This window comes from Puntigrus tetrazona, chromosome 7, assembly GCF_018831695.1.
Source record: "Puntigrus tetrazona isolate hp1 chromosome 7, ASM1883169v1, whole genome shotgun sequence".
Taxonomy (NCBI): Eukaryota; Metazoa; Chordata; class Actinopteri; order Cypriniformes; family Cyprinidae; genus Puntigrus; species Puntigrus tetrazona.
Window position 1 is genome coordinate 36,022,575 of NC_056705.1, and position 72,089 is coordinate 36,094,663.

Genomic DNA, 72,089 nt, shown 5'->3' on the forward strand with positions numbered 1-72,089 from the left:
TATACAAATGGGAGTTCGTCGCATCTGTCTTCTCTTGGGGAAGGGGGTTGCCCGGTTTAAGCAGTTGCACTAGATTACAAATAACACGCACGATCAGCCATCTGCTGCTGTCTATTTTTCATCTGGACTGATTGGTACAGTTTTCTATACCATAAGAATTGAAATTGTTGTGGATATGCAATGGATTGTGCCTTTTAAACCAAGGATTTGGACATGTTCTTGGACAAAGAAATTAAGTAAGTCTACACAACGCTCTGTAGATTTTAGTTGTTAGTCATGGGTAACTTTAATTTAATCAGGTTTTGAATTTCACCGTGTTTTTGTCCTTTTGCCATCCAAAAGCTGGTTTGTTATCCTAGTTCTCAAGATTTCTTTGTCAACGACAGGAATCTGTTAATACGTTTGTGCCATGTTGTTCTGTAATGTGTTTCAAAGGTCAGCAAGCAAGCGTCACTATTACTTTTGCTCATACTTGGGTATGAGAGAATGCTCATTGCTAATTTTTAAATGATTCAACTTTTCTGCAAAACTCATTCCACACCATTAACCAACCCGAAAGCCATCTTTCATGGTATGATGTATTAAAACCGGTGAAAAATACAACAGATTAACATTGAATGAGATTCAAGCCATGTCTGGGAAACATCTTACAAAATTTGGGATCTAGTAAGCCTACACATTTTAATCTGTGCTTTTAGGAAATATTATTTAGGGTATATATCACATGTATAGTAGGAGTAGGCATCTAATCTAATCACCATTCCTCTTATCAAGAAAGCATATTGCCGTAATTTGTCATATCGACGATGCTTATATTTTAAGCAATTATCAGCCCATTGTGATACAATTCCAACAATATTGTGCATCTTTAATTAGGATAGACTCTTAAATTAAGGAAATAATGCATTTATTAAAAAATAATGCACTTCTGAAGTGGTCATGCGGCAACGATGCAAAGCAATAAAGCATTAACACAATGCAGTTAACTCTGCTTCCATTAAGGGTTGCCAGGTCCACGAATTCCCTTCAGAAAAATTACTTCTGATAAGAAACAATGTCTTAGCTCATAAATAATGTAAATTTTATTACGGAATTACAAGTTGACATTCTTAAATATGGCGTGACGCATCGCTGTAGTTTTTCTCCACGTTCAGATCACGCTGCGTTCATGTGTTATTGGTCACACTCGCACAATAACAAAGCGCGCTAGTTCACCAATCAGTCATAAATATAAATATTTTCTCCTTTTTTTTTTTCGCCATCATAATTCAAGTGACGTGTAGGCCCGGGTATACGTCACTTTCTGCGTTCCGCTCAGTCCATTAAACAAAAATGTTTACAGAAATATTGCTATCATATAGGACATCTTGTACGTCATGTTGGCTAGTTACCGAAGTTTTATCTGTGTGTGACGACATTGCTGGTTGTCCGAATGAGCACATCTAAATGAGCGGCTCAATTCACTAAGCTCTCTCCTAACAAGCTAATGATCTCAGTAATCTGAATTGGGAACCACTGCTTTAGCAACTGCCTAGCAACATCCTAATAACCAGCAACTGCATCGTGCCAGCCTAGCATCGTAGTGGCCAGAACACTTTTAAAAAGCAAGCACTAACTATAGCAGCGCCATAGCAACGCCTTAGCAACCACAAAATGATGCTCTAGATTGCGGCCTTCTCTTGCAAAGCTACACATTTATTTCCATAATAATCTAAACGGTGCTGTTGGTTTTTGCTGTGACCCATGTAGTGTAGTTTGCCATCAGCCAGGCTGTCCTACACTTGTTTCGCACAGTAGATCAGAGAGCTGCCTGCTCTTCCCTCAGCGTTTTCTGACACAGCCGTGTAATTACAGCCGTCGTGGTCACGCCTCTCCCCAGACATGCTCGTTTTTAGCTCGGATCTCCGTGGGAGTGCTGAGCTCTTTTACATCGACGTGATGGACCAAACCAGAAACGCCGCTGTACAGCACAATAGAGCCCTGCACAATGAAAAGGGGGCCGCACTCCTCCCTGCTTGTATTTCAGTTTTACAGCTCCAGGATCTCTGTGAACACGTCCATTGTGTTGATTTACCTGTTGCTAGGCTCTTCGGGCCACGACTCGGACGGTGGGTGTTTGACACGTCAAGTCAAAACCTAAAGGTCTTCCGTTCCGTCTGCCCTCAGCTGTTGGAAATTGTTGCCTGCTAATGGAAGAGGGTTATTAGGATCTGCTGTGTTCTTGCTCCAGCTCGGTGGGATCTCTTGGGCTTTGATTATTTCTGGAGTTCAACATGACACAGCTGCTTGCTGCGGTACTTGCAGTGTGACACGCTCCATGGGAATGGGTGTGTCTGGCTTCTTCGAGGCCTTGCGCGCATACTGTATTGTTGGGAATGCTTTGTGGGGTTTTTTCTTTCTCTTGCATTTCCTTGTTTTTTTTTTTCCGTAGTTTCTTGTATATTCAGTAATAGCAGCACAGTGCTTTCCCAAGAGTGGCACAGAGTGATATATAGACTGTCCCTTTTTTATAAGTAGTGTGTAGGGATATCACACAGACCAAAAGAAAAACAGACATTCTGACACGGAACGCATGTCAGATTATAATAATTGACTGAAGTATTGCTTTGTGTAGGAACTATATATCTGCTAATATGGTAAATTATGTCTTTGTGCAGTCAATTTAAATTTAAAGGGATAGTTCAGCCAAAAGTGAAAATTCTCGTTAGACCTTTATGCATCTTCAGAACAGAAATTAAGATGTTTTGGATTTAATCCGAGAGCTTTCTGATCCTCTTGACCACAGCAAGGGTCCTTACACTTAGCAGAAGGTACCAAAAACACTGTCAAAGTCCATGTGATATCATTGGTTCAGTCAGAGTATTGTGAAGCAACCAAAATACAACACCTACCCCTATTTCTGCTCTGTCACTTATTTTATTATTTAAAGATTGCAGCATATGTTTACATATTCATTCAAACTCCGCTCCACAACTTCAGGTTCGTCTGCGTTTGCTCTAAGTATGAAGCGCTGTGTGTGTGTGTGTGTGTGTTCTTCTCTTGAATTGCCTCCAAGGCTGAATTACAGTCATGTGCTACAGCACCAGACTGCTCAAACCACCGTAATGGAGGCTCTTACATTAGGTCGTATGAGATCAAACAAATACTCAACAGCAAAAATATTTGTCAACAATTTCTTGCTGAATTTTCATTTCATTATCCCTATAGCTTAAACAGCCACTGTTGATTGGCTCACATAATTGTACAGGAAATATTATTAATGTCCCATTGCTATTAATTACAGACAAAGCATTGCGGAATTATTTACTTATCGCTCGTGATGCAGCTTTTGTCACATTCAAATCGGTTGGCTGCTTTGGATCTCTTTCTCTCGAGGCAGTCATATGCAAATGCATTTTGCCCATGGTGCCTCAGATCCCCCACTGCTCTATTAAAATAAAATAAAATAAAATAAAAATGTCATTACTGTTGCAACACATTCTGCAGCAATAAGTCAGAACAAGTGTTTTTTGCAAAATGGAAATACATGTAAATTTGTAAATGTCCCACAAGAATAAATCCATAAAATGCTTCTCAAATGTATTAAGCAGCGCTGACAGGAAGGCAAGCTGCTCTAAACTGTATGCCGAGTTGGTTTACTTCTAAACCCTTAGGACCTTTTCCTGCAACAACTCTTATGTTCTGCATTTAATTTTCTGATTTTCAAGATCAAAGTATATTTATATCATTTTATTTTATCATAGATGTCTAATAACACTGTAAAAATGACATAACGTGTAACCCCAAATGCAAATATACTTTTGAACCTGGATTTCTTCAATGCTCAATAGCCATTTTTTTAAATGTGCAAATTTGTGCATTTTTAATTAGATCACGCAGTGTTTGCATACGTTTGCATCATATGTGGTGCCTTTTAATTGAAGTCATTTGACTGTTTTTGAATGCGTCGTTACATAATGTGTACCGTTTCGCTTTTTTTAATAGCAAGCATGATTCTATGCATAAGCAGCGCACTAGTATTCTGCGCCAATTATAGTGTTCCAGACATTTCGATTTTTAGCAGATGAGGTTCAAATCGAGCTCTCATGATATCAGTGCTCCTTCTGGCATGTTTGTGAGAAATACTATCATCAGGAGCTGACTTTCCATTCCCGCCCCTGCCTTCTCTTCATAGGGAGGAAGTTCAGGGGAAGTAATCCAAGCTCTTTTTATTCGCTGGAAAAAAAGAGAACTTCTCCTTATTTGACCTACTGATCTTTAGGAATGCTGACACAAACTGTTGGACTCTCGCAGTCGTTTTTAAAATGCTGAACCAAAAATCCTATTGTAATTATCTAGTAATGGTAATTGATTTGATTAATCCCATGAATTTTTATTCAGAATTATTGCATTCCTATTTAATTCCAGTCCATCTGTTGGAAGTTTTTGTTGTTGAGTAGTAATTTGTTCTCATATGACCTGATCACATGCATGCTACTGCGCTAGTAAAGACTGACGTTCAACATTGTATTATCCTATGACGTTGTTGTTGTTGTTGTTTTGTTTTTTTAAATGTATGCTTTAGTAAGTTGATATACTGTCCCACCTTTGTGCCAAATTTGAAAAGATATTGAAAAGTGAGATTAACAAACCATTGAATGAATTGCCAAAACTAGTACATCCACAGCAAAGGCTTTTCAACACTGTTAGTTCCCAAGCCCCCCCCTGAGGATGCTAATTTTCCATTAGCATAGCCAGTTTGGCCTAAATTGGGAGCAGATGGTTCTACGAGGCTGATCCGACTCCTTCTTCCCGTTTTGTTATGTCTGTTTGAGGAAGCTATACAACCTTGGCTCAGACAATATGAAGAAAACCCAAGGTCAGAAGCGGTGCTAAATGTATATAAACACAGGAAGAGCTTGTACAAGGTTCATTTGGTGTGCACCTACTTGTTCTGTTTGGACTAAATATAGTTTATGCGATGCAGTATGCCAAAGCAGTTTGCGCATTTAATAAACAGGTTATTTTTAAGACGATGATTAAGTCTGAGAGGCATAAAGGGCCTGAGTGTTCCTTTGAGCAATAGTGAATGGACACTTCAATTTCATTTGATATTTTTGTCTTGCTACACTTCGAAAAATAAAGCTTCTTCATTGGCATCTAGGGCTGGACAATATGGGTCAAATTTATATCACAGTATTTTAATTTTTTTTATGATTCCGATATAACGCATTTTTTGTCACTTTTGCTTAATTTTCAACACCCTTGCTAAATAAAAGTGTTAAATTCTATAATTTAATTATAGAATTTATACTTGAATTAGAAATACTAATTATACCGACTCCAAGCTTTTGAATGGAATGTTACAAAAACATTCTATTTCAGATCAATTCTGAAATATAATTCAACCTGATTATTCTTGTAGATTGAAACAAATGTGCTTCAGCCAGAAAGAAATGATATAAAAGTGCTTCAAATTCAACAACAAAAACTCAAATGTTGAAAATTGAAACAAATTCTTTTGCCAGCAGGAGGCGTTAAATATAGCCGTTTCAGTTTGACAACGAAGTCAAACGCTACAAATAAAATAAATGTACGGGAAACAATGGTTATATGTATTAGTAATATGTTAAAATAGGTCATTTCACCGTTATTGAAAATAATTCACGATGCATATTGGTATAAAATGATTGTCCAGCCTATTGGCATCAATGGTTTTTTTTAAAGAACCATTACCATCCATGAAATCTTTTCATTCCACAAAAGGAGTGCTCTTTTGACCAGTTAAGACCCACACAAACCACAGGATGACCGCTCCTTGCAGGCCTCTAACTGCAACCTAGTTTTCCCAGGAGGTCTCCCATCTAGTCCGGACCAGGTTCAACCCTGCTTAGCTTCAGTGGGCAACCGGTCTTGAAGTCAAGTGTGATTTATCACTGTGGCTAGAGGTTCTTCAGATTACTAAAATGTTCACACTAAGAAAAAATGGTTCTTACCAACACCGGTACTTCTATAGATTCACTATGAATACCCCCTTTTGGAACCTTTATTCATAACGCCGCTATTCCACCATCGATCTGAATGTTTCCGATCCGAGCTGGCCTTTATAGTAATTGTTTCGTTTTCCACTGCGGGGCTGATAACGGATATCTTTGGAATGTCATTCGTTGCCATGGTAACACCAATGTTTACATGCTATATGAGGTCTAAATAACCACCGCATTATGGAGGACGATCAGAAATCTTTTGAGATTGTATTACTAGTTTGTTTACACGGCTCAAAATAGCGCACTTAGCAAGCTAAGGGGAAACTAGCAGCCAGGCAACAGACAAGTGACTTTCTTCAATTGTAATGAATTCTGTGTGCAATGAAGTATGTTTCTCTAAAGAACTCTTGGCAGTATTGTAAACATTAAATGAGAAACAAATTAGTGGGAGGACCTGGATGACTGTGGTATTTAAAAAAACTCCACCCAGACTGGGGCAGAGAAGCTACTAACTCACCTAGGTTGCTGTAGGCAGACACAAAGCCACTCAGAAGGGAGACTGGCTGCTTCTTTCAATTGGAATACAGGATTACTGTTCCTGGGCAGATGTCTTAACTGTAGAGGCCAAGGAGAGTCGGGTCACAACAGGTTGCTGCCAGACCGTAGTGAAATGTTTATGGAATATATTTTGAGTTGCCTTTGCTCAGTCTTTTGGCTTGAACTTGAGGGCCTGTGCCATGTAGAGCAGAGACTGGATAAACTAGTTTTTTTTTCTCTGGCAAGACTGCTGTCTTATTTTGTTATAACAAAATGTTGCTGTTACCGACTACGGTTGTTGGCTCCGTTTTGATTCCATATCTTGCTCTTTCCAGTTTAACAGACAGCCGCCATCATTCCGTGCTGCAAGGGTGACCCCAAAATGTCTTCCAACGGTGATCTGCAAGACGTTGGGAGCTGGGACAGCTTCTGGGAGGTAAGTATCACCAACCGCAAATACACATGTGCACACAGATCTCCTATGCGGAGGCTGCATACTGTGGCGTCCTGCCAGGGAGTGGATCCCTGCAGATCTGACATTTCCATGAGCTTTCTGAGAGGTTTCCGCCCCTGGCAAGATTTGTAGTAGTTGTACCCCCTTTTCCACGGTTTCTTTAAGCATGCTTGAACCAGGTCTATACTTGCCTTGGAGAAAACTAACACGTGTGAAGTGCTTTAGTAAAGTGAACGTAAAATGTTCATTTTGCCTTCAGTCTTGTGTGACTGTAATACAGAGAGTAATTTAAGGGAGAATGGAGGACATTATGTGACTATGTAAGACATGTTGGTCCCCTAATCTATCGGTATTGTTTTGCATTATGTATTTTGTAAGAGCCCTTTATATGCACATGCAATTAAAAAAAAATGTGCATGAAAAAGTACATGCTATAAGTTTAAAGTATAATATTATTTTTAATAAATTTGTATCCAATGTATTGGTCAGTTGGCATTCCATAAAATTGCAAAAGTATAAAAATGAGTTATGGCTAATTATTTATTTATTTTAATTGTGGCTATGAAGTTTGCCTTATGCTTTGGAGTAAGCTGTGTCAGTGGCTCAAACGCTTCAAATGCAGGAAATGTGATTTTAAAAACACTTAGAAATGGAATCATAATGAATCTAATTCTAAAATCTTGCTTTTACACCGAATTAGACTATACAGTTTTCACTTATAATCCTCGCTGTTAACTGTTGTGCCAGGATCATTGAGTCAGTGAGTTAAACTTGAGAACCAGATCAGTCAGATTTAGAAATGGAATGACTAACGTGACTTTCGTTTGTCAGCCTGGGAACTATAAGAGGACGGTGAAACGCATTGACGATGGCTACAAACTATGCAATGAGCTGGTCAGCTGCTTCCAGGAGCGGCCAAGATTGAGAAGGGCTATTCCCAGCAACTGAGCGACTGGTCCAGGAAATGGAGGGGTGTTGTGGAGAAAGGTGAGCATGGCTTCATGAGTCTTATCGTGCATCCCTCTACAGTTACAGCAACACATTCTGTTCCCATGAGCTGACTAGTGCTTCTGTAAAACCCTTGTAGAGTAGTTTCTGAGGTTGGGGTCTGAAAGTGTCATTTGTCGTGTCGGTGATCTATCGTTTATCATTGTTTATATCATGCATAATTTCTTTAGCAACCGGTGTATATTGAATATACAATTTTTTTTTGGACTGCTCTCCTTGCATGCATTGATGTGTTTTGAGCGCTTGCAAAAATAACAGCAAGAACAGTAAATCCTAAATGTCGAAAAATAAACTAAATTTATTCAGTTTAAACAAACCACAGTATTTTCTATTGACCTTAAGGTTATAAATGGATTGCCTCCCTGGTATTCACTAACCAGACCAAGTTACCTTAAAGGGGCATACACACAGACCCACAATTATTATACAGTAGACCTAGGCTTTTTAGTAATTATCCAGTGTTTTGAGCTGACCGATAAAGCTAAATTGTTATTTCTGTCCTGCAGGCCCACAGTATGGGACTCTGGAAAAAGCCTGGCACGCTTTCATGAATGCGGCAGACAGACTGAGTGAGATCCATATGGAACTAAAAGAGAAACTGGTTGTTGAGGACAGCGAAAAGATTAGAAACTGGCAGAAGGATGCCTTCCACAAGCAAATGATTGGTGGATTCCGTGAGACCAAAGACGCCGACGAAGGCTTCCGCAAGGCCCAGAAACCATGGGTCCGCAAACTGAAGGATGTGAGTCTCCGCCTGTGTAGAATTCAAAGCTATTAGTATGGATTTCAAATATTACACAATGAAAGAGAAATAGTTTTTTGTTTGATTTACTTAATTTTTTATTTTTTGTTCTGACTCATTGACACTTAATTAAACTTAAATTTAGACGATTGTCGAGCTGACCAAAAAGACCAATCACAAAAAAGTTAATTTGGGTGGCCCATATGATTTGTTTATATTTCAAGTCTTCTAAAGCCATACGAGCTTATTATATAGCTTGACCACTAAACAGGCTTGGTGCAACATTATGATAAAGTTATGGAAGAATCCTTTTTTTGGGATGAGTTTAAACTATGTTTAAAGACAATTGCGTATGCTTAGTGTATGATCGTGTGAATATCTTCTCTGCTGTAGGTGGAGTCTACCAAAAAGAGTTATCACCAAGCCCGGAAGGAAGAGCGCACTGCATTGACTCGTGAAACTCATGCCAAGGCTGACCCCACCAAATCCCAAGATGAGGTCCGCAAGTTCACAGATCGCCTGGAGAAATGTACCCAGGAGGCAGAGAAGGTAACATGAGAAAAAGCACAGACCCAACATTTTTCAGTTTTATTAGGGATTATAGTAATTTTTTACGTTGGTAATCACTGTATTAGCTTGTCTGCAACTGTCCTGTCTAGTCTGAAGGAGATGGGTGGGGATTGAAATGACAGAATTTCCATGAACTTAGACAAGACTAGGCTTGTTTGCAAGGCCCCTGTGATGAAGCTTTTGGACTTGTTGTGACAATGGAAAAGTATGGGTGTGAATAACATGTTGAATGTGTAGTTTCATTCACAAAAATATGCTTCCCGCAGTTTCTGTCCCCTTAAAAGTAAAAACCCTGATTGTTTTTGCTTTTGTTTTTCTGTCATTTATAAAAGCAGACTTGATTGTCTGTTTTGTAGACAGCCATGAAATTCATATTAGCACATTTGCATTTCATTTAGCACATGCTTTGATCCAAAGTGGTACGGCTTGCTTTTTCAGATTCAACGACTCTCGGCACAAACATCGTGCGTTAGATGCATTCTGAACAGGAAATTAGGATCTTTGGAATTGACCTTGCAAACTGTGTCCCATGACTCTATCCCATGAACTTGCACTTTTGTTTGGACGTTTTCCCTCAGGCCAAGGAGCGTTATGAGAGAGCCCTGGACGAGCTGAATCGCTGTAACCCGCGTTACATGGAAGACATGGAGCAAGTGTTTGAAATCACACAGGAGGCTGAAAAAAAGAGGCTCTGCTTTTTTAAAGAAGTGCTGCAGGACATACACCAGCACATGGACCTCTCCAGCAATGATGGGTTAGTTTCTGTGCTTCACCGTCTACTAGGCGCTTATCTCCTAGGACGGCATGCTAATCAAAATATTTGATTTGAAACACATCGGCAACAAATCACATGCACCTCATAAACAGTGTCCACTAATGTCTAAGTGTCTATTCTGCTAATGACTCTTTACTATGCATAATTAGTACACAATTTATGAAACTGAGTTTAATTCGATTTACGGTATTGTCGATCAGTATCTTTTAATATGTAATGTAGTAAGTGGATATTAATAACCTCCATAATACTTCTACAGACTTTGACCAAAACAAGGTATTTAGAAGGCGGTCTCCAGTAAATATTAGTCATGGTTAGAGCCATGTTTCATTTTTGACTTGCAAAAAGCAAGGCTGTGACGGATAGTTAGCAATGGTGCTTTAGCTAAGACACTGATAATCATACTGGCTAAATATATTGGGTAAAAATTGATTTATTGTGTAGAATAAAACATTTTGATTTAATTGCTTATTTTTAATAGGATGAATATGCTATAAGAATGTTATTGGTACATGAGGTAATCATTGCACTAAATTGTTTTCATTGAGTTTCATACTTTTTGAATATAATTTGTGAAGACTTCTCAGTTTTTTTTTTCTTTTGTGGTAGCACTTTATTTTACAGTCCTGATCCACATGCACATACCATGTACTTTTTTTTCTAATTACAGTAATAACTGGGCACTTACACTGAACCTATCACTAAACCATATATATCATCAGTACGTTTTTAGGTAATTACATTGTAAGTACAAGGAAGCACACAAACTGTAAAATACAATGCAACCAATTTTGTTTACTCAGCTTGATGCAGTGCATTATGGATTTGCTTATAATTTATTTATTTTTTACTGTTGGGGAATGGAAATAATGAAAAGTTGTTTTACTGACATCGCTATAGTTGTTTGTTTTAGTTTATCCATGAAGATTTGAATAGCTGTAGAATTTAGCTTCCAAATGTTTTGAGCAGTTCTCAAATGCCGTTTTTTTTAAGCAGTTTTGAATTGTTCAATTAAAAACTACACGAGACAAATGAGTTCTGTCTCAAAATCTATTCAATGTCAAGTCTTTATTTATTTCAGCACTTTCAGTAACTTCAGGCTCTTAAAAAAATTCTGGTCATTTGTGTCTCTCATAGCTAAAAACAGAAATAAATGAGGAATGTTAACCATTAATAAGTGCTTGTTTGTTTTTCCATGCTCGCTGTTATCATTATGTTTACTTAATGAGGAATTCTGAGCATGTCGTTGACTATTAACCAGGGTCATTTCAAAAGAGCTGAAAGCTAGAGTGGCTTCATGTATCCTTTTTGTTTTTTAACCAGTGAACAAATACCTCCTTTCGTTTTGTGTTTCGGTGTTAGCTTAAGCAGCGTGGAGTTACGTGTTCAGGACAGCGACAAAAACAACACCCTTCAAACCTGTCTCTGCAGTTTTGCACAATTGTTTAGTTTTGTTGAGCTGTAATTACAGGGCTGGTGCCGAGCTGTGTGCTAATCACATATAGCTTAGTTTCATGTACAGGAATCTTTGTGTTTACTTTATCCCTCCCTCATTCTTTCTATTTCCATGGTACTTAATGTTCCTGTCTCTATTGTTCTGTTAGCAGTGGTTGTGAAACTAACAAACTAGATTTGACCTTTTTTTCTTTTAAAGAAAATGTCTGAACAAAACTTTTTCTACAGGATACACTAAGATATAGCGGGTGGTTTGGGTATGTCACTTTGTGACTACCAGGGTGTTACACAATCTTGTCAGGTGTCTGTGGCTTGCGTTCTGCCTTTTGCGCTTTCAGGATGCAGATTTTTGTGATAATATCATATTTGGGTGAGCTCCTATTGAAATACATAAATGTACGAATACATATATTTATTTAGATACTATTTGTTTAACATATGTACAAACGATTTTTAAAAAACTGGGTAATTTTTTTTTGTTTTGATAATAAAAACAAATGTTTGTCTTATTGATATAGCGGCACCATATTCAAAAGTGTATTATGGTTGTCAAGGTTTATGGCAAAAGAGAATGACATAATTGTCCTCTAGTTACTCCAGCTGATAAGCTGCAAAATATCTTAAAAATATTTCTGTTACTCGTTTTAAAAGTATGATCAATAGATACAGCGACGTTTGTCTTAGCAACAACCATCATTCAAAGTTGATGTTGGCTGTATTTTTTTTAAACATACACTTCCTTGTGCTTAAAAAAAAAAAAAACCTGTCCTGTGGAAAATTCCCCATGCAGATTCCGAGGCCTGTACCGAGACCTCAGCCAGACCATCAACGCAGCCAATGACTCGGAGGACCTCAGGTGGTGGAGGAACACCCATGGCCCCGGCATGAGCATGAATTGGCCCCAGTTTGAGGTATAGTAAATTCTCTTCTCTGCAAAATGCTTAGAAAATGTGCTACTTCACAGAATGCCAGGAAACACGGAGACCAGACTACAAACATAAACGCTAACATTTGCTTAGAAGAGATATGACATTTATGGACCAAAACACTGCTGTGGAGTCGCCAACTATAGAGCCGTTTTGGGCCCCGGGCTCCACTGGTGGTGAATTTCTAATGGGCTGTGCGTGAATGAGCTGTTGTCTTTGCAGGGCCCTTGAGTGGGTTCTGGAATGTCGGATCCCTCTCCCTAATGGCAATCCTTCCCCCTTCCTTCCCAGCCCTCCTCACAACACAAACACACACAGACACACAGCGGCGGTGTCGGCGTCTCCATTTGTGTAACCGAGGTCTGTGCATGCACAACTGTGTGTGTACGGATGTGTCGTGGAATCCGAGTGTTCGAAATGTAGAAATCCTCCGCGGTGTGAATGTTTAATTGAGCAGTAGGAAAGCGAATAGCAGGCAGAGAGCTAAAACTAAGCTTTTAGTTAGGTTTGCCCAGGTAAGTGACACCTCCAGAGGAATCTTCTGGCATCCTCCCTGTTCTGCCAGCACACTGGAGCCCTTTGTATGACTGCAAAAAGGCACAGGCGCTCTCTCTACACAGTGGCTGTGACTGGATGATAGTCCCACATGTGACTGTGAATAGAAGTGCTGTTATGTCACAGTCACATTGTGTGACTGATCTGTATTCTTGTTCTGCTTTATTAACCGGGATGCATTAACATACACATATGCACCAAACAATATATTTCTGTTTTGAACTTGTGTTATTAGAAGGGAAAAAGACACGTCTTTCAAAAAAAAAATCTAAACACGATAGCAGTGGGAGATGGCGAGTGTAACGAGGTTAGATGATGGATTTTCACATTTCGTGTTTTAACAGGAGTGGTCACCTGAAGCAAACCGATCCATCAGTCGGAGAGACCGAAACAGTCGTTCTGATGACGTGGTCACTCTGACTAATATTGTGTCAGCCGGAGATGAACCCCCGAAGACGCCGCAGGACACTACGAGGTACATCTGGCATGATAACATTCTCATGTGCGAAAAATGTATTCAAAATGGTGACAAATCAGATTTTAGCAACTATGGTAATTGATCTAATAAGTGTGTGTAAAAAACAAAAAAAAAAATTAAATACTGATCCAAAGAGCAGAGTCCTTGATGGCAACAAAAACAATGTTTTCTGAAAATGTACACAATTTTAAATATTTGTCAGCCACCCAAATACAGATACAGATTCTTGAGTTTCGTATCCTGCTACAATGATAATCAAATTTCTAATTACAGCGTTGTATTTAGAAGTGGAGGGTTGCTATTGTTTTGTTTTTTTTAATTATCCTGGCAACAGTTCTTCCCCGAGGGCTTTACTCTCTGCTTATAGAACCAACTACACCAATTAGCACTGAGTCAGCGTATTCAAAGTGTGTGTGTGTGTGTGTGTGTGTGTGTGTGTGTGTAGTAGGGTAGCATGTTAACACGGAATCAAGGGAGGTCAATGGTATTAGCTAAATGAAGTGCCTGGAAAGAACTGAGAAGCTCCTTTTAGATGGCTCGTGTTTGTGTGTTGTATCTGAATTTCTCTCACAGGGAACACGGGCACACAGGAGAATGCCTGTTAAATTGCAGTATTAAACGTGGCCTTCTGCAGCTTCCTGCTTATTAGTCTGGTCTCTGTTGACTCTTAAACCCACAGGTGGCTTGAGGCCGATGGCTATTATGAGAACCTAAGTGGCTATGCACCGGGAGTGTTAGTGCAACATTTATTTTTTTTTATTGACCTCCTCTCTCCGAGTACAAATCACATCTCTGTTCTAAAACCTAGTTAGCAGCCTACCTAGACAGCATTTTAAGGAATCATGGATACATGCTCGCATAAATGGTTGTTACAAAAGTGAAAAAACTGCATAACGTTTTGAGGTTCCATTTTATTGTAGGTTAGAATATTGTCTTAGAAGATATCTGCTCACTAGGTTTTGGAACAGAGCTGTTCTGAGCTCTATTAGCATTATGTAGTTTTTGTTGCTATCTAGATGAATCAAAAGAAACTATTTGATCTGAGACACTTTTGAGAGCTAATCATTTCTAAACATTAGTTCCAAGCGAAAAAATAGTTGAGAGCAGTATGCTCAATCCGAGTTTTTAACAAATGCACCTTGTAGTCTCCTCTTTGAAAATCGACACGTATCCTCGTTTCTAGTTCTGCTTTACGCTATTTTTCTTTGAGTAAATATTGAAGGAATGTTCCGGGGTCAATACAAGTCTATCGACAGCATCTGTGGGGCAAGAAGTTACACCGAGATCAACTTCACACAGTTTTGAAAGTATTGTCTCGACAGTGTGGAAACCACGTAGTTTGTGTACAATAAAATCCACCAAGTGGAAGTACATTGGAGATGGATAACCAGAAGTTTATCCACATGGAAAAGTAGCTCCAGGACTAAAAGCACAATTTGGGCAGCATTAATGCATAAATAACACATTTTAGTATGGAAGTGCTTTAACAGAAACCCTAGCTGCACATACATGCTTTTTTTTAAGCCTTCTTGAATGTTTTGTTCCTTAAGCCCAAAGTAAACTTGAGCATGAATACACACACACACACATATGCTGTTGACATTCATAAAGTTTCATCCTTATCCAGCGTCTGCACTCTTTTTCCAGCAACAATCTCTCAACCCTCACACTTGCTCATCAGCGTAGGTTTCTGTTTTTGTTGCATCTTCAGTAGTTTGTTGTTTTTCCATCTTGGTCTGCACAGGAATGATTTTTCAAGCACACTGTCCCCCCTCCTGCTAAAAATAAGTTATGTTTATTTCCCATCTGCTTTTTGTTTTAACCGTTCAGATCTCGTTCCGATGCCAATTTCCACATGCATAAGTCTTCTGACCTAACTTTGTTGCATTTCTTGCAGCAGAAAAAAGGAAGGTGCTTTATCTTCATGTTAGCTTTAAAAAACACTGTTGTGCATGACTAAGAACATTCTGTACCTTAATATATACTTTTTTAGATATTTCTATTTTGAGTCCTTTCTTATTCCCACTTCCCGAGCCCATCAGTATTTTCAACAGCGTTGCCAAGTCAGCGTTTTTATGTGATGTTGGGTTATATTTATATCAGTGCCATGGCCTGTGTTTTGTTTTTTGGGGGGTTTTATTGATAGCCATTTGATCCTTTACCAGGAGTTCAACTGACAGGCGATCTGACCAATCATACAACTGAATTGGCTTTTTACGAAACAAGATACCTTCTCTGAGGTTCATTCATGTTTACTTCATGCTATAACCATTAAAGAGGAAGAGATGATTGGTTCACATCATGACCTGTCCAAACAAAAGTTTTAAATGTTTTTAAAAGTCTTTGTTTCATACTAAAAGTAAGCCATGGATTGTCGGACATAGCAACCTTAACAGATTGGGGGTCGATTGAGCTGAAGTACAAGTTGGGCCTGTATTTTACGCAGACCTGGCAACCCTGATCTCCCACTTCTACCAAGCTGGATCAAATTTACTTTATAACCGTAAATGTGATTTTTAAAAGGACATTGTCATTAGTTTCTGCGATAATCCGCAGCATGCCACAGATGATAAAAATGAAATCAAATTTAATTCCTCTCGCCAATCACCTGATCACCAAGTTACCAATTCTCCTCTTTCTGTTAAAATGGTTTGGCTATGCATCTGTCCGGTTTTCTAATTCCTCTTCTTTTCGAACAGAGCGGGTAAAGACTACTCTTCAGACTGGTCTGATGAAGAGAGCCCCAAAAAATACATCGCAGCCAACGGGGTGGACGAGGAGGAGAAGGTAGTCGGGGTTCACGTAAAAGCGCTGTATGATTACACAGGGCAGGAGGCTGATGAGCTGAGCTTTAAAGCAGGTATTAATCCCTACTAATGCTTATTAATGCCACACACATGAACATACACATGGCTGCAGCTTGTGGATTCATCAAACTCCTTTTCTCGGCTCGTCCCTTGCTCTTGCAATGCCTCGCTGTGCATGGTAGTGGAGTCGTTTTAAAACAAGGCATCGCTAAAAGGATGAAGTGAAATGGGGTTTGTCGATCGAAGCATGTGCGCACGTGTGCGATTTTAAACCGTACGGGTTACATGGGTTTACTTGAGACTGCTTCCTCACGATCAGACAAAACCCATGAAACCGCTTTGGAGTTAGTAAACTGACACAAAGCACGAATAAACTTCAAATATGGCTACGCTCGAATTTTCAAAAATGTTTTAATCGCTTTTATTAAGCTGATCTGAGCGGTTATACACTACTTGAAGATGGTAAGGAAAATGTTTGCTTCCAATTCACAAAAAAAAATGTTAACCTCTGACCTTGTTTTTTTTTTTTTACCATTTTTTTCTTCAGGGTAAAGTTCACATCAGCCTTGCTAATAAGTCAATAGATAATTCATTACTTGCAGGAATCGGCCGATCAACAAAGGCTTCCCAAAAGTCAGTAAATGGCATCATTTAAAGCAGAGCCCTCCATTCTGATTGGCTCGAGGTCTTTTGGGTCCAGAGTTTAGGTGACGGCTAACTTTTTTAATCCAGCCAGCAGACCAACAATATTCAGCATTAGTGTCTGTGCTGCAGGGAGATTTTGGAGCAATGTAGAATGCGCTTCGATTCAATCTCAAGATCAGCACTAAATGGCCAGGGCAAGAATAATGAAACCGTCTCGTTCGGTCTTGTCTGCTAGAGTAGAGCTTAACTGGGTAGACGAACAGGTCCCAGGATCCACCTGGAGGATTTATGAAACCGCACACATGCCTTAAATATTACATAAAGCTTAAAGGATTCATTCAGGTTATTTATGAAGATAAGACAACTGCCAAAATTCATCAAGCCTAACGCATGCAGTAGCAGAAATGCAAAGACTGACACCTGCTGGTAATTTACTTCAGCGAAAAAACAAAAAAAAAAACAAATAAAAACTTCCATACTTGTGATATACATCGCAGGATATCAGTCATCCTGGATTTATACTGACACCTAGTGGTGAGGATGTCGCTTGATGCTAAAGCTAACGTTTTCAGTTCGGTGTGAAACTTTCTTTTAATGACAAAGTGTGCCATTATGTTCCTACTAGCCCCTTAAATGTTTTTGAGTAGGTATTTAATTATTACTTTCTCTGTAATGTTTTTTTTCAAAGTAAATCCTGCAATTTTTTTGCATTGTTCCTCCAGCAAATCTTCGTAAGGAGAAAGGTTTTTGAGGCGGTTGAATATCGAAATTCCCTGAATACACTGAATTTTTCAGCCCTTTTTTGTTTTTAGGAATGTGTGCGTGGAGATGAATTAAACATGACACATGGTTTACGCTCGATGTGTCCGTACAGGCACGAGGGTGTGCGAAACAAATAAGTCACGTCATTGCAGCTCTGCGAGGCTTGACTTCACACGGTCACATTTTACCAACATTTCTTACATTTTGTTGTAATCCAAAATAACACTTTGGTTTTTAATATGTAATTTATTCCTGTGGTGAAAAAGCTGAATCCAGATTTTGTCACATGATCCTTTAGATTTCCTGCTCAAGGAATTTAATGCATCCTCGCCGAATTAAAAAATTCAACGATTCCGGCAAAAATATTATTGCGCAATGAAAAAATCTGCTAATTTTAAAGTTGTACGAATCAAACTCTTGCGAGTAGTATCTTAAGTATTAAAATAAATATTAGATGATTGCGAAATGTCATTTTAAATGTATACGTAAAAACAGTGGTTAATATTGCCTTATCGCAAAAAATAAAAATAATAAAAATAAAAATCTCCCATTGTAATGCAGTAATGAGTCATGTAATAAGAAAATGATGAGAGCTGCAGTATGACTAAAACAAAACCGGCTGCCCATGAAAATAAAAAACCTGATTTATGACTGCCCTATATTCAGTGCTTCTTATATCTGGTACATTCGAAGAGGATCAAAATGCATTCCTAATGAACTTTTTTTTTTCATCTACTTGAAAAGTTTACTATTACTGCAACATGCTGATTCTGTGCCTATAGCTTGTTTTGTATTATCCTATGCGTGGTGTGGTGTTATGAGATATATATGTGTGTGTGTGTGTGTGTGTGTCGCACAGGTGAAGAGTTAATGAAGCTGGGTGAGGAGGACGAGCAGGGCTGGTGTAAAGGACAGCTGTCCAGCGGAGAGGTAGGCCTCTACCCTGCTAACTACGTCCAAGTCATCACATCCTGATCAGCCGCTCCCCGCTCCGGACCAGACCCACACCTTCACCGCGGGGCAGCCGCGTGGAGCACACGGCCTCACACCCGCGCCATGGACCGAGCGCCACGACACACCGGGAGATCAGAGAGAGCGCGCAGATCAGTGTTTTATTCTTTGTTTTTCGCTGACACGCTAGAGGACTTTGAGATTTTAGTTAGTCCCCCCCCCCTTTGCGCTTATTGAAAGATCAGTGCCTTTATTGTACAATGCCACAGACGTTCACGGCACGGCTATTAAAGTTGCGCACGGCCCGAACGGACCGTTTGTATGTCTGGATCACTTCGCTCGCAGTCGCCACTGTTGGGTTTGTTTCGATTAGATAATCATTAGTTTTTGACGTTTCGTTCGCGTATGAGAAGCATTTGAAGTATTTGGTCAAATCTTTTGGCCGACTTTGCGTATTCAGGTTTTCGAGTCTTTCACGAGAAGCGTGTCAGTGTGTTCGTATGTTAGGTTGTTCTAGTGAAACCGAGCCTTTCTTCGGCCGTAGTTCGGAAGCGAAGGATTCTTCATTGCATACTTACCTTTATGTTTTCACAGAGAGATACGGATTTATGATTTAAAAAAAACTATCACCGGGCAGATTCTCGTAGTCGCCCTTTTGGAGCCGAAAGGATTCGGGAAGAGATTTCGAAACCTTTTGGGATCGTTTTACTTTTTTTAATTTATCTTTTCGTTTTTATTTGGAGCGCAGGAAAGTTTCTGTTGTCCAATGAGAGAAAGCGTAAGAACGGGCAGAACCTCTGGACTCCTTGATAAGGTGCTCGTGGGAGATACTTCCCTGCAGTGCGCCCTACATGAGACTACTGTAACGGCCAATACTAATCAATGTAAAAATACCAAATAAAAGTGAATGAGATTCGTATTGTTGTCCAGTGGCTGTGATGAAGTTTTACATGAATGGTCTTGAATAATTTGATTAAAGTTGCTTGTAAGGGGACGTCAGGACAATTTAACACCAGATGAGGCACAATCTATAGCTACAGCTTACAAGGTTAGAAAGGCGCTTGAAAGGTTTTTTACAGCGACGCCACAGAAGAACAATTTTCTTAACTTTTATGATCTGAAGGACTTTCTTTCACCACAAAGAACCTTTTGTGAAACGGTTCTTTATGAAGACAAACATTATAGGTCCATAGAGGAACCTTTCTTTTAGTCTGTACTCTTAATTTGGTTCTCCAAGTTTTTATTTGAAAAAAAAAAATAATTATATTTGCAATATTTTAAGTATTCATGCAACTATCAAAAACTATTTTACTTAATTGAAGATTCAGAAAATAATGCATACTTTTTTTTTTTATAACCTCACACTTCAAGACACATTTACCATAGTAAAAATATGCTTTTTTTTTTTTTTTTAAATGTATATATATTCAACAACCATTGGATATTTATATCTAGATATTTGATTACCATTGATGTTCTCATGCATAGATGCACACTGACAAATAAACAAACAAAAAAAGCAAACGGGCTAAGTATTACGAACTGATAAATGAATAAGGAATATTAAATTGGAGCACAATCATAAACAGAAACTCTGAATGAATTACCGTCTGGAGTCAGAGCTAGATGCTGAAAGTCACGAGGCGTGCGTTCACTGAAGATCATGTGCATGATGGACACATTCAGATTTCTGTATTTTATTTTTAGTTTGAGAGCACATCACACGAGTTTTTTTTTACAGATTTGAATGCAATTCGAAGCTTAAACAGACGGTAGAAAATGACTGGCATCGGTTCTCAGAGCCGTTTAGGCTGCTTTTGGGAAACAACCTGTACAGCCAGTGTGGGATAAAGTTGAGATGAGTCAAAATAAACAGTTCCCGAATAATCTCCAGAAACCTTCCAGGAGGATCTGAGACGACAGATGACTCCATGCCGAAACATGCATGGGCACTGAACTCCCGAGTAATGAATCTTTCTCTGACAGCCTGCTTGCGCAATATTGAAATCTTGGGATTTAGCGTTCCTATACCTTTAAGTATAAAACGAGAAAAAGTTACGGCTCCAAACGGGTTTATTCGAACAGTCGTTCAGTCACTCACTCACTCATCATGATCCCTTTATTCCTTTTTAAGTGTCGTAAATCATTTGTGTTTTAAGAGAGAACCTAAAAAAAACCTTGTCTCGAGAAGGTGAATGAGCATCTAACAATGTCTAAAACGATGCTCCGCAATATTACGAATGCAAAATATATTATCTAACGCATTTCCTCGAATCGGTGTTAAACAAGGCCGTGTGCGGTTCGTTCAGAAAGATCCGTAAACGCAATTCGGTTCCTCCAAAAATAAATTCACATTATCAAATCCGAGAGTTTGTGATGGAACGGTGGCGGTTCTCAGTGCGCGCCGAGCTCTTTGATTTTTTTCTGCACGAGGTCCGCAGTGAGGTTCTGTCTGCAGTCCCGCAGCGCTGTGATGAGGTCCTCCACCCTGGCGTCGGCTCTCCTCGTCTTCATCCACTGCGTGATGAGCTCCCTCACCTGCTCCTCCAGGTCACGGCTGTGCTTCTCCTGTATGGCTTCCAGCTGAGGTTCCTGAAGTCCCAGCTTTCTTCCAACTTGACGCCACTTTTTACCCACGTGTTCAACGATTACATCAGTTGCTATGTTTATTTTTTCTATAAGAACAAAAAAGAATTGGATTAGCGTCTGAATAAAACTCTTGTAGGACGATTCAGTGACTCAGACTTTAACTTGCGGCCTTCTTCTAATTCCATCACATTAATGTGTTTTTCTTTCAAATAAATGCCACTTTGTCATACCTCCTATTTTTTCACAGTGCAGTTTGTAAAATGTAAAACTGTTTGGTTATTAGTGGGTAAAATAAATTCATTACACCAGTTTTTAGTACATTTTTAACCATGCAAAGTCTAAAACGTGACAAAAAAAAATCAATATGAAAGTGAAAAAATGTCCCATTTATTTTAACGAGTACACTTGAAGTTGATAAAAATCTTCAAGTCACTTGAATGCAATGCGATATAACGATTAGCGAACCAGCTCCTGACATAAAATTATTTATAGCAATATTATTAGGACACTTACTTAAAAACTAAAGGATATTTTAATAAAAACTTACAGCAAAAAGACATGAAGCGCAACCTAAACGCCTTTTAGTTATATAACAAGTATACACTACCAAGCAGGCGACAGAGAGCGTGTAGTACACTACATAGGCTGCAACAGGTTTTTCAACAAAGTTATTATTAGTTTGAAGGCCTTAGAAATTACCGGCACGTAATACAGCAGGCTTAATAGATTTATTGTAATTATTATAATTAGACAAAAAAAATCTAAACGGGACAAATAAGCAATTTGTTAACGGTTACGTAGGCCTAACAGAAGTATTAAACGTTTTATAATTATAAGTGTAGAGTATCTAACAAACATTTAGTGACAAAAAAGGCTACTATTGAATACTACTAAAGTATAAAGGTAATGTAAAGGAAAAATGTTGCTAGTTTGCGTTTCACATATAGGTGATAAAACGGAAGAGCCGGCTCTGCAGAGTAAACATCGCCTCCGTGACAAAACGTACAAAAAAAAAGCATAGAAACTATACCTCGCCCTGCTCCTAAGTCATCGTTTCAATGAAAAAGCAGAGTAATTTCACCTTGAAGCGAAAAAGCAGCTGTCTGCCTGCTCTACGAGACACCTTTTGGCTGTCAGTGAACAGACTCGGTGTAAAATAAAACGCAAGTGCTCAGTAAAAGTCCTACGAACCTCGCTCTTTGTCGTCCGGCACATCAGGAGGGCTTCCCGTCGACCCCGTCTCATACTGATCTATTATATCCAGAAGAACCGCCTGGCCGATATGCTTTAGATGTTTCCGCAGAAGATCGGTGTTCTCAGGCCCGAGTTCGGCTCTTTCGATCAAGCACTCGAAAAGATCGATTCCTTTATCGATTTTCTCGAGCTTTTTCTTCCCGATTTGTGGGCACAGGAACTTTAGACTCGTCAGGTTGTCTTGAGTAAGTTTATTAGAGATCTCTAGTAACATGGCTCTGAATCTGCTGATATCCATGATGTGTTTGAAAGCGAACACAAGAGGTTTACAGCACTACCGCATCTCCCGCTTTCGATTTCAGCTCTCTCTCTCTCTCTCTCTCGTTAGCAAAACCCCTCCCTTGTGTCCATAGACCGTATAAACAAAGTACGTCCTAAAAGTCGCCCAGCTCCACTGCTTTGGTGGGTCAAAAACCAGAAACGACACCCGCTAACAACTTCAGCTCTCCTGAACCAGTCTCTTTTTTTTGTAATAATGAATCGTTTGGAGGTATGAGTGAACTGTTCATTTGAGTCGATTTGGTTCGAGTCGGTTTCGAACCGAACGAACAGGTCTGAGCGGTTTTCGAGTCAAAAAACGTTGGCAAGTTCAAAGTTTTAAAATTAGTGTAAAAATCATTGAAATTCATTGAAAATACGCATTTTTATTCGCATTTTTCAGAGAACTAATGATTTGAAATGTTGAACAAGTTCATTTGGACCGAATAGGTGGAATAATAAAAGCCGAGCAACAGGATATTATCATTGTATGACCAACACTAATACGAAAATTAAGTGTTTTTTTTAATAAGTAGATTCAAAACTGTGACGTTAAATGATTCAATTTATGATTCAAAAGAATCGATTCGCAAAGTGAATCGAACTTCGCAACGTTGAAGGAGGGAACAGAAATCACCCAACGTTACTTCCTTTTATATCGCCCCTCCTTCTTTATTTAACCCAAAAGAGAGCAGCAGGTGGACACAACAGCAGCAAATTTGTAGTTTCATCTCCAAACAACATGTGACTGGCCTACAAAAGAGTCAATAAATGCGCAGGCTGTATGTATTTATGTAGCCTATAGGACATATTTATTTTAGAAACATGATTCAAAAGCAAAAGTACAGTCGTAACCTCCCATTAGCGGTTTGAGACGCTGAATCTCCACAATGACAAGACATTAAAGGTTTCTTTCACAGAGGTAAACAGAATGTGGATGATGTAACAGTCTAAAAATGGGTTTACATGTCAATTCATAGCAGAGCTAAGGCCTTTTAGGGGTACATGTATATAAAAAGAAGAGAAAAAGACAAAAAATTGGAAATACAGTTGTGTGTAATGATAACGGTTTATCCAAAAAAGGGGAAAGAGAAAAAAAAAAATGTCCAAACAGTATATCTTAAGACTGAATTCATATTTTATATTAATATTATATTCATTTCAATTAAAAAAACACTCTTATTCGTCAAGCTTTTAGACATCATTTCTGTGAATGGAAGACACATGCAACATACCAAGATATATTGTTTCCATCATCATTGCCATTTCATCAAGGTTGGAACATCACGTATCAAGACGAGAGAGAAAACATTCAGATAAGCAGACACAAATCCGTCCATATGACGTTTTCATGAATATTAAGGCCTCTTGAACGTCAACGTCATTTATATACAGCGTTCCCATTCTCAGCACAGCTTGATAGCATTTTCAGATGCACTGCCTAAAAAAACCAAGCGCTTGCATGCTGCCAAAACACCCCCCCACCCCACCACCCCCCCAAGACCAATCGACATCCCGTCTAAAGCACTCCACCGCATATAACAGAAAAAAAAGACCAAGAGTGAGGATTGTAGTTATTTTAAGTAATTTGCTCTATTTTATGTCTGTGTTTTATATACAGACGGCTAAAGGCTAAACTGACACAATCGTTACAGTGATAGAACAGAACTACTTAGCTGCTAATTCACTCGACCGGAAATATTCTGAATGAAATGTGTAATATTAAATAATTTAAAAAGCACTTTAAACGATTCGGTTTTCGGGTTCGATCCCATCCTAACGATGTCTAAAACGTAAAAGGTACATTTCCGCTGTTAAAATGAATATAAAAGCGTTGCAGTTACAAATAAAATGCTAATTAATGCTAAAGCAGCGATTCTTCACAAAACCACATACGATATTCATCAGTCGACAGATAAAACGATATAATAAACCCTACAGCCCTCTTTCCAAACAAACCTACCTGCAGAAATTGCATATAGCTGATAGGAAAAGATCCAAGAGAGTTTTTAATTGGGTAAGAGGCGAAAGAAAAAAAAAAGAAATCTTTTTTCTGGTGTGCCAGTCACGCGACAATCTAACAGCGTTGATCCTTACAGCAGCGGTCCTCCAGAGCGGCGGTCCTCCGCAGCTTTCTGTTCTGTTCGAGCAGGTCACAGAGCCGGACGGAGCGAGGAAGGGGCCCCGGGGACGGAGCGCGTCGACGCTTCCCTCGCAGCGCTGGGATCGGAGCGAGCGCGGGGCTAAGCTTGCGAGCTGGGACGCGAGCGGAGCGGCTGGGGGCTTGGGTCGCCCATGGTGTTCCTGTACTTCTTGCCCCGTTCCTGTTTCATGAACAGCTCGACGACCAGGTTCCTCTCCTTGTGTATCTGAATGCTGATGTCCTTGGGAATGTCTGGGATTAGCCAATCCACAAAGTCGCTCATCAGCATTACCACGTTCTGAGCGGAGAGAGAAGAGGCATCTGTGTTAGAGTGGGAAAAAAAAAACAAGGACAGCAAAAACTGGGGAAATAACATTAATGAAAACTACATTGAAGCCCAATATTTATTTATATTTCATCACAATTAGGTATTTTTATTGTGAATAAATGGCGTTAAATTGTAAAGCTGCTGTTGATTTAATTAAAAGCATTTAAAGTTTTGTTAATTAAAATAAAGCTAAAGTTGCTTGGGCAAATAACTGAAAAAAGGTCACAGTAAAATTGCTGAAATTACAATTAAAAGCTAAATATAAATAATGAAAATGAAAAAATGTGTTGCTTTTGTTATCTTTAATATATTATATATTTATACATCAGTATAGAATAGATGCATAATTATGGAATCATGGTAGTAGCTGAAATTAATTTTAATCATTTTAATAATGGTCACAAATTATGCATCTGGACGGAATAATGTTTTGGTGTATTACTGTAAATAAGTTAAATAATCGAATAAATTATTAAAATTATAATTAAATTAAATATTTATTTTAAAAAATTAAATAAATGAATAATCAAAATAAAAAGTTAATTTAATGAATTTTTTTATTGATTTAGAATTTTTCTAACTAAAACAACAAAAGCTCAATTTAACTGCAATTATCATTATTATAATAGTTGAAATGATGACATTTCTTTGTAGAGTTCACAATCGATCAGAAATAACAAAAGTTGATTTTTTTTATGAAATTGGTTTCGACTGACCTGAAAGACAATGACGAAAGCTAACCGGGCCGCCAGGATGGCCCAGAATTCTCTAGAGAACTCGTATGGCGTGTCGGACCACGGAGGGTCCCTGTAATCTTTGTATCTGTGGATAGCGTAAACATTATGAATATAACACGCGTTAGAAAAAAAAAAAAAATCAGACAGACGCACAAAAGTCAGAGCACAGCCGGGTACCTGCAAACCTCCACTTTGTATCCCAGGTGCATGGGCTCCATGGGCTCTGTGCCGGGCTGGAAGTGAGTCACATTGAAGTACGAAAGGGTGTGATTGACGAAGCCGTGAAGGGTTCCGTCTGGACTGTACATGTACTGATAGACCAGGCGTGGGATGAAGTCGGAGGTGAACGAGATCACGAACGCCTGAAGAGCGAAACGGGAAGTTTAGGATTAGCTTGTCACGACAAGCTTGTTTTTCTCTTCCCAAATGCATTCACTACTATATCACGAAATATCTCGATTCTAACCTTTATAAATGATGCTGATCTGTAGTGGGTGATGGCCAAAGTAACAATAATGTAATCTAACTATGCATAAACACCCGTCTTTTAAATTAATTAACAGATATGACTGTCGTACCATAACATATATTTAATGCAACAGACTTCAACATCGAAAGTGAATGAGAGTAAAAACGAGTCAGTCTCTGGCTATAAACGATTAAATCGAGCGGGTGGGATCGTATTAAATATAGAAAACACTAACACAGAGAATTATAAACTTACATTAACAATGACGGCCACTTTGCTTAGTCCTCTGAGAAGAGTGTACCAGATTCCTGGAGACAAGGAGACAGAAACATAGACAAGAGGCATTAGATTATGCATGATTTGTTTTTTAAATGTTGCTATATTTATACTAACTCAATATTGCTGTGTAACACTAATTGTCATCTCTTACCAGTCATAAAAAATGTGTAAATAAATATTAAAATCATTTCTTTTCTATAATAATAACAAACCTTAAATCTTAAATCATAATGTATTTAAATATATTAAAAGCGAAATATTTTGATATAACTGTGCAATAAAGACATGTGTCACCGTATATTACCACTAGGTGGAGATAAGTGCCTGTCACAAAGTTGTGCTTATAGATTTTTTTCCTGCTTCAGCCTTTAGCTAGGACTGTATTCAGTGTGTTGCAAAGAAAATCTGCTCTCTTTCTCAAAATTAAGACAGTTGTTCTATACATAGACAAATAAAATACAAATAAGCACATTTCCATTATTGAGCTGAAAATTAAGTTGACCTTTACTAACCTCAGAGCATGTTATCACAATAACACAATAAATTGTACACAATAAATAAATACATAAAGCATCAATAATTTTCTAATTGTGACATAATTTACAGGGCAAATTGTTACATTGTTGCCCTGATGTCAATGAGATTAATTATATTTTATAGCAGATTTTTGCCTAAATGTTTGCAAGCGTCATTTTACTGCGTTGCTTTATTCATTATATATTATTTAAAAAAATTATATTGTTGTTGTTAGAATTTTAGTTGCTTTAAGAAATCATTTTAAACCGACACAGATAGCCACTTGAATACAGATCCAAAGCAAAGATAAGCAAATGATCAAAAAAACCCTTTCAGAGCCAATATTTCCTGGACATATGTTATTTTAAAATTATTTTGGACATATGTGACCCTGGACCACAAAACCAGTTGTCAAAAACTAAGTGTGAGTTGAGATTTATACACCATCTAAAGGCTGATCAAATAAGCTTCCCATGGATGTGTGGTTAGGATAGAACAATATTTGGTGGAGATACACAACTATTTCAAAAATCTGCAAAAAAAAAAAAAAAAAAAAAAAAAAATCGAAATATAGAGAAAATCACCTTTAAAGTTGTCCAAATTAAGTCTTAGCACATTACTAATAAAAATTGAGCTTGAATATATTTATGGTAGGATATTTACTAAATATTTTCATGGAGCATGATGCTTAATATCCAAATTTTTTTGACCTACATTGTATTATTTTTTTACTATTGCTACAAATATACCCCAGTAACTTAAGACTGGTTTTGAGGTCCAGGGTCACATTTATTATGCAAGAAATCACATTAAAGTGACATCAGGCCATTGCATCTGAAAGGCCAAATCATCAACAAACATGAACTTTTCCATAAAAAAACGTTGCATCTTAATTTGACTTTCTTTTTACCTTTACAAGGGCTAATAACTTTTTCCCTAAACGTATTAACGATCAACTTTTATATAAAATTCTTACATTTAAATCGCTACATTTAATTCTTGTAACTGCTTTTGTTAATAAAATATCACTTGAATTAAGATGAACACCTAATCTTTTTTCAGGTGCTCTTTAAAATCAATATCGCTTTTGTAGTTAATATTCATAGTAACTGCAAATATTATGCTAATATTTGGAAAAACAGGACTGAAGTGACTTAGCATGACTACGTTTTATCTGTACACGTCGTGTCTTGTTTGAGCAACAAGAATGCCGTACGTATGTGTATACACGTTACATGCATCTCAATAAAGATCATTTATTTGTGCGTGCAGATACCGACCAATGTCCTTTGCTCTCACAGCTATCGGCCTTCTCAGCTCCGTGACGAACTTTTTGGCATCAAGACGGATCTCAATGATGTTATTCAGCAGAGCAAAGAGCGGAGCAAGCGGAAAGGAGGCCACAAACAGGGTCACCATCCCAAACTGAATGACTAGATAAGAAAAAGAAACAAAAACATAGAAGTTCCACGAAGCAAGACTACTGAGAACATCTTATCGCGTCAAACACATCACACGCTGGTATGCTGGGAAACGGGGTCTTAGGACGCTTAAAATCAAAAACGCAGAGAAACGAAATCCAGTCTTTTTTTGGGCTCTCTTTTGCAATGTGATTTTGAGCCGATGCTCCCGAACGTTACTAGTTTATGGTCTCGGGAGGAGACTGGGCTGTGCCAGTGGGACAGGAGAGATAGAAGGACAGAAGATAAAAGTGTATAGATGGAGGATGGTAGATGAGGGGGTGGGATGTTATTAATGAATTCAAGCCAGAACTAAAGCTCATAATCTCACGCTGCTCTGCCAGCCCCCCTTTGGACCCATAATGCCTCTCTCTTAGCAGAAGTCCATCCCACGCTGTAGCAGAGATGAGAGGAGAGGAAGGGCTGGTAACACACGCTGTAACACACTGCAGATCCTTCAGCGATCGGACGCGTGTTTACCTTGTTTACCGGCCCCGCCGCCGTCTAGAGGCTCCAATCACTCTCATCTAACAGTGCTTCGAACAGATGAGGTGTATAAATCCGTCTGCTCGTGTTTAGACATTTCAATTAGCGGGTGAGAATTTAATAATTCATAATCGGAAATTATCATCAATGATTTTGTAATTCCACAACATTTTAATGATACCGTGTTCCTGCGCGAGTGTGGAAAACAGCCAGAAGGACCAGGATAGAATACAAACAAATGTTTTTACATCTGTATGTGTGTGTGTGTGTGTGTGTGTGTGTGTGTGTGGCGCGTAGTGTGTAGTGACTCACTCATTTCCATGTACTCTGGGTTGAGTCCGACAAAAGGCCCAAGGAAGCTGTCCTTCTCGTGACGATGAAGTGTTTTGTTCAGCTCTTCCTGATGCTTTTTGTCTATCTTGCCTTGTCGGAGCAATTTTTTCAGTTTCCTGCGGCACAGATGCATTAATAATCACGCGTTTTGCTTATAACTAACTCGGTGAACTCGAGCATTATGTATTACACGATGTGCTCATTTACATCCAGACGTCCATCATTCACGGCGTTGTTGTGAACCGCTCGTCCGTGTTGTTTGTTCAGTATTTTGGCTAATTGGGTTTACCTAAATTACCTAATTATATCTGTATTTTTTGCCCTTTTGCTGTATGCATACACATGCGTAACTACAACTAAAGTGCATTGACTTCATATTCATGTATTTGACCTAAAATGGCTTGAGAGGGATTTTTTTCAATGAGATAAACAATAAATTAAACCAGGCAGCAGGCAGATTAAAAATAATGCAAAATGAATTCAAATAAATAGTTGACCCAAAAATTTACATTTTGTTATCATTAATAATAAAAAAACAACAAAAAATTTTCTTACTTTTCTTATTATTAAACATGACAATAATAAGAACAATATTTAAATTTTTTTTAAAAATTATATGGACTGATATAATGATAGTTATATACAAACAGCATTTTTTTTAAATATATGATGAGCAATTATTAATTGCGATTAAATCACATCCAAAATAAACGTTTTTGTGTACATAATGTGTGTGAACGTATTATGTATATATAAAGACACACACCTACAGTATATAATTAGAAAGTATATATATTTATATCTAAATAATGTGTATAAATATATTTAATATACAAACAACATTTTTTTTCTTAAATATATACATGCATGTGTGTGCATTTATATATGCATAACAAATAAAGGACAGGATCGCAATTTTTTTGGTAGTACAGCACTCTGAAGGAGTGTTTGTGCCCAGAAACTATGAAAATACAGAAAGTCTTTGAATTCTGTGCATTTCTTTTACCATGCACTACCTTCAGTGGCATTTGCCTGAGATGTACCTACAATCCATCTTATTTGCCTTTGTCCGAGAGAAACGTGCTATGTATTTTTAAGCAAGAGACAAAAAAGGTCAGCAAAGTCAGTTCACGGCAGGTATTTACAATGCTCTCGTCAAACTACAATTATTCCCTAAAGCAAGCATGTCTAGAAATGCACGCCACACCTATTGCATAGTGGGAATTTATCAGATTTCCTGAATGCGTTTGCTACTCACGGAACACCTATCTCAAACAGGTTATTCTGGATGAGCTGTTTGCCAAGCATGGTGATGCAGAGCTGAATGCACAATTCCATCAGACAGCCGGCATGGGCACACTGCAGGGTGAAACGGAGAGAGATTTCAGTCAGTTACTATGGAGTTGACTGGCTGCACACCTCCGAAAGTGTTAGTCATCAGGAGTGAGGTAACTAGGACAATCTGTCAAGTTATTTTTCATATGATTATGTGGGTACAAGACTCCAAGAATAGAGTATGGTTAAAAATGGAGTCTGCTTATACATGCACAAGCACTCCAGTTGGTCGATGAGATTCGTTATTTATTTTTGTAAAATCAATTTTATGGCTAATGCCTCCCCGAAGCTACCAATGACACGCACAAAAAGAGGAAGATGAGATGCAGATATGTACCTCTTCCATCCGGTAAGACCCCATAACGTAGAGATATTTGCCAGGGCGTCCAATGATTCTGGAAACATCGGATAGAAGAATGTTAAGAGCTGTGTTTACCAGCCATTGCACAAAACGGACATTACAGCAAAAATACTAATACCTAAATGGGGGAAGGGGTTAGCTCTGTCCACAAACTAGCGAGTGATATTTTAATGGTCATATGGTATGTCACATATATGTTGTGCTTTTAAGGCTAATGTTTTAGTGTCTCCACCCAGCTTCTTCACAGTCTGCTCAACAAGACTTCCTTGGTCAGTCAGGTAGACCGGCATTTTTGGCTAATGAACAGATGTAGATCAAAGCCAGCATGGAGGGGCACAGAAAATGACGGTCTATGCTGGTGTTTTTGAAAGTTTCTGCAAAAGTTTCTACTATGGGATAAAATTTTTTTTTTAGCAAAATCTGAATTGAGAGATATAAAAAAATGCAATTACCTTTATTATTTAGTTTAATTACATATTGAGCAAAAATCTAATTAAGCTCAGAATTTAGAAAAAAAGACATTTTGAGATTTCAGGAAAATGGAAAAATAATAATTTTTTTTCTTTATTCCATGGCAGAAACAAGTGAAGCGAGGGCGATACCCGATTTATACTATGACGATACCTAATTTTGGCCAATTTCTAAAGACGTGTTCCCACTAGCCACCGTACGCAGTGACAAAGTTACTGAGTGAGAACTATTTCAGGTGAAAATTTGTTAGTGAAGCGACAAAGATGAGCAGAGAACGACTAGTGATAAGATAAGACTACCGAAAAGAGTGAAGATGGCGTCACTGCCTCATACGACTAGATGCCAGCGAAGAGTAGGAATGCCAGCTAGAAACCAAGTATGCAGTGAGTCACCACGACTGCACCATAAAAGAACATCAATGGGATTTGTCAGTGGAAGTCTGGAGTAGTAAGTGTATGCTTAATACATTGTTTCTATTGTTATTGCGAGTATTACATGTTGCTAGAAATTACAGTAGTCGTTTGTGTTGATCTATATTAATTGCGCTGGTGCTATAGGGTGGCAGCAATCCTGCAGTATTTTTGACAGCCTTTGACGTTATATGCTTTGTGTTGTTAATCTAAAAGGCGTTAACTATTTTCACTTAATTGCTGGTAACTCACGCACTCAAACAATCCTTAAAATGTGAAGCCGTCCTTGTTTAACTGATGCAAGTTAGACCCAACTTATCTGCAAGTGTACCTATGCACATCCATTGAAAAAGGATGAATCTGTCAGCTCTTTGCAACTTACTCATCAAATCAAACTGCAACTCAGGAGTAAAGAAATCAAACGGCTCGTAATAATCGCTTTGAATTGCATGCAATTACTGAGACTGAATTTTTGCAATTACTGAATTTTATTGTTTATAATATGTCGTCTAGCTTGGGAACTTTTCAGAAGAGCTGGGTGCATGCTGTTATCTTTCTACCCTGAAGATGGCAGCTCATCTGCGGTTCTTGGTTAATTTAACATTCACCTGGATAAGCCTCATGCTCATCTTTCTAAGCTCTCCTAGCCTTGTTTGACCTCAACAATTTACCAACTTTCAAATCAGGAAGCCTGATTTACACAAGTAACTGCACCACAGACAATGTCCTTGCTACTCCATTGCACATTTGTGATTTCCACCTTGCCTGCTGCATACTCTTCGCTGGTTTTTTTATCAACATAACCTTTACTCCCTCGTACTTGTTTCTATGCTCGCCCACCTCTGTTCACCCAGCTAAAAGCTCCACCTCTCTTATGTAAATAACGCATTTAAATACACTTGAACATCTTGTCTAGACAGCATCTGTCCTCTCTCCTCCAGGCCTGTTTGCGCAAAACGCCCACTAACCCCTGAACATCTGATGTTCTTCGTGAAACCAAACTTCAGAGAGAAAATGGCAGGAATCTAAGGTTCCCGGTGAAATGAGTGGCATAAGTCTTTTCAAAAGCAGAAATTAATCAGAGACCTTGTCACTGAAGCCCTGTGGCTGGCAAAAGCCTCCTCTAGATTAGTTGTCTTCATTCTGCTGGATATGTCCGCAAGTTCTACTATTTATAAGGTATCTCAAAAATGAGCAGGATTTAAAGGATTTAAGCATGTTGGCCAATTTCTTTTCAAGGCTTTTGTCGTTTCCAATCAGGACTACTGCAATGGTCCAACTGTGCTACATGCACAATTAAATCTGTGCAAATGATCCAAAGTGTGGTGACATTAAGACTACTTACATAAACCTTAGCACACTCCCGGACTCTATTATATCATTTTACCCCAAATCTACTAGCTAAGCAACACGTTAACGTAAGAATATTTTCTGTTTTCATGCGAGAAGCACCGTAAAGAGCAGCTGTCTTTCTTCATTCGACATCAGTCATCAAGGCAGCTCACTAGATTTGGAAACAGAGCTTGTTGTTCTAACAAATTGAAATCCTATTGTAGAAGTATCTGATACCACTCAGTTTCAATACTTGGTACCAATACTCTTACCTGCCTCTGAAGAATGCCAGGTACACAATAGGGGTAAATGCATTTGCGAACTTCAATATGAATGTCTTGAAGATCAGCCTCTCCTCGAAGCTCTTATCAGTTTTTGGCACCTCTGATAGGTTGAAAACAACAGCAGGTTTTGTTAAGATGTTTTGCAATAAAGCAGGCAAACTATATGTCTTGCAATGAATAACCAGACGTACCCATAATAGTGAGCCAACGGGCAATTGCTCCATAGACTTCATCCATTATGATGATGATAATGAGGTTGATGATAGCAGCAGTGGTTTTAACGGTGGCCCGTATATTAGTGCGGAAAGTAGGAGTGGAACTCATGTGTAGGGCAGTCATAATGGAGACCCTGTATAGCACCACACCAAACACGATGGCCAAGGTCACAAAGATCTGCATTGAGCAAACAAACGAATACAAAAAGAAAATTGACTTGTAATCAAATAATTTAACGACAGGTACTGGAAATCATCATTCAACAGAAATCATCATTCAACAGAAATCATCATTCAGAGACAACATTATTGGTTGCCAAAGCTATTATAGAAAGCCACAGTATTTGTCTGATTGTGTGATTTAAAATAAATTATCTGGTTGTTGAAAATAAGGTAATTTTACTAAAACTGTTAATTTCTACATATATACACACACACACACACTTTGTACATCATAGCCTTATAACAAAAAAACTATTAAATAAATCAAGGCTTACCAAAAAAAACATCATGACGATAATAGTCATGTATGCTGGCATTCTGTCTCTACACGTCAGCTTCACATTTCCTACCTAGAAAAAGAAACGAATTGCCAATTGTGAGATCAGAACATATAATTTATAAAGATCCTAACACTTGCAACAGGAACATGGTATGTGAAAAACGTATGTGAAAACTCAGGCCTCCAGCATGCTTTGGCCTCCAAAAGGACAGAGAGGGTCAAGCCAAGCAGAGCAAAATCAAGCCCCTAGACATGCCTCACAGCTGCGCTGTCACATAACATTCAGTATACAGGAACTGGGTCAACATCTACTGAGCATAATACCCAATAATCCAAACATCTTTATGACAGCAAGGATGGCATGCATAAGTCAACAAACAAAAATACTGCTAGAATCAGCATTGACTGTGTTGTGCCAGACACTACAAATTAAGCCAAAATTATTTATCAGCATACGGTCTGGTCCACATTGTAGATTATTCTAGCCAAGAACAACCCACTTGGACAAGAAGGGGCCTATTAATCAACATCTAAAAGGACAAACAACAGTTCGCTTTCATGTGGCGGTACTGGCAGTCAAAAGTTTGGAATAATTATGTTTTTTGTTTTTTCTTTGAGAGAATGGAGTACGATATGCTAACCAAGGCTGCATTCATTTGATGAAAAAGACAGTAATATTGTGAAAAATTATTACAATTTGAATTTTATTTCAAGACATAATTTATTCCTGTGATGGCACAACTAATTTTCATCAGTCTTCATTTTCACATGATCCTTCAGAAATATGCTGATCTGGTGCTCAAGATGAATATTAAATTGATTTATGAAGAATCATAAAGACTGGAGTGATGGTTGATGAAAATGGGTAACGTTTAAAAATGCATTCGAAGCTTGGATTCATAAAGACCTACCTTTGGGGATTGCTCTTTCTTCAAGGACTTCTTCATGACATGGAACTCATACTCTGCTCTCGGTTGACTCTGGGAAAAACAGAGAAAGCAATTGCCAACACATGCAGGACTTAAACCAGTTTAAAAGTGAAAAACAGTTGAAAGAGATAACTGGTTATGGAGCCAAAAGCAGCCATGTGCATGATCAGTGAACAGAACAGAAATTCTGGTAATAGCAACACAGTGACATTCAGTGAAAGTATAATCCTTAAAACCAAAAGCTCTCAGCACCACAATACATATTCCTTTCCACATTCAGCAGCCTTAGGATTTATTAGTTCCTCCTGCTTATTTTATCCACATAAACAGTGGCAAGCCTGGAAAGACTGCGACTGCCGAAAGGAAAGTGAGCAGCTTTTGACCTGTAAGGCCGGAGGAAGAGAGAAAAGGAATCTCCCAGACCTCCACAGCAACAGACCGATAGATAGATAAGTGCTGGTGAAATACTTTACACAAGCAAGAATGTGACGACGATGCTTGAAGACGACTTTTAAGATAATATGAAGAACATGTTAGTACTAAAATGCAACTGTAAGGTTAGGAAGGAAATTAATTTAGTTAATACTGTGAATGAACCGATTCCAAACCTTTTGTTTCCCCTATACGAAACAGGACAAAAAAACAAACAGTGAAAAAACAGTTTGATTTCATGGCACTGAATCAATAAATAAGACATTTTCAATTCTTTACACCCAAGCCTCAGGATTATACAAGTCTACACAAGAAAATAATGAAGCACGCCTACAAAACACACAAAAGCCCACATAATTATCTTATCAACACATACATCAAATGTCTTTTATTGACACTTTCTTGGTCAACATGGGTGTGTTTGACTAACCTCTGCGTCTTCGAAGCTGGTCAGGTCCCAGATGTAATTGAGCCTCATTTGCCTTCTCTTCCAGTGCTCCATAAACATGGTGGCTGTGTGACACAGAGCAGTAACCTTCACTAACAAACCCATGTTTATATTAATGATTGGCTCAGCTCTGAACAGGGCGATTTCTCAGTCAATATAGTTACAAATGAAGTCTGCACTTTCTCAGGGGTGTTTTGTAAAAAAACAAAACAAAAAAAACAGGAATGCCCTCTTCTTATCAAGGATATTGTAATATTATATTTCAAGAGTTTCAAGATCAGCAGCAAATGTTTTTCTAAAGGACCATAGAAGGTTCTTTCAAGGCCTCAGATCCCTTTAAAAGAAAAAGGAAGTGTTCTCAATGCAGTTCACTTTAGGCCAGTGTGAATGGAAGGTAGATTAAGAACCGGTCACAGCCAAAGTGAACCAGAAAGAGATCAGAGTCTGAATGCTGTATGAACGCTTTAAAGAGAACTAAATCAAATTATCTGAGGAAGTGTTCTGAATACAGTGTGAATGGAGGGTAGATTAAGAAGTGATCACAACCGAAGTGAACCAGAAACCAGATCAATAATTATTTTTCAATACTCTCTCATTCATTTCAATACCTTGTAAATTTGGACATCACAAATACACATTTTTCCTTAGGAACTATGAAAGGTTCTTCTATAACATTGGGCTGTGAAACATTTTTTTGGGGAATCTATTCAATTGGTGTTTTCGCATTTCAACAATTTTAGCTTATATGTAAATGTTCACAACAACCTCAGATCCCTTTAAAGAGAACTAAACCAAACGACTCTGAATACAGTTCACTTTAGGTCAGTGTAAATGGAAAGTGAATTGAGAACCAATCTAAAAGTAAAACGAAAAGAGATCTGAACCCACTTTTAAGCTCAGCATTTTGAATGCAAAAAGAACTATACTCTCTTTTCCACTTAGTTGATTTTTTAGATCACTTAAAAACGTCTCACTTTGATTATTTAAAAGAGGATTGAAGATAGCAAGTAGCCTTGTCATAGGGTGTCAGTTTTAATTTCAAAGCCTGTAACTGTAGGGAATTAAAACAGGAAAAGCAAATTTAGGCTTTAGCCAAAATAATCAGCTTTTTAAGAAGCTCAGCATTTGATCGGGGATGGGGGGAATTAAAGAGAAGTGTAAAACCAGGGCACAAATCTCTTCAACATTTGTCAGAGCAAGTCTGCCCTCAATATGGAGAGACACAACAGTTGGTGTACAGCAGCAACAAAGCGTGCGGGTGAACATGAAACAGAGCTGCTGACCCCATAGTGCCATAAAGATGGCGAAGAAGACGGTGGCCGCATTGTCGAACAGGTGGCTGGCCCTTGCCGTGCCGCAAGCCGTGACCAGTTTCCAGTAGCTGCAGGCTCGGTCACACATTGGGCACATGGTGATATTGTTTCTCTCGTCGCAGACCTCCATACTGAGTACACAAAGAAGAAAACCTGATTTCAGAAATGTCTCCATCTTTCCCTAGACACTGTAATGGTATTCCGTAAAGCTATTAATTAGGGCTGCGGTTTATTTTTCTCCTCACATTTTTTAGCTTTTATTTTGTTAGCTTTTATTATAATCTAAAAAAATGAAAAATAAAAAAAAACCTGAATGTATTCTGTACTCTTGTTCTTTAGTGTCGCTATGTTAACTACTACCGATAATTAAACGTAATAAGAAAATGAAGACTTCATTTGCAAAAATAGATAACTCATTGTTATCATAGTTTTATGTGTGAGTGTGTGTCCTTTATTATGTTAGCTGTATTTTTTGTTGTTTACAAAACAAAAACAAAATTGGAATACACAATGAAAAAAAACCTGATTTTTGAAAATTGTTAAAATGAGTTATCTGTTTTTGCAAATTAACTTTTGAAATGTCATGTGACATTAAAATTTTGTCAACTCAACATTATATTTGATTTGTTTCATTTATATATTTTATATATATATACATACATATATATATTATATATATATATAATTTTATGTATTAATTTTTTATTTTTTTATATTTTTACAGAAAATCACAGCAAAAACTTTATCTTGTGGTGTAACTTAAAAGCATCATAAATCTGCCGGCTACTCTTTGAAAAATGCAGTACTTCATATCATGGTGTCCCTATCATGCTTCAATTTTTTCCTAGGTAGGCAGCGCACTAGGTTTTGGAACAGCTTGTTTTCAGCAGTGGCATCTGTGGAATTAATGAATGTCGTTGAGAGACAGCCAGCGAACACTGAGTCACTCTCATTATACACTACATTACAGTCCATTACAGTTGCACCATTTCAAACCCACTCTGAACTCCCTAATTACCACGCACTTCAACATCCATCCCTTTTTCTTGCAAAGTGCTACAGTGATTACTTTTGTAAATGGCTAGGAATATTCTTTGTTAAAAATCTTCCCACAAAGTCGCTGCAAAAGACTATGTGCTGCTGTCGGGAGGCTCTGTTGAAACTTGTTTCTTAGGGGTGTGAGACAGAGGAATGCATTTGATCCTGATGGCGCAGATAAGAATGTGTCAATCAAAATGCTGGGGCAAACTAATTCTACATAATTAAACACAGTAATAAGCTGATCATTTAATTATGTAACTGTCAGCAGTTTAGGGAGGGGTCACATGCTAGTTAGCACACTTTTTACAAAAACAATGCAAATATACCTATCAAATATATAATATAAGCTGACCTGGGGATGTTGTCGTCAACAGTGGCACAGCCGTACAGGAACACAATAACTCCCACAATTGCTGCTGGGATTAGCATTTGAGTATACACACCCAGCCAGGCAAAGTACAGACCCACTTTCTCACCAAAGTACTTCCTGAGAGAGAAAAAGCAGTTTCAAGTAGAGCCATAAAGACAACGAAGTCAACCAAAAGTAGTTTCTATTCTGTAGTAAACATCAGAAAACGTTTTCAGGTTTGTACCTGATGGATCCATTGCCCCAGTGACAGTAGGGAACACTTATTTACTATTTTCCAACAATAAAATGCTAATTTGCTGCTTATTAATAGTTATTAAGGGTTAGATGTTAAGTTTAAGGTATTGTGCTTAATTACCAATGTTGGACAAGTTACTAAAAAAAAAAGTAATCCACTACAAATTACTAATCGCTACTTTAAAATTGTCAGTTGGGAACATTACTATTGCATTTTAAAAGTTATCAGATTACTAAGTTACTTTCAAGTTTACTTTAAAAAATGCACTACAAAAGGCAAACTCATAGTTGTTTCATTAATTTTAATATTGACTAAAAATTATTGAACAAAAAAAAAAAAATAATGAAAAAATATTTGTCATATCCCTGATTCACTCCCAGTATAAAGTGTGTATTATAATGTGAGGTGTATATTATTAAAAGCAGTTTGAACTGAACTTTAGCAAACTATAATGACAGACTAAAATATGTCAAGGACAAACATGACAGGCAACCTTTCATTGCATCTATATGTTATAGGAATATATATAGATTTTTTGGAAAACTATGACCCTGCAGTTAACATATAATATTTGACATTAGACATACACTTATTCGTCAGACATTGCTCATCGTAGATAGATAACCTGATGATAAACATGACAGACATCCACAGCTACACTGTGTCCTTTAAACAAATCCTGTCTGAACAGGGTTTAGACAAACTGATCTTGAATAATGCACATAAATAAGGTATTTCTAAAATCGCCCTTCTTTATTGTTCATAATTCCAGGACAAAAATTAGTCTCTGGCATTGCATTTATTGTGAGGATAATACCTGACCAGTCCAATGGGTTGGTATTTGTAGAATATGCTGTAACTCGCCCACTGTTCATACAAAATCTGTAAAGAGAGAAGTAAACTTAGATAGATCCCGGAGTGAGTGCACTTAGAGGTTTATGGCAAAATAACTGATTGCTCAATTGAACACTAATGATGAGGACAAATGAATCCTCTCAACCATCATGTTAGTAATTTCGAATGTAATGACTTTGGTTCGGTGCTCCTGGGGATGTAATGTGCTACGGTTCTATGAGTAAGTGACGACAGATTTACAACACAGCTGCACAGAGATCTCTAGTCTCCAGAACACACTTAAGTCAAAGAAAAAAAGTGTTGTGTTCGAGAGAGTAAGGGAGGGAATGCCAAAACATTATGAAATATGACATCAAATAATGCACAACTCTATAATAAAAATCACTCAAAAGTGAAACCAGCAGATAAATCCGAGAAGCAGACAGGGTGCATTTCTGTTTCCCTTGAGCTTGTTGCACTCATATTAGGATTATAAAAAACACCCTAAGTGTATGTTTTCAACATCCACAAATCAGCTCAAATAAATAAATAGTACACCTCCATACTTGCAAACATCAGTATATTTGCTGATTGATTATGCTGAAAGAGAGATTGAGTGGACCACAGCTGAAGAGAAATTGCAGAAGATAGTGAAAAACTTTCCTAGCTCATCCAAAAACTCCAACATATTCATTGCATGTACAATGAAATATACTGCTGTATTTTTGATGTTGTGGTCCTATATCTCTGCTCCTGGGCATCTTGTTTAAACACACGGCATCATTATAGGGAGAAATGTTTAGAGTGGTTAAACTGGCAAATGGACATTTCAAAAAGAATTTAATTAAAGGGTTGCCATTAATTGTGGCCAATGCGTATATACACAATATATATATATATATATATATATATATATATATATATATATATATATATATATATATATATATATCCAGTATTTTGTGTCACATGATGCTTCAGAAATCAGTGTAATATGAAAAATAATCACTTGATGTACATACCTACTAAGCTATGTTTTTAGAAGTGCACCAGCATGTGCTGCGTTATTTTGCACCCAAATAAACACTAAAACCAAAACTCTACCTCTCTCCAAGGTCCCTTGAGATTTGTTGTGGAAAAATTAAACATTTACTCTTTTTTTAGCAATAACCGTTATACATTATTTTGAGAAGGGCTACGCTACCCACTACGGCTGAACAGCAAGCCAGCAGGAGCGCTGCTCACAGATGGCTGAAGTGGGAAATGATCCTGTTGCCTTGGTGACCTGACAATTATTCTGAGCTTGCTGCAGGCAAGTCCAGAGTCTCACCAGGTCTCCTCTACACAAGCTAGGATTTTGCAACCCATTTATAGGGTTCAATTATATCTTAAGTGGTCAACATGAGAAGCAGTTGGCGGATTCTTGTAGCCTGCTATTAAAGTGTCCAAACAAGTAAAACAGAGTTTAAGAAATATTCAGAGGAATTTAAATGTATTGATAAAAAAAGCTAAATAGTCTAATAGAACAGAGGATTTTATGATAACAACTCTTCTCTACAGATGGTAAAATGAAGAACACAGACTGGAATGGAAGAATATATCACTTTATATAGCCTATTGATTGTTCTCATTTGAATGCTTGAAACCTTGCTGCAGGCACCCTTCAGGTCTTGCACATCTCTGAATTATGCCTTCATTATCTCACCCTAGGTACAATGGCAGTAGTTTTTGTGTATTGTGCAAAAATTGCAGTTTTTTAAACTTTTAAACACCTTCAAATTTAGTCCTCTTTTTTTTGGAAAGTATCCTACTTCCTCTACATACCTACAGCATTTTCTTTCTGGTAATATGTGACCCTGGAGCACAAATCTAATCATAAGTGTCAATTTTTCAAATAAATAATACTATATATTTATTTATTAGAGAGAGAGAGAGAGAGAGAGAGAGAGAGAGAGAGAGAGAGAGAGAGAGAGAGAGAGAGTATTATTGAATTTTTTTACGAGATACAATTATTTGAAAAGTTTCAATATATTTATGGTAGGAAATTAACAAAATATCATCATGGAACATGATCTATATTTAACATCCTAATGATTTTTGGCATTGTTAAAAAAAAAAAACTATAATTTTGCCCCCTACAACGTATTTTTGGCTATTGCTAGAAATATACCGCAACAACTTCAGACTGGTTTTGTGGTCCAGGGTCACAAATTTAATTGCATTGATACCACTAGATACAAATTAATGCATAGTATCACACTCATAACTCATAGAATTGAGCACCAAGGCTTGCAGTGTGAATGTAGCCTTATGCAGCTGAAGCTCCTGTTGCAAAAATCAGTGAGAATAAAATATCTGAAGTCTAAGATATACGTATGTATTGTAACATCTTTTACCTTTCTGTCATTGGTTTCAGCGTTTACACCATCGATATCGCCCTGCGTGTAGAAACATTACATTAACTTACACAAGAAGCAAAACAATCAGTTGGAAGGAGAACCAAATATGGTGTCACTCACATCATGCAATGGGTAGGCCTCAGTGTAGACACCACTGCCCAGCAGACTGCTGATTCCTGGAAACAACAAATCAAGTTGAGTGCTTACTTTTGTGCTGTTAAACACAAAATTCTTTTCACACTTGAAATAGTTAACCCTGGGTTATCTTGATACTTGTTTGACATTGCTCAATTAACAGTTAATACTGGGTATTAATAAGATTACTTTTCAGTACACTTTGCAGTGTCGTATTATACTCTATATTCAGATTTTCCTGAATTGACTTTTCAGTGGACTGTAAAAGTAAGAATAATGATGACTATTAATGTGACAATTTATTCAATGATCAGTGCTTTCATGACTGTCTAAATCATGTGAATATCTGCACAATTGGCTGTTATTTGCTAAGCATGTAGGCATAGCATTCTAAAGCTGCGTTTAACAAGCCGTGCCCTGGTTAAAAGCATTGCTAAAGTGTTAAAATGTTAAGTGCACCTATCTTGAGGGTTAAAAGCAGGTTTTAGAACGAAGATAACCCAGGGTTGTGTGCAGCATGTAAAGACCTAAAATATACTCAAGAATCAATGATCTATTCAACTAAACACTGCCCATGGATATTATTGACAGGGTTATGTGTGAGATGTTTGCTTATTATTTGCACACATTTAAAGTTGCATTGGTGACGTTATGGATCGCACATTACAAAGCTAAATGTAGACTAGGTGCTTCAACTGCAAGACAGAAATACCCTAGTTATGCCATGATTTGGTGGTTACACTTTATTTTAAAGGTGTGCTTGTTGAGGTCATCGATTAATATTACTTTACAAGCTCATTACAAGATTAGAATTAGGGCTTGGTTTACTGTTAGCAACTTTTACGCAACATTTATTGTTATTACTTTAGTAAGTACATATGACATGTAACAGACACTTCAAAATAAAGCGTCACCACAGATTTTTGATAACATTTCAAGGCTGATTTGCACTAGTTTGTCAAGCAAAAATAAGATGATACTTACCCATGATATACTTAGCCCTTGTGCATTTTGTTCGTTTTAAAATCTCATACACCTGTTGATAATTATAAATAGGTTTATAAAAATGATCGTAAATGTAATTCCTAATTGATAACACTAGACTAAAATGGAACATTAAACAAAAGGTTTAAATATCACAGGACACCTTTAAGAGGCCAAAAAAAAAAACCCTGCTGTGAAAAGTTATCTGACGTTGGACAGTATTGTAAGAGGCAGCTGACAGATCAAGTGACTGAAATTATTGTTCACAAAAGAACAACTTTGACTTCACTGACATTTTGGTGTGGAGACACACAGGCCCTTTGGTAATCAAATCAGGTGATAAATGACATTGGGTCTTTAATCATCCCTGACTGGTTAGGCAAAACAGTTTTCTAAAGGGATTGATACTCACTATTAAGCTCCTGGTTTTGCTGTCGAAGAAGGACTTTCTGTCTGATAAATCAAAGCTGTGAAAAGAAACCAATGGTCATTTCATTGACCGTTTTGTGCCTCCCTATTCAATTTTACAGGCAATAAAATGCCAAGGGGCAGTAAAAACCAAAGGCACATTTACAATACGCTACCTTTTAGAAGATTGTTCATATTTCACCACTTTAACTTGATCACAAATCTGACCTTTTATTTGGCAAAAATCACACGTGACCATTTTCATTCATTGTAGTCAATGGACGGCTATAGACTTACAGATGCTGCTTTTCTCGTGAGAAGGGGTAGGAGAGGTGTTTCTCATTCTCTGTCTGGTTTTCCCCAACGTTAGGTTGCAAGGGTGCAGTGACTTTCTGCATAAACATGTTGACCTTCTCTGCAATGCTGCTTCCCTGACTGACTACATATTTCTGAAAATGACAGCACAGCAGAGCGCGTCAAGTTTGTGTGGAGCACGCGGATTCTCTTCATCACTTGATAAGGCTCAAGAAAATATACCTTTACTGTTGGCATTTTCAGCTTCATGAACTCAGCTTCTCGACACAGAACTTCCCAAGGCGCATGAATCTTCAAGAAACCCACACCTGGTAGTTTAGTCTGAAAAACAGAAATATGTCCTTAGCATACGATCAGCATGCTGCGGTGTTATCGGCATTAAAATCACTGTGACGGAAGTACACAGATTATCATGTTAGCACATACCACAGGATTTTTGAGTTATGAAGAAAACGTGATTTATTTGCACTGGCAAATCTTGCGTGGTTGCTTACTGGCCCAAGTTTAAAAGCCCACCCCCAAGTCTCTATGGTATTCTGGCACCTACTTATGGGTCGGTCCATCCAGAGTCCATCTAAATCTATGGAATGTTTTGTCTATTTTATTGCATGCAGAGGTGGGCGATATTGCAAAAATACATCCCGTTTTTCCTGGAAAATCACGATTCAGTATTTTATCACGATTCTTTGTCATGTTTACAATTTTGTTAAGTTAATTCCTCGATTTTAAAATATTACCATTTCCCTATTTTTGAAATAAAGAAAAAGGTGGCAGATATTTAGGCCAAAGATAAAAAAAAACTTTATTACCATTAAAAGGATACTTCTCCAAAGAAAGAAAATTCTGCTATCATTTACTCAGTCTGAAGTTGTTGTAAACCAGAATGAGTTTCCTTCTTCAATTGAACATAAATGTTATTTTGATGAATGTTGGTAACCATATCATTTTAATCGCCCATGTTATCTCACACCACTAAATGTATGATAGACATTATTCACGCAGAAATAATAGCACACCCCTTTTCAACAACATTCACAATTTGTACAGATATCATCCATAGATGTTCATCAAATGATGTGAGAATTACTCAGTTAAAATAAAACCTTGAGTTCAGTCTTTGTTCAAATCACTAACTAATCACAAATTATGAGCGATATTAATAGAGATGCATTGATAAGCACTACTATCAATATCGCTCATACACAGCATAAACATGCAAACCATTGACAAACTATCCAAGAAATGGAGAAGATCTCTTTTCAAGGGTTTAACGCGCTAGGTTTTCTTCTTCACAAAGGACCTTTTAAGAGAAATTCACAGAAATGTAAAAAAAAAAGAATCTAAGCTGTGAAGAGAAGGACTTCTCTCTTGGTTTTCTGAAGCTGAAAAGAGGGTTATGTAAGATTTGCTTCAAATGACCCACTCTTGTTATAACTCACATCCCACACACAAGGTCTGACCCAGTCTGTTCAATCCCAGCCACTGCTTTCAGAGAATAACAACACAAACAGGTATTTCTGCTCTTATATACAAGTATTTACAAGTCTAATTCAACCACAATTTAATAAAAAATGACTTCTTAACATGGTACCATTTTAGTTGTGTGAGTCTTGCTAGAGTTTCTTCTGTGTACAAAATTAAATAATTTTTTAGAATAAAACAGATTTCAAAACATTGTTATTTTATTTGATCCCTCTTTAAAACCAATGGTTTAACCTTAGTTTAGGAGATTTTTAGGATCGTTTTTGACAACATGATTAAAACAGGGCAATTTTGTCTTATCAGTATTTCATTTTGTTTTCATTCACATTGGCCATGCCAAGCTCAAGAATTACGGGAAAACAGTTACTTATTTTATACAGAAAAAATATATTGTTTTTGGCACAAAATGTGGTCTGATGTGAAATAATATGATTCTTTAAAAGCAATAATATTCATGTGATATAATTCAAGAGAGGTAGCTAAAAATGTCACGATAAGATCCTGAGTGACATGAAATAACAAACAATAATCAGAATATTAAAGTGAACCCAAAATATTTACATTCAGGAAGCGATTATCTGTACTTTTTCAGAGAGCTGCAAATCTTAGTCCTTCAGACTAACACTTTAGTTTATTATCCTCTGCACAACATACACTTTACTTTGTTGATGATTGGTCCACTAAGACCTCTTCACCAAATTCTGGATGAGCTGTCTATGAGAACATCCAGCGTAGTGGAGAAAGTTAAATCCCTGTAATCTGCCGAAATCAAAGCATATGACACTGGTTTATAGAAGTTAAGCTTGAAAGACAAGCCGCTAATCATAACAAGACTGAAAATTAGCAGCACATTAAAGTAAGTGTGAATTTGTATTATGATAGCCGACGATCAAATTAATCCATCCTTACAATTAGCAATTATAGCGCTGGAGGGACTTGGGAACAATTTAGGGAAATAATTCAATTTAATGTATCCAACTCTTTAACGTCAATACGTAATAAAATGCTACACCGTTTCTACAAGCAGTCCCGGCAGATGTAAAACGTCGGCGTTAAGTGACAAGTGCGGAGAGGGAATAAAACAAAACGGCAGTCATGAATTAGAAGCACAAAGAGAGAAGTTGATGAATTTCGATACAAGCCGAGACGTGACTGGTTTTCCTTTGCTAAAGTAAGAAAACATTGTTTCCTTTAGAAACGGCAGTTCCTAGAGGTGCGCGCGTAACGCATACGCTTCCAGTTTCCTCAGTCAGCAGAAGTGAGAGAAAACAGTTTATTGCGTTTAAAACATGTATATTTATGATACAAAAATACATGGAGTCGCTACAGGGGGACTTCATTCACCCCCCTGGAGCCGTGTGAGGGACGTTTATTAGGCTTGGAGGGGTCTGGACAATTTTTTAATTGAACTCTGACTGGATTTGTCTGAGAGAAGCCACATAGACCTAGGATGATTCAAATGTGAGTAAAAGACAAAACAATTTTTATTTTTTGGGTGAACTATCCCTTTAAGACAAATAATGGTTATAATACACAAAGGAATTTAGGATCAAAGTAATGTATCAGCCATTTTAGCAGTCTGGACTTTCACGCATCCAGAAAATGTCCATTAAGTTTGGTCCAATGCTGGCAAAGAGCTGCTAACAATTTAGTCGTAATTTCCATCGCTCGAGTTGATGTGCACGGCTGCGTCTCTCAGTGGGTGGACGGTATCATTCACAGTGGCAGAAGTCCAGCTGAAATTATAGCCTTGGTGACAGAAACTTACAAAAAGGCACATCACAGTAGGCGCTTTCGCACGTAATATTTTCTGGTAAATTACTGATGAATTGCTGTTGAACGGTAGCAAGTCGTAAACTTACTACATTACTACATTTAGCTGGCACTTTTATCCAAAGTGACTTACAATAAAGGAACATACTGTAAACAATTCATCACAGAGCAAGCAATGCACATAGTACACATTGGGATAATTGTTTCATTTCCAATTTTTATGGTAATTTACCAAGTTTAATGTATGAAATGTGCAAATGTCAATAACAACGCAACATTATTGTTTGAAATCCCTGTTTTTCTAACTGATGAATGCTAAAGACATTGGCTCTCAATCAGAATCTATGCGGCTTTAAAGAGCTCAAGTATTTAAAGCAGCAGATGACAGAGCTGCAGGGGATGGTGTGTATCTCTGATATAGTTATCATTACAGTTGTCTTTCTAGTTCTTGGTTTTAATGGGCCATTTAGATATACAAAGTTGGTGTAATCATATTATTTATAAATGGGAAAGTATGCTACATGGCGGAATAATACCCAACTTCTAAATAAAAGAACCATTAGATGCGTGTTTAGTACATGCTCATAGGACAGTGCATATGCTGAAATAAAATCTTTTTTAAACTTTATATAAGGAGTAGAAAAAACCTTTATCGGATTGGTAATGTCAGGTTTAATTTGAGATTATGTCATTTAAATGTGAGTGTGTTTTTGAGAGTTTAGAAATTTCCCATTCAAATAAGTAGGACTTTGTCTTTGAAAGCCCTACCAGAGGCTACCCGGAGGCACATAAATACAAATAAAATAAATATATATCTTTTTCATTTTTCCTATTTAGTTTTTAGCCAAGCAACAATTTTAGCAGAAAGCTAAAATAATCATATTGTATGATTTATCCAGTATGATTTGTGAAGAAGCCAAAGATTATTTTAAGCTTTTGTGGAACCAAAAAACCATCTGACATTTAACCATCTGAAAAAAATCGTAATGTCGCAAATTTGTGAATCCTAGATTTCCATGAACCACACTCCAAATGAAAGCACAGTGGGACTCACCCCTTCCTCTTTCTCCATCTCAAGGCCCATTTCACGCAGGTTTTCCTCAAACTCCTCCCTGCGGAGGTGCTGGTCGTCATCATGGTAATCCAGTCTCTGCTCCTGTGCTGCGAGTTCAGGGTCCTCATGACCAGGTTTTTTTTCCCGTTCACGTCTGAATCTGCAGCACAAGCAGGACTTGGATGACTGTTTGTGGGAGCTCTGGGGCTTCTCAACATGGTAGGTGAGGACATAATCGATCCGCCTTAAGCCATCCTGGAAGTATGGCCACAGTTTTGCGTCCTTTGGTCTTTCATTTCCCTGCTGAGATTTCTGGAGCTGAGAGAAAAAAGCAGTTTAAGAGTATTATATGTATCTGTACAGTTTACATAAAAAAAGACTAATTTGCATTAGTAGAGTATTACATGATTTTAAGTGCACTCTTAAAAATTTGTTAAATACAACCCAGTGCTGGGTAAAATATGGACAAATACAGCAATTGGGGTTTTTTAACCCAGCATTTGTGTTGCTGCCCGGAAGATTGGGTTAAACATTCTCATCCGCTGGTGACCCAAATTCAACCCAGCATTGGTTTGTATTTTAATCCAGCATTTTTAAATATCTTTTGACATTTTATTCCTAATAAATAAAGAGCTAAATAAAAATTATATGGATACAAGCAATAATGGTATCTAAAAATTACTTGTATGTTTTGTATTCCAGAAAACTTCACAAAACTTTACATTTTATAAAGGGTGGGGCAGATTTCTGGCCATTTAAAGGTGTGCTTATGTCAAACACTATTCTACTCCATCGTACTGCAACTATAAGTAAACCATTCATAGACTGATTTTCCAGAAAATAGTAAACACTGTGGCTCTGTGGTGCTTTCAATGTTACTCTGATGGTTTGAGAGCTGTGAGTTTGGGGCGTTGTTAGCTTGAACAAGGACACACAGAAACATGGGGCAAGAGAGATATTACCCACCACACAAATTCTAGTTAAAATTACAGCTAAATTTATATTGGGGGAAAAGCTTAATTATGCTGAAACCTATTGATGCATCTAATTTTGGGGTAAGCATTTGTAACCATTTAAGGATACATGCAATTAATCAAACTAGATTTTTACCTATTTATAATCAAATTGAGTAAATGCTGCTCTTTTGAACTTTCTAGACATTCCAAAAAATTATGAATTAAATGAAAATAAAAAACTTTTACATAAACTATAAGCAGCATATCTGATTTGAAAATTATAAGTAATGTTACTTTATAAGTAATGTTATTTTCAGGGCTGCTGAAAATTCAGTTTTGCCATCACAAGAATAAATTACATTGTAAAATTATATATATATATATATATATATATATATATATATATATATATATATATATATATATATATATATATATATATATATATAAGGTTTATTTTAAATTATTTCACAATAGTACTGGTTTAAAGGGAGAAAAAAAAAAGTGTAAAAAAAACACAAACTTAAACCTTTAAAACAGTATAGTGTATATTTGTTTTTTTCCAGTACTTTACAGATTACTGAAACTATAAAACAACTTATTGACATAGGGCAAACTCTCTTGTAAATACTTCCATTTCACAGAAACAGGGAACATCTTATAAACCAAAAACAACAAGGTGACACTGAGAAAAAGACAACTTGTTTTATTTCCAACAAATGCAGCGCAGTAATGCATTTATCAGGACAAAGAGGCAATCGGTCGAAGGTATTCAATTTCCCTCTTGGCATTGAGCAGCACTGAGCCGAAGTTGGGTCATTCTGCTTAAAAGCCCCACACAGAATTTTCTTTTACGTGTATGTGCGTGTGTTTTTAGCAGATGCTTTTAACAACAGAAAGACAGATATACCTACTATAGTTCACTGCAGGCACAGAGCTTTTGGAACATTCAGTGCACACTGCTAAAGAACAGGCTGGAACTCAGCAGCTCTACACTTCATGCGTCATCCCTTGTGAGGTTTAATTCCGAAACCTTAGGGTTTACAGCCCATATATTAAACCAGTTCTATGTAATGAGGAAGTGAGAATTATTTGAACACCGCACGTTCTATAAGAATGGTACCAACAAACAAATCATGTATATATAATTTGACTTTTAAATGACATTCAAGATTACATTATGGAAGGTTAAAGCAGATAACACAGTTTCTGCTAATCTCACGTTAATATCAAATATAAGGTAGTATTTGATCCTTCATATCTCCGAAGAGTCTAGTTTTCAGATAACGGACAGATGCAGCTGGACCGCTTCTCTCTGCAAACATCTGAGCTCCTGGAGGAGCCATGAGCAGAGCTAAGAGTCACGAGCACACACAGCTTGATCATCTGCAATCTGCGACACTGACATGAACAAAACAGGGATAAAAACTTTATTGGCTTGCTTGTGGTTACCAAACTAACGAATGAATCATGTTAATTGGCTTTCTCGTTTGCTCTTTACAATGTGTGTCCGTACAAGGAATTTCACCCTTTATGATCTCAAACAGGGCCGTGCTTTAAAACGAAACTTTCAGGACCTTATACAAATCCTGAAGGAGTGTCTTTAGCTCCTTTAACTCATCTCTGAGACTTTCAGGTCATGTTTAGCATGAGAATACTACTCTTTAGGGGTATAAATAAGTCAGAATGCATGAAATAGCATTAGACCTCCCCTTTAAAAAGGTCAAACAAAACATAGTCTTCGGGCCAGAACCAGGCTTTTCACTCACATAAATGTTTCTCATGGTGGATTTCTGAACAAGATGCTACAAGGGAAAACATTTTCATTTGCATTTTTGATTTAAACAATTGCAAATAATGAGATATAGTGGAGGAAGCTGTCAAAAGCTGATTAAGATGCAATATTAAAGCTGCAGTCCGTAAGTTTTGCCTCTTTGTCAGCATCTATTTTCCTTGTGGAATTATATTCCATGGGGTTGTGCTCCAGCTAAAATCAGGCTAAAGTAAGGAGATCGTTTTGAACACTTGGTTGGATATGCACTTTCTAAATATTGATTTGGAATCAGTTATAACCCCCCCAAAAAAGTTACGGACTTTTGTCCCTCTTGATTTTTCCTTCTATTCCTGAGTACGTGATCACAACTTTATAAGAACGATTAACGTACTGCTCAAAAGTTACCAAATCTATGAACACGCACCCAACACACAGCTGAATAAATTTGTATGAAGTCATTTAAAGTGACTAAAGTGATTAAAGTGACCAGCAGGTCCTGCAGATTTGCAAAGATGTTCGAATGCGCCCTCAGAATGCAAAGTAGTTTTGCACACCCAAAGGGTATGCAAAATCGGCACAGCTTAAAGTTTATTTCACCATCTGGAGTACGACAGGAAGACGACGTGTTCCAGCCAAGATGCTTTTGGCAAGCTTTGGCTTTTCGTGAAAACATACATTTGATTGTTTTATGAATTATCAACCTTGATAACGGCTAAGAAGATTGTTTGTCGTGCATAATGCAGTAAAATTACAATGCAAATGTGAGTATTTATGCAATTCAACCTTCTTGGCTTTAATATCACATATCTCCTGTTCCTGACAAAGGTGTAAACTGAAGCATTCAAATGTCCAAATATTTGTCCATAGTTTGACTAGCAAATTATGCTGTACTAGAAATACAGGAAAACAGATGGGGAGCTGGTAATGAAATGGACAAAACGAGTATAGAGATATATTTGACTTACAGCAGTCTGGGGATATAGAGAATCTCTAGTGCCTTTAGAATGGTCTTCATCGATGCCCTTCACATCCAGTGGGACACTTTCATACTTCTCATTTCGCCACATGCTGTCTTGTCCTCTCGGGCCTGACGGCCGCTCCTCTGTGCTGTTGAAACCCAAGAGTTTCTCACCTGTCGAAGTGCAAACACAAATTTATCAATGCAACTCATGCAACTGCTTTGTGATAGGAATATGAAATTAATCTCAGCAATTCTTTCTATCGCACGGAAATGCAAATAACCAGGTGGTATGAGGATTAGTTTGACTTTAAAGAAATGAAATGAATGCAAAAAAAAGTGGTATTTTATTTATTTTAGTTGTGTTTTAGATGTGTGACCAAGAAATTGCACCGAATTTAAAATATTTCTTCTTATTTTCATGATATTTGTTTTATCGTCAACATTTGAATAAGGTCTCAGAACATACTATATTTAATACTATAACAACTTTTGTGGCTTTTTATAGATCACAGCTCTGGAGTAAAAACAGAGAGGGTGGGGATGTGTGTGTGTGTGTGTGTGTGTGTGTGTGTGTGTGTGTGTGTGTGTGGGGGGGGGCAAAATATATTCTTCAAAATTAATGTAAGCACCACAGAGGCCTGATAACAATACTGCCTTACAACCTAATTACAGAGCAGCTGACAGCGGTTCATTCAATTAAAGACAATCATCGCAAATTAATTATCTGAATCCTTAAATTAAATAATGTTTTTAGAAATTGGGTGGCAATATGACACTGTTATTGAATTGTGAATCATAAAATGTAAAACAAAAAATAAGGTAAAAACAACCGTCCTATAAAACACGTTTTCTCTCTAGAATGCATATGTAGGTCATTGTTGGATCTAAGTGTGTGTATGTGTGTGTGTGTATGTGTATATGTGTATGTGTATATGTGTATGTGTGTGTGTACGCTTAACCTCAAATTGCTCCCGGGGCACTGTCAGTGCAATAATGTCAGCTTGCATTTTTTTCCTTTTGTACTCGGTACAAATTTGAACATTATAAACACCACAACAAATAAATACCCCAAGTGTATGTGTGTTTATGTATAATATATATATATATATATATATATATATATATATATATATATATATATATATATATATATATATATATGTAGTATTAATGTCAATACACATATAATATAAAATAGCATATTAAATATGATCAATGTAGTATAATTCAAAGGTATATTAATATAAACATAGCATATTAAATGTGATCATAATTAGTTCCCAGGTATATTATTGCAATGTTTACTGCAATAAATATATATATATATATATATATATATATATATATATTATTTATTTGTTAATAAGTAAGATTGAAAAAGATTTTGTTTGAATAGATTTTCATTCCTGCTGGAAAATCATCATTTCATTTCATTTCACCATAAGAGAGTTGAGCTGATTTTTGGAACACGATAGACAGTTTGTTACTGGTCCAAGGTGATTTACCAGATTTAAAACATCTGCCGGACCAATCCAATCCTTATTAACTGCTAGTCCGTCAGATCCATCACCTCCCAGATAAGTGTAAACAAGCTAATAAACAAAACTGAACAGCCTGCACCAACGAGAGTCCATATAAATTCAGCTGCCAACAGAAGCAAACACAAAGGCTATGAATATTAATTTTCTGAAAGGACATTCATTACCTGCTTCTTTTTTTTTATAGAGGCTTGCGTTTATTAGGACTATACTTATTTGCGAGTGGATTTTCCATTTGCTCGCTGAGATTAGATAACGAAGCAAGATTACACGGGTTATAATGATATCAGACGAATAAGGATGAAAAACACCTTTGCTGTAATCATTATATTAAAATTGTCTTATGGTATTTGAAAGCAATGAATCGTGACGAATCATTTTCAAAGAAATATGGAAAATATAACAGGATTTATACATCATTCCCACATTCTACTATATAAACCCCTGTAGATAATGTAGTAACGTTCTCCCTATAACAAATTCTCTTTAAAAAGCCCTTCTCATACCCCAAATGGGAAAATCCCCTCTGACAGCCCAGGTTGACATGCACCTCCCCCTCAGTCCAGCATCTCTCTCCTCAGGTGAAGATGATGCTGCTATGGATTTTCCTCATGTGCTCTGTGTGTATGTGTGTGTGTGTGTTGCCTGTAGGCAGTGCGTGACTGCTCTAAACCCTCCTTAAACCTAATAACACAAGCTTCATTGCCCAAAGCTACAGCGTATCTGTCTTTATTAGTAGCATTATTTTAATAATAACAACACCGGTCAACAGGTTATCACTCAAATGCATTATTTATAACGTATCTGCTATCAATATTGTTTTGCAAAGCAATCCGGGCTTCGTAAACGTGCGTTAGAAACAAACGAGTATTTGAGCGCATTCTGTGGCTGGCGATTCATTATCTGTCTGTCTTTAATATTCATCAGTAGTAAACGAGCGAATACAAAACGTGAGAAACTCACCCGAGCCATCGGCCTCATCATCTTTCCTCGCGGTATTTACATCATCTTCACCCTTCATTGGCGCGAATGTGCGTTGCATCTAGTTTCCAGGTGGATGTAGTGGAAGTTGTGCGCGTCGTGTAAGCGGTGTGTGTGTGTGTAAGTGTGTGTGTGAGAGAGAGAGACGTCCCTCCGCGATCGTTTGTGGAGTATGCATGAAGTCTCGAGGACTGGATCCGTTCGAACGCGTTTTTATCTCATCCGCCAACCACACACACACACATCTACATCACCGCCAGAGATTCCCCTCACATCACATGCGCTTTGGGGCAGTTCACGAAGCAACACCAGTTGAACGCGGGCTTATTCCTTTCTGTCCAGCGGTGTTTTGAACTCACAGAACGTATAGCCTAAACCTGAACTGTCGGATCAAATGGGAGACGGGGCTAGTTGTCACGTTACTTCGCCGAGAACGTGCGTCGAGTACAGGTTTTAGGAGCGAAACGTTTACGCGACAGAAAAAAAATAAATTGCCGTTTGTTTACGTTTGACAACATTCAGAGTGGAATATTAGACTATTACGCCCAATATATTTTCAAGAACGGCAATTCAAATCGGCTGTAGTCAATTAAATCTGGAATATTCCAGGTCTCCTATATTTGGAATCCCTCAGATGGAAGGGATACAACTATTCGGAAGATAACAAATGTTCTGCCTGTTAGTTTTATTGCTGTCTGCACCTACCCCTCACAAGAATGCATTAATAAAAAAAATTAATACATTGATAAATACAGTAAGCGAATAACCTCAACTTTCTGTCCCAAAAACGGAAGTAACTTTCAGGGTATGCGAGTAGCCATGGCAACTTGCTCTCTGACGATACCCTGCTCCGGAGTGGGTTAAGTTTCAGGGCTATCGCGCATGCGTGATCTACTGACGAGACTCCAGCGGGCGTGACAGATTGCGCACAGTATTTTTACTTTCTGGAACTTTCTGCAACACTCCCTGTATCCCTTTCTAGCGTTAACCATCTCATGTTTGATTGGAACGATAGGAGCTGATAGGACCAACCGCTAGCGCCCTTTGTATCACTTCGTCGTTACATTTTTAAGCCTGAAGGCGGCGATAAGTGCCTGCGTTTTATAAATGATTCATTGAACCGATTACTGGTTCCTTTATGAACGACGAAGGATGCATTGAATCGCTCACTTGATAGATTTGTTCAAAACGCTGATTCATCCGGGCGCGAAGTTGAAGAAACTGTCCGTTCCTCAATCAGAGGGCTGACTGGTCAGGATGCATTTGCAAGCTGCATACTTCTTCAAACCTGCTTCGTTTCAGCTAACTGTGCGTTATATTTGCGAGTCATAAGCGTAATACAATTTACACTTCATTGAGAATAACGGTAAAATCCGTAACTGTTAATATTAATAAAATGCAGCCTACAAATAAGATGCAGTCTTTCGTTTGAGAAATGGCCTTTTGATTTTCGAGAGATTTCTGCGCTAAGTCAAGACAACTGACGCGTATTGACCAATGCATCGTCCGGTGCTCGTGCAGATGACCTCAATACTCTTCAGCCACTTTTAAGTAGGGATACTATGACAAAGCCAAGAACCCAGGAAAACATATTATTTCCCTCTGAATATATCATTTTACCCGGGGAACAGGTAATTATACACACACACCTTTCTCTCTCGCACATTTTCTTACTAACAGCTCAAACTCAGCTGTCGCTGCTAGTTCTAAAGTGACTTTGTGTGTGTGTGTGTGTGTGTGTGCGCGCGCGTCAGCAATATCACACTGGCATATATGATTTATATCGCATGATTGCTAGTGTAATTTGCCTATCGTGTGCGTGTGTACACATATGTGCGCGCGTCTAATAATTCATGCATATTTTCATTATGGCATCATTAGTGTTGTTCAAAGTTGCAAGGGCAGATTTTTTACGAGGGTTTTCAAATCGACTTAATTCAAGCGCATTGTCATTTATTTTTTTTTTAAGCCCCGTAGCCATTTTGTGATTATTCTCTAGACAGTTGCCACCTGACGTACTGGGAACTGATTAGACTTCACAGAGATCAGCTGAGCGTGCGCGCATCTATTCTTGCAGTTCACACCGGCAACACTAAACCGCCAATCGAGTCCCAATCAGGCCACTCAACGCTTTCCCCCAAAGCGAGCAATGCCCTAAGTCACCTTTAATGAAGTGCTAGCACCGGCCAGTGCCACTTAAGAACTTGAGAAGAAGAATGAAAATGTTTAATCTTACTTGTGCTCAGAGAGGAAATGACTCCAGCGCTTCGGCTCCTGACTCCGGCTCACCTTCGCAAGCGCCGTTTCGGACACTCTTTCAAACTCTCGAGAACACGCACGTATCCGTCCGCCTCACAACTAGGAAAGAGCGAAGTCCGAACAATTAAAGTATCATACTTTTCGTACAAAATCGCCGTAACGCAGCGCGCGCGGTGTGCGGACGAGCGCGTGCACAGCACTGATGTGACGTACTCATAGGTGTTTCCCTCGCTTACCGGAGCAGGTCAGGAATGTGGGCAGGCGGGGAACTGACTTTAAATTTATATTCACAGTTTAAATTACCGGGCAAATGTTTTCTCTGAGGTGTACGCGGATTGTGACATGGTAAAGCTAACATCTCTCGGCAACATTCAGGCACGCCATCACAATAACAGCAACGCTTCCACGGCCATAAAAACGCATGGAAATGTCATGAGAATTTAAAACTGTGATTTCCAAGACTGAAATGATAACATTTTTAAGCTGACATGTCTTTGCTGTGGCTGTTTAAGACATACGCAGTCGTTATGAATGAAAATGCTAGCCGTGAATCTATCCATCTTGTGTTTTCTTGGTTTAATACAAATATACAAATCTTCTACTCCTAATGATCCGCATGCTTGGACACTACTACGACGCTCGTGATCATTTCCCGAAGTTGGTTTGACCTAGTTAAATCTATTTTCTATTTGTTAGTACACTATGTTCTGTTTCACATAGCGTAACCGATCCACCCTTTTGTTTAACTGCTGGCAAGGTGTTCATCTTTAATTGCTTGTTACTTGTTTATTGGCAGATTGTAGCTTCAGAAGTTGGTTTCAGAATGCCCCAGGCTCATCTGCGGTTTGTGTCTTATGACATTGATGAGACCGAGTAGGGTTTCTCTCTGATGACTCCTCCGTATTTGTTGTGCTACACAGTAAAGGACCGCACGTAGATGAACCGTCCTGTGGATGATATACAGGAATGGTGTCGGCTTCCTGACAATTATTTTCACCTTAAACACTTGAATACAACTTTAGCCTACAGATGCGTTCAATTTGCATTATTAAAAAGCATCCTCGTGATTCGATAAAGATGCCTTTCTGGTGCAGGTTTTAGTTTTTCTTTCTTTTATGTGTCATCCTCTTTGCTAGCTATTATTCTCTCTATTATGTTGTGGCTAGGTTTCAGATTACTTCAGACTATGTGGGGAAAAACTGGCTTCCTCTTTTGTCACTAGTTTCAATGCTAATTGTTGCCGTCAATGTAAAGCTGACCGAATTAACAAGAGTGGTTAAAGTTGATATAAAAGAACGTACTTGTATACCTAACTGCTAAATAACGCAGTTAATGTAATACTTAAATTTGCAATAGTATATTACCGGCAGGCTATAGTCTCCTCCTCCTCTCTTATCTCTCTCAGACATATTTTCTCTTTTTAAGACTCTTTCTGTTTGTTGCATATCGATAAAACATGCTGCAAGAGAGGCCCCAACGTGTACTGAAGTCACTCTTGAATCTATGAAAGTCATTGCAAACGGATAACAAAATATCGAGCAAAGTGGCACCTGCAAACACATGATGATGGGTTTTTTCTCAGAACTAACGCTGAGGAAAGTCAGAAGCAAAATGCATAAGTTAGCCAAAGGTTGTTTCTGTTTTTGTAGATAGAAGCGAAAAAAAAAAGAGTATCACTTTAATCCAACTTACATGATTTATACATGATTTATTATTGAAATACAAGAGAGATACAAATAAACTCACCTTAAAAAGCCTCACGTATCATATTTAACGCTTGCATTTTACCATGGATTTTTTCAAAACAGTACGTATGAATGTTCAAGTAAACTTAATGAGTGTTCATATTGAATATTGCTAACAAGTTATTTGTACGTTTAGCATATCAAAATCACGTGTTTCACCGTAAAAAGTCACATGTATCACAGCTTGAAGGGTAATGCTTTTAGAAATATACTAAAAGGCCTTTTCTTGCCATAAAAAGAGATTGGGTGGTGTCGAGAATTCAGTTTCTGGGGATTCAGACTTTCATGTACATAATGAATATAATGATATTATTACCGCATAACTTCAGCATTTGTTTTGAGTCATATTTGCAATTATTTTCAGCCAGACTGATCCCTATGGCATTTTTAGTCAATGAAGTTTCCCTCATGTTCCCGACAGAGGAACCACAGGTGAAGTTCATCACATTAACTACAGACCGGTCTGACAAGTTTGAAACTACTTTTTCTCTTCAGTTTTAATGAGGTTATAAATGTAATTAGTAGTTTTGCCTAAAAACTATTTGTGAAATATTTTGCTTGAAAAATATGCTTGTGATGTTCTTAAATAATTTTTTCCCATATGCAACGAAATTCAGATTTGGTGCAGCGTAAGTAATTATTTTTTATTGCAACACAAACAAAAGTGTTAGCGTATGAGAGACATTTTTACCTGCTGGTTGCATTATCCCAAAGCTGTCTCTCCCTGTCAGTGTGCCTCTTCTGTTTTCCCTGTCTGTTTAAAATTTTCTCAACTCAGCATACGTAAAGATACACTGTATCTGTGGAAATGAGTGGAGGTTGGACTGCTACAGAAGCCCCTCAGCTCGAGTGGGCTGTCTCAGCCCCTGAAGGGAGATGCTCATTTGCATTGATTTGGAACCCGTTTACCAGTTAAGGGTTGGTCTTTACCAATCTATGAAAACCAATAATCTATAAGAACTCTCCCCCACCACCCCAAACCAAAATATCACAGAATTAAATGTAAATTTTTACAAAAATGGACAATATACAATTACAGGTTTTTGTTCAGAGTCAGCAGTCCAGAAAAGAAGTGCATTGGTTTAATTTGAAGAGGTGCAAATTTTGGAAGATTTGATGGTTTTCGGCAGCTCGGGTGGAGTTTACTTGTCCAATCCACCAGAGAGGAACAGAGAGAGAGAAGGTTTTGGAGACTGACTACGTGCCTTGTTGTGAAGGAGCAAGGCATTGCTCACTGCTCAACTTCATGTCGTTCCAACCTGTATGACTTTCTTTCTGCTGTGGAAGAGGAAAGAAACAAATACAACAGCATCATGCAGTGATCATTGACTGACATCATTTTATCTTACTCCATAGCTCTTAAATTTTCCGCCAATATCTAGTTCACAGCCATCAGTTCACGTGTCTCCTAACAAAACAAAACGTACACACTGGAATCGTGGTGTGCATGCTCTTTTCCGTTCCTAGTAAACGTTACGTTAGAATTTCTGAAAGCTTAAATTGCAAATGTTTATGCCATTTTGTTTATCAACAAATGTCCATTTCAGTCCACCCAGGCTGAGTAAACAGTGGCCTAGGTCCACTGAGTTTTAAAATGCAAAAAGTTTATATGTCATGACGCTGATGCTACTGGATCTGTCAGTATGCAAACTTTAACTTGCACTATGACCAAGCCAAAGAAAACATGGTTTTGTTTTTGCGTCCTCAAGTGATACTATATTTAAACTTCTAATCCTGTTCTCACAGTAAACGACAAACATTTGCGGTCAGAATCTCTGCTGCATGATGCAGTATTAGATAAAGCCGGGAAGCTGATGGCTGAAGTATGTTTTAGGGGAAAAAATCTCTCCATTGGGAATTCAGCAGCAAAAGGGTCGCTAAGCTCCACCACGATTTCCCGTTTGCCAGAAACTTTGTCCTGACCTTTGAACCCGGGCCCTCCGTGGGTGTGCTGATATACCCCTCGACGATCTAACCCCATGTTTATTTCCGCCCTTCACAACACAAAGACTTGGCTTGGCTTCTGTGAGCCCAAAATAACCGGACAACTAAATATATCTTTTGTGCTCATTTTTAACCAAAATTGTATTTTGAGTGATGTCTGCCCATTTAAAACTTGCCTCTACAATGCGAGGGTTCTCTACTTGATTGTCAAAAAAGCCCACCCCATGTCTCTATGGCCTCTATGCTAAACGCAGGTATGAACAGGGTCTAAAAGCTTGTCTACTCTCAACCACTTCCAGAAGTCGTCAGAAACACATTTGCAGGATTGTTTGAACCGCCGTAAAATCCGTCTGCTCTCCGCCCACTGACCTAAAATGCGAGCGTTATTGGACATGTTTTAAGGAAGCCACCAAAGCAACTCATTCCATCTTCACTCTGTTGTGCCAAAGCATTTCAGGTATTTTTTCCAATCGCTCATAACTGCGGATAAAAGTTAGATGATGAAAATGAGCCTGAATGGCTAAATCTGGCACATTTACATAGCACTCATTCATTCAAACATACTGTGCACTTTTGCGCTTGAATCACTTTGCATAAATATGCAACAAGTAAGATATGGAATATTTTTCACATGAATTATACTCCACTGGGCACACGTGATAAGTCTTATTCACCAGAAAAGTAATCTTAAAAAAAAAAATGTTTATTCGACTTCTCCAGTGACTATTGAAAGAGATAATATTTGCTTAATAATGGCCCCGGTTTAGGGAAGTGAGTTTGATCCCACAGTTGGATTTCGTCACAGGCTCATTGTTCAATCATGAATGCCCTGCAAAACCATTCTGCCTATAGGCCCAGACATACCAAAGAACTAGTGGCAGCTTACTACTTATGTCACCTGTGTCACAATTTTCCACTTGAACACCACCAAGCCTACAGCCAATGACTAGTGCATATTCTTTACACCTATCTCTCCACACCCGCAGTGGCAGTAGTCTGTATTTGTCATTCAAAAAAGCAAACCTAAATATGTCTAAAAAGGCGTAGATAAATAAAGTAGCATGTCCGCTTGACTTCCTCATTTGCTTGCGTTCATCTCTTTCATCTTTCTTTAATGCACTGCTTTACTAAGCTGAACAGAGAGTCAGACCTCTGTCAATGATGGCTTCCACCAGTCTGCCAAAAAGCCATGACTATAACTGAAACATACTGTAACAAATGGGGCAGATAGTTGCTTTTTTACAGCATTTTACATTTATAATTATTATTTTAGTGCCTAAAACTTTTAACAGTACTGTACACTGTAAAAAAAAATGACTGTGATGGTAAAAAAAAAGCGTGAAAATGCTACGGTACCGTAAAATGACATTCCCAGAATGCCCTGCATTGAAGTTTTTTCTTATCAGTGATGTTTATTATGACTGTATGTTACATGTAATGTTGTTAAATTAATGTTTATTGCATATTTCAGTTCAGTGTGTCTCACCATGATGGTTTTTAGTGCTTGTATTATAAGTGAAAGGTATAAAATCATTTGATCATACATAAACATATAAAATAATGTCGCATGGTGAGAATTGTCTCTCAAAAAGTGATGACGATAAACATTGTGATAATGATAATGCACTATCCATGGGAAATTTGTCCATTACTGTCCTCACCCCAATCTGAAACAGTTCCATTAACAAGTTCCCATACACTGACCACTTCCTCTTATCCCCCATATTTCCTGTCACAATTCTCAGCTTAAATTGAAACAGGCTGCTGGATCAGCATGCAATCCATCCCAAACAGTCAAAAGTGAAGGCTTGTCACGCAGTCTAGTTGTTCTTAGGATGGTCTGAATATTTTCTCACAGGCTCAGTCAAGTAAAGTAAACCGAGGGTCATTCGGAGACTGCAGATCATTTGAAGATGAAGGGTCTGCACCAGGAACAAAGAGAAACATCCTTCCCATTTACTGTCCACAGTTTCCCCTCCCACAAATCCCAAGCGCTGTGACAGCCAAAAGCATCATTTGGCTCAAGGCAGTGTGTAAGTGTGTGTGTGTGATGGTTAGAGTTATGGTTATGATAATGCTGAGGACTGGCCGCCGTGGGACTACTAAGTTTGGAATTTTTGGAGGGAGAGTCTGTACATTCTGTGCGTGTTGGGAGGATGTTTTTTCTCTTAGTGGGGTCAATAATGTGCATCGGTGATCTTACTGCACTCGTGTTCAGTCAATCTTTTGTTTATTTATTCATTTTTTTTTGTGAAATGTCACAGCCAATGACTAATCGTTTTTTAAAAGATTTAAGTTTAAGTTTCTTAATTGGTTTCTGAAATTTACACAGGCAAAGATCATTTCAGAATTAGAAACAAATGTTACAAGTCTAGTTAAAAAAGCGATATTTATCAGTTAAAGATAAATACTAAAATATTAAGTATTGCACTAAAGGTCACTTGCACACTATAGAGTTTCAGCAGTGACAACCACATTTAAATTAAACTGACTATGAACCTAGAGTGTGTCTATGAATAAAAAATAAATAAATAAAAAAAATAAATGGAAAAACAATCAATTTTTTTATTATTATTATAATGTATTATTGATATTACTATTATATACTACTATTATAACTGATATTAATTATGTCTGATTCATTTTGTTTGATCACTGGTTTAATACAAGTAATCTAAAATCTCACATTATTACTAAAATAGTATAAAGTAAACACTGCAAGAGCAAACTGATAATAGCAGTATTTTGTCTTTACAATACACTGTTTAAAGCGTAAATATTATGGGATATCACAACTTTCAATAACATGCATCTCAGAAACAGCTCATTTAAACATCTGAAATTTACAAGTCACTACTGTGTCTGCAAAGAAATAAACTTATATTTCACTTGATTGCCATATAACCAAACAGTTGTATGAAATCAAGCAAGTACACGTTAAAAGTTACAGGTAAAAATAAAGGCTGACTATGAGATATATAACTGCATGTGATCATGAGAAAGAACATGTGCAAGCTGAGGGTAAACTGTTCGTTTCCTTCACCAGTATCATCTTTCTTTTGTGCTGGTAATCTAGTGGTTAGACACACCTATACAGGCCTCTACTCTGAGCCGAGAACATTGGTTAGCTTACCTGCTAAATTAATCTGAATTTTATTCAAAAAGAACCTGGCAGGCTATTAAGAAATGTTAAATTAGGCCAACGTGGGTCAGTTTTTTTTTTTTTTTTGGTTTCTTGTGGTAGGTTTGATTTACAGCTGTCCATCTTACTGCCTTACTACCCGTAGTGTGGCTTCTATTAAGGGGTCCCTGTGCTGTTCAGGGGGGCCAGAAACACCTCAAATCACAGGTGCTTGCAATTTTCCAAAGTACAGTAATTTATTTATTTATTTATTTTTACACTTTATGACATATAATGCCGTATTGTAGGAAAGTGATGTTGACGGAAGACGGAAAAAAAGTCATTATTTTGGTTTCCTGTGTGATAGCGACATCTTGTGACGATTAATGCACGTACGTGAAAACAATGACTGCGTCGCAGAAGAGAAACCCCCTTCAAAGAAGCGCAAAAATAAGTCTAAATATGGAAAACGTGTCTAATAGCAGGCTGTATCAGTAGCTCATGTCTAACAAAACGATTAAGAATGTCTAGGTTAGTATTTTAGCCTTTATTACATGAAACCTGTACAAAAATCCAAATAAAATATTTAGTTATTGATATTAAAATAGTAACATAAAACCAGTAAATACATGCATTAAAAAATAATCTAGGCTAAATTTCAGTCAACCAATGCATTAAGAAACAGCACACAAATTTATTTTTGAAGCATAGGCCTATTCCGCCTCTTTCCTATTCACCTCGCCTTGTATAATTGTATCTATGTATAGATTTTCCCGCAAACACGTTTTACCCAATTGATGTATGGTGTACGATTCCAACAGAATTAGCCTACACGTTGTTTTCTGTGGGTTTCAGTAGTAATGTTCTGTATTTTCTAAATCCTGGAAATGCAACTTAAAAATAAATAAATAAATGAGCAAACAACAACTATTATTATTATTATTTTTTTAACTAACTAATATAACGGAAAGGTGCATGCCTGTGGTAATTTCTCGGTACAACGAATCTGCTATTGCGTGTTAATGCAGCCTGCGGCTGTGGCGCTCATTTCCGCGTTATTTCCTTCCAAGCGTTCCTATGGATTGGCGGAGCTCTTCTTAAAGCGTATCGACAACTTTTTCGCAAGCCTATCATGCTTTTATCGTTCTAATGGTTCTCCTGGGGTGGACGTGTAACCGCGAGCGTCGATAACTTGACTAGATTATGTTTTATTGTGTTGGAAACAGTGAGTTAAGCCGATTCAGAAATTGTTAGGCTGCTGGTCCGGCTAACGTTAGGAAGCTATCACTTGGGCCGGCGGTGTTTGTGCTACTTAAAAACCATGGCCGATGCGAACGACGGAGAGAGGACAGACGAAAAAGAGCTGAAGGGGGCAACGGGTGGTGAAGGTAAGAGGAGGAGGTACAACTTTTTGACGACTTCTGCGAGCTAGCTTTTATTCGGAGCTGTTTGCGCTCGGCGTGACGTCACACCGTTCACCGACTGTGGCTTGAAAACTACTTTCTTCTAAACCTCTTCATGTTCAAACGCCATAGTGGCTGATATTATAATAGCGTTTTTTTTTAGCTTAATGAGTTCATTGTTTTTCGTATTTAGCTTTTTAATATATATATATTTTTTTAATTTCAGTTGTTTAGGAACTTCCCGTGACGTCATACCGAGCGTGTGTGACGTATGTCGGGGCGTGTCGGGTCTGTCAAAAACAGCGTCGGGATTTTGACTCATGTCTCTTCGCTGTTGCTTTTTTTAGTCACCTTGCTTATTCCGCCAGTAGATGGCGAAAAGCGAGTATCTTTTTTCTTTTTATTTAATTGAAGTTTGAAGAAAAAAAAAATGAAGCTTGCATTTAAAAATATTTTAAGTATCCCAATTAAAAGAAAATAATGTAATTAAAATAATTAACTGTAATAGTTTTGACATACTCGCAAATGTATATTTTGTTCGATTGATTACATTTGAAAAATGCCCGATTTTTAATCAAAAGTAGCTCAGGGGCATTTGTGCGGGGGTCCTTGGTGAAAGTGTCCTGGGAGGTAAAATATATGTCTCTAGGCGAGGCTCCTTTGGTAAAATTCGCATTGCTGGGGATAAATGTTGTGTTATTAGAGTTGCTCAAGCCACAGACATGAAAAACAACCCATAGCAACAGTGTTGCTGTAGCCCAACGCCGTGGGAAAACTGTGGACATGGCAACACTGCTCTGTAAAGACTTCATTAGCATTTTCCCAAGATCTGTCAGAAATCCGTAAAGAGGCGGGATCCATTCAACCAATCAAATTATTTCGCGTTTCGTGCTCGAATGCTATTGGCTCGCTCCTATAGTCAGTTTTTGAAGACAGGACAGCAGACACGTTTTTCATAAAGTAAGCTTAAAGTCAAAAGAATCGCTCAAACCAATTCCTTCACGAGCAAAACGCCCATCAGAAGAAATTCACATTCAGACACTTTAATAACAAAATCTAACATCCGTTAAAAAGCCTAATAAATCGTTAAAGTTTTTGATCGTTTAAAATGAGTTAAAGTGCTTTTAAATTGAGATTATACAAAACATCCTAACCTTTAACCAAGGTGCTGACAATGATGCAGAAAGGCAGAAGTGAGAGTTAAAATTTGTCAGTGGGGCACTTTGGCTACACCGCAAGCTTTCTTATAAACCCATGTCATGACCTGTCTCTTAAACCAACTGGTATAAAAACAGGAAGTTGTTCCCAACAGAGGTCAGTGTTCACCACATGTATAATACACTCTCACCCCATTATCACGCCTAGGAATACAAAGATTGCTTCCAGTACTTTGACCTTGTATCCTTTTTTTAAAACGCTTGTGTGTTATAAAGATTATTAATCGCAGTCTGTTTTCCAATTATTTTCAGATGTCATGGATGATGTGATCATAGAACAGAGTGCTGTTTTACTAAGAGGGTAATTTCATAAAGTTCTCTATTTTATATAGCCCGTCTGTTATATTTTAAAGGCATGTATTTGTGTAAATAAATGCTTATCTTCACCGTTGCTGTGCTTTGGATTTCACTTGAAGGTATGTTATTGAACGAGTTACTGTAGAGGATCCGTCCTTGCACGTGAGTCACGAGGATCTAGGAGGAAGACCTCAGGAGGCAGATGATCCTCAGATCAAAGAGGTTGTAGATCAGCTTTTGAAGATAGCCGACGACCTTAACAAGAACGCCGAACTTCAGCAGTATGTATTTCGTTTTATTCAAACTTGTTTTTATTTGCGAGCATGATTTGTGACGGGAAAGAACAACTAAAGCGGCGTTTGGTAAAAAGGAGGTTTGCGACGATAAAGGAAGTGGCTTTGACTGGTCATGCGATCTATTAAACAAAAAATGGAAATTGCTTAGTGCCTTCGTATCTTTTATGAGGTACTGAAAGGCCTCGAAGAGGACATGGCGCACGCATTTACTCCATTTCGTGTTAGTCTTAAGCACCGTTCATATCGTCAAAAAGTCTTGTTTTATCATATATATGTATAAAAGAAAGATGCAGCTTTACGATTCTCTCTAAAAATCAGCTGAGCTCCTGTTTTCCGTGCCTGTCTTTTTAAATGCAAATGAGTTTCTGCTAAGGAAGGCAGGGACCAAAAATGTCATGGGGGCCATTTTCAAAATAGCAGCATCTTGGAGATCTCTAATCAGTTAAACAGTAGATGTTATTCCTCCACCACCTGCGTGTTACATCATTAACATTGTCTCTGAACCAATGTGTCTCAAATAACGGAGATGTGACCGTGTTCGGGTGACTAGCTAGTTCGTTTCCAAAACCATGCATCGTACTATGGTGGTTAATCGGGAGAGTTTTGTCGTTGTTCGGGAAACGCTCCTTTGGACTTTGTTTATAAAATGGTCATCAAAAAACACGCTTGTGAAACTGCTGCCCCGGAAAATCAAACATGGTTTAACAAAGTTCTCTTTCACTTGCAACCAAAACCACACTTCTTTCCAACCGAGTCCTGTGTAGTTCTGCTGAATGAAGCCGGTTGATGGTACACGCAGGAGAAATGCCCATATAAGGAGTGTGTCATAAAAGGCATGGTCTCCTCCACAATCAAAAAACTAGCAAAAAAAAACCCTCTCCAACACTTGTACGAACCCAGAAATAAGATTTTTGCCCCAGAAATACTGTTTTTTTTTGTTTTGTTTAGTTTTTTTATTTATTAATTTTTTTTTAAGCCCCCATCCCCCCAACTTTAAAAAATGCAAGAAATTTCAGGGTAGTCGTAAAAGTAACAGAAGCCAACTCGCACAACAAACTTACTAGGAATTTCATTATAAGTGCTTTATTGCACTGCACTTAATCCTGGATTATTTTACATTTTTTGCCCATTTCAAACTAGCAAAACATTTAATTTAATTAATTAAAATAATAAAAATAACATAAGGTAGCCTATTTAGTCTTGTATACATGAAGGAAATAAAAAGTAATTGTATTTTTCTCAGATTTTTCCAATGGCAAATTTATCTGCAGACTTCTTGGCAATTGGGTAAAATATTAAATATGTTTGTTTACTGAGATAATTTTTCTTATGGAGGAACATTTTACACACAAAAAATTCCCCAGGAAGTCTAAATTAGACCATTTTTCATCTATAAAAAAAAATGCTTCCTGACTAATTTTTTAGACATTTGTTCTTGAAATAAGACCAAAATTCTCAGCAAGGAAAGCATTTTTGCAGCGTGCATGAATGATTAAGCTGTTTAAACATCAATTACACTGTAATATGGGGGAGGAGACTAAAATAAACTCTTAAATTTAAAGATATCCTGTTCCCAACCAGATAAGGTCAACACAGACTCTGAATAAAAGCTACCTCTCTTTCAGAAACAGGTGTGACTTACCATGCTTTCTCAAGTTTGACAAACCCCATATTTTGAAACCCAAGAGTTTCCCTCGTTTCAGGGTTAACATACTCCACATTTTCACTTTTACAGGCCGCAGGTTTGTTGTTGTTTAGCAAAAGACATCCAGTTATAAACTCCCTTACCTCATTAAATATACACACGTGTAGAAATTTCCATGCTGGGTTTAGTTTCGCTGCGAGGAGATAGTTGAACAGCGATGATGAACCCGTTAACTGTCGTGCAGAAATCAAGCTAATTAATTAAATGCATTGCGCAGAATGCTTCAACATAACTGGATCTGGACGGAGATCATCGGTTTTCATTTGCGTCGGGAAAACTGGTCCACGTGGTTATCATTTCAGACGAGATGCATGGCTGAAGATTTTAAACCGTAACTTTACGCCGTTTCCCTTCACAGTCTCATCAGCACTGTGCAAGCAAACTGTGCCCAGGACGTCTTCATGACCGTGGCTAGGAGCATCTTTGAGGACGGCATTAACTGGGGACGCGTGGTGGCTCTGTTTCACCTCGCGTATAGGCTCATTTACCAGGTAGAGCTCTCATTTTGCCTTTTCGTTTAACACAGAATTGTAGCATTTGTTATTCAGTGTTTTAAAATATTGCTTCGCCTTTTGTTCTTCGTTCAAAGTGCCGTAGCATCGCATGAACGATTAAGAAAAGGAAATAATTTTTGATAAATCAGTTTTATTAAGCAATGCTTCTTTTGAATAATGTAGATGCTTTAAAACACGATTGCCTTTCGTTCCTTTAGGCTTTGACTCTGAACCACTTTGACATTATCAGGAGGGTCATTAGCTGGGTTCTACAGTTCATCAGGGAAAACATTTCTGCGTGGATCAGACAGCAAGGAGGATGGGTAAGTTGCTGTTTTTTTGCGTGCGTGCTGTCTGGCCACCCATGTGGAGCCACACAGGTCGAGCCAGACATGAGCCACCACACACGGAGAGAGACGCACCCACTCTAGCCAGGAAGTACATGAGCACAAACCCAGACACGTCCCGTCTAGGAACATCCAGACACACAAACCCACTGACCCAGCTACCACCTGATAAAATCCGAGATGTCTTTTTAAATTGCATATCAAAAAATGTCAATTTTTTTTGCTTTTCACGCGTCACGTAAGAGTAGGTGTTGTCATACTTTAGTGAGATGCGGTTTGCATGTGCGCTGCAGAGCTCCACGGGGCCGACTGCAGTTCCTGGGGCCACTCAAGTTTAATAGCACACATATGATCATAAAGGAAGCAGAATGCGGGGTGCTGGGTTTAGACTTCAAACGCTTAGGCGTCACGGAGAGCGCACTGTGGCCCTGAGAAATGGAATACAGTGAACATGTGACAATATTTACAGCGTGCTAAGCGGCATCGGCCCGAAGCATGCAAACCCATCCAGAGAGGAGAATGCATGCTTGTATCTTGATTTGGGGAGATTTGAGGAAGATCGGGCACCTGCTGTAACTATTAGGCAGTTGTGGCCTACGTTAGAGAGGTCGTCCTGTAACCCGAAGGTTGTTTGATTTTGAGTCTTTGTAGCAGCAGGAATTGTTGGTGGAGGGAGTGAATGAACAATACTCTTTTCCAACCTCGGTGCCCTTAAGCTAGGCACCCAACCTCCACAGCAAAAACCCAATACTCACGGCTGTGTGTTCATTTGGATGAGTTAGTTCAACTCAAAATGAAAGTTGTTATTAATAAGTCACCGTCATTTTGTTCCAAATCCGTAAGACCCTTGTCACCTTCGGAATACAATTGATGACATCGGAGAGCTATCTGAACCATCATAGACCGCATTTTCCCTTTAAATGGATGGTTCACCCAATAATAAAAATGATAAAATAATTAGATCCTCGTGTAAACACGTAAGATCTTTCATCTTTAGAACACGATTTGAGATGTTTTGGTGAAATCTTAGGACTCTCTGACCTTCCCGTAGACAGCAAGTGAACTACCATGGTCAAGGCACAGAAAAGTACATGTAGTTGATTCGTATTGGTTGGATGCGTTCATATGCAGGCTGTGTCTAACGCTCTTTCTTTCTTGTCACAGGAGGGCATTTTCCGCAGCGTGTCAAGATGGCGCACTGTGTCTGTCATTGCTGCGGTGGCTTTCATTGTAGCTGCTGTTTACTGGAGAAGAACACGCTGATGTGAAATGAAAGATGTGCCAGATTTAATATTCTCACGAATGTGCAAACTCGCATCAAAAGCAATACAGTGTGTAAGTTTTGTAATCATGTGGACCAATCATGGGGTCATACAGACCAATCATGCTTCATGCCTTGCTACAGTTAAAGACTTAAACAGAAACAGTCACTCAAATACACTGTAGCCTTTTATTTAGATTTGTTTTTTCTTTTCTTTTTTTTTTGCATCTCCTGCCGGCTGTTGTTGTGTCTATTGCTTCTATTTCAGCTGAGTCAAGAAACATCTTTCGCCTTCATTTATTTATTTAAGGGATGCATTGCTATACTCAAAGATTAAGACACTGCACTTTTTCTCCACCGGTGCCTTTTACTCTGTAAATTCTTTCTGGCTCAGGTATCAACTTTTTAATGTGCCACGTAACATACCAGCCCTACCTCAAATTATTTGAGACTAACTGTTTACCAAATATTTTTTTAATTATTACATTAGGAATAAGGGAAAGGGCTGAAAAAGTAAACTAAATATTTTTTTTAAGAACTCAACAGAGGTTTAAAATGCAGTTTAAGTGGTAAAATGACTGAAAGGTTTGCATGTTATTGGTGAAATACAGTGAATGTGGAAAATAATCTTTGCACACCTTGAAATAAATGACCATGAATTACTGAGAGATCTGTGAGTCTATGAATATTCTTTCATATATTCATATCTGTATTTCTAAATCTTTATTTTTAAGAATGTACAATCTGATTTTTTTTTAATTTTTAATTTGAAATAAAATAAAAACTACAAGACTTTCAAATCACATGAGACAATATTTTGTTCTAAAAAGAAAGATCCAAAAAAAAAAAAAAAAACCTTTTATCCACTAAATGAACTAATTTGGATGCCTGCTACGGGTCTCTAAAAAAGTTGGCAAAAGGCTAAAATTAGAGGAAATTCCAAAAAAATTCAGCTGGGAGAACAATTAAGTTAATTGACATCAGGGCCCGTATTCTTAAAGATTCTAAGAATCCTCCCAGCTCCTAATTTAGCTTTAAAATTTCCAGCTAGGAGTCTTTGCTTAAAATTATTCTAGACCGATCTGAATGCAGCTCTGAACAGGGAAAAGACAAATACCTTTATCTTTTTGAAGAGGCAGGGCTGACTTCAAAAGTCTTCAAAAGCTATGACACGGTCTTTTGAAGACTGTGATTGATTGGCTGTCCAAAAAGGAAATAAAGGCCCGCTTTTAAGAGTAGGGTCTA

At 37.8% G+C, this 72,089-nt stretch overlaps 4 protein-coding genes across 7 annotated transcripts; 2 read left to right on the forward strand and 2 right to left on the reverse strand.

Moving 5' to 3' along the window:
- The first annotated feature begins 6,473 nt into the window (after positions 1-6,473).
- On the forward strand, positions 6,474-19,550 carry pacsin3 (protein kinase C and casein kinase substrate in neurons 3). The gene is given in 11 exon segments (XM_043243799.1): positions 6,474-6,614; positions 6,839-6,939; positions 7,789-7,870; positions 7,873-7,944; positions 8,472-8,707; positions 9,101-9,256; positions 9,856-10,031; positions 12,298-12,418; positions 13,333-13,463; positions 16,166-16,326; positions 18,540-19,550. Coding segments are annotated over 10 exon segments (1,305 nt in total). The 5' UTR covers positions 6,474-6,614; positions 6,839-6,885; the 3' UTR covers positions 18,656-19,550.
- Positions 19,551-20,312: 762 nt separating this feature from the next.
- Positions 20,313-22,949, reverse strand: fadd (Fas (tnfrsf6)-associated via death domain). Its single transcript, XM_043243800.1, has 2 exons — positions 22,412-22,949; positions 20,313-21,306 (listed from the first exon to the last, which is right to left on the reverse strand). The coding sequence occupies exons 1-2, from the start codon at positions 22,710-22,712 to the stop codon at positions 21,026-21,028; spliced, it is 582 nt and encodes a 193-aa protein (XP_043099735.1). The 5' UTR covers positions 22,713-22,949; the 3' UTR covers positions 20,313-21,025.
- Positions 22,950-23,517: 568 nt separating this feature from the next.
- Positions 23,518-59,582, reverse strand: ano1a (anoctamin 1, calcium activated chloride channel a). Of its 4 annotated transcripts, XM_043244492.1 has the most exons (27): positions 59,451-59,582; positions 56,992-57,113; positions 52,241-52,407; positions 48,546-48,863; positions 44,459-44,557; positions 44,219-44,370; positions 43,926-43,980; positions 43,514-43,565; positions 42,515-42,570; positions 42,392-42,433; positions 39,979-40,043; positions 38,909-39,043; positions 37,486-37,646; positions 36,185-36,267; positions 35,931-35,942; positions 35,305-35,373; positions 34,389-34,463; positions 33,868-34,069; positions 33,665-33,776; positions 31,156-31,213; positions 30,742-30,842; positions 29,463-29,599; positions 28,485-28,637; positions 26,665-26,717; positions 26,118-26,302; positions 25,920-26,025; positions 23,518-25,173 (listed from the first exon to the last, which is right to left on the reverse strand). In XM_043244492.1, exons 3-27 carry the CDS (start codon positions 52,340-52,342, stop codon positions 24,976-24,978), a joined length of 2,781 nt encoding a protein of 926 aa, XP_043100427.1. In that variant the 5' UTR covers positions 52,343-52,407; positions 56,992-57,113; positions 59,451-59,582; the 3' UTR covers positions 23,518-24,975. The 4 variants fall into 4 exon arrangements, with proteins under 4 accessions (XP_043100427.1, XP_043100426.1, XP_043100423.1 ...); XM_043244491.1 differs by lacking the exon at positions 59,451-59,582 and having other exon boundaries at positions 56,992-57,221; XM_043244488.1 differs by lacking the exons at positions 56,992-57,113; positions 59,451-59,582 and adding an exon at positions 54,738-55,571.
- A 5,285-nt stretch (positions 59,583-64,867) lies between these two features.
- Positions 64,868-71,512, forward strand: zgc:153993 (uncharacterized protein LOC767645 homolog). Its single transcript, XM_043245419.1, has 6 exons — positions 64,868-65,212; positions 66,697-66,745; positions 66,861-67,022; positions 69,101-69,233; positions 69,455-69,559; positions 70,748-71,512. The coding sequence occupies exons 1-6, from the start codon at positions 65,146-65,148 to the stop codon at positions 70,844-70,846; spliced, it is 615 nt and encodes a 204-aa protein (XP_043101354.1). The 5' UTR covers positions 64,868-65,145; the 3' UTR covers positions 70,847-71,512.
- Positions 71,513-72,089: the final 577 nt, after the last annotated feature.

What these genes read in the sequence shown, in the direction of transcription:
- fadd (XM_043243800.1), bottom strand. Translation starts at nt 22,712, where the DNA reads ATGGATATCAGCAGATTCAGAGCCATGTTACTAGAGATCTCTAATAAA. An exon ending in GCCGGACGACAAAGAGCGAG is followed by an intron (nt 21,307 to 22,411) that starts GTTCGTAGGACT and finishes TTGTTCTTATAG; the next exon opens with AAAAAATAAACATAGCAACT.
- ano1a (XM_043244488.1), bottom strand. Translation starts at nt 54,816, where the DNA reads ATGCAACGCACATTCGCGCCAATGAAGGGTGAAGATGATGTAAATACC. An exon ending in TCACGAGAAAAGCAGCATCT is followed by an intron (nt 43,981 to 44,218) that starts GTAAGTCTATAG and finishes TTCTTTTCACAG; the next exon opens with CTTTGATTTATCAGACAGAA. An exon ending in CATCTTTATGGCACTATGGG is followed by an intron (nt 36,268 to 37,485) that starts GTCAGCAGCTCT and finishes TGTGTCACACAG; the next exon opens with CCACCATGTTTATGGAGCAC.
- zgc:153993 (XM_043245419.1), top strand. Translation starts at nt 65,146, where the DNA reads ATGGCCGATGCGAACGACGGAGAGAGGACAGACGAAAAAGAGCTGAAG. An exon ending in AAGAACGCCGAACTTCAGCA is followed by an intron (nt 67,023 to 69,100) that starts GTATGTATTTCG and finishes TTCCCTTCACAG; the next exon opens with TCTCATCAGCACTGTGCAAG. An exon ending in CGTATAGGCTCATTTACCAG is followed by an intron (nt 69,234 to 69,454) that starts GTAGAGCTCTCA and finishes TCGTTCCTTTAG; the next exon opens with GCTTTGACTCTGAACCACTT.